The sequence below is a fragment of the Epinephelus lanceolatus genome, chromosome 24 (assembly GCF_041903045.1).
Source record: "Epinephelus lanceolatus isolate andai-2023 chromosome 24, ASM4190304v1, whole genome shotgun sequence".
NCBI lineage: Eukaryota > Metazoa > Chordata > Actinopteri > Perciformes > Serranidae > Epinephelus > Epinephelus lanceolatus.
In genome coordinates, this window is record NC_135757.1 from 3173070 (window position 1) to 3234017 (window position 60948).

A 60948-nucleotide genomic window follows, 5' to 3' on the forward strand; every position below is an offset into this window, starting at 1 on the left:
ATTAATTACATTTTTTGAAACATACATTTTTTTATCTTATTTTTACATTTTTATATACATACATTTTTTTTTTATCATTTATAAATTTATTTTTATTTTATTTCAAAATTTTTGCTTACATATATGTTTCATAAATAATTTATTAATTTATTTTATTTTTATATACATTTATTTATTTATGTATTAATTCATGAATTTAATTTTTTGAAACATATTTTTTTTATCTTTTTACATTTTTATATACATACATTTTTTATCATTATTTTTATTTTATTTCTTAATTTTTGCTTATATATTTTTTTTTTATAAATTATTTATTAATTATTTTATTTTATTTTTATACACATTTATTTATTTATGTATTAATTAATTAATTAATTTAATTTTTAATTTTTTTAAACGTTTAGCTTTTTACATTTTTATATACATACATAAACTTATAAATTTATTTTTATACACATTTATTTATTTAATCTTTAGTTTTTTAAACATATTTTTTATCTTATTTTTACATTTTTATACACATACATTTTTTAACATTTATAAATTTATTTTTATTTTATTTTTAAATGTTTGTTTACATATATTTTTTTTATAAATTATTTATTAATTATTTTATTTTTATACACATTTTTAAAAAAAAATTTAAAATTCTTTTTTATTTATTTTCTTTCTTCTCTATTAGATTTCCATTGACTGGCCTGGCTCTCTCTGTCTGTTCGTGGGTTGACAGGTGGGTGGGGTTGTCTTTTTGTCCTTACTGGTGTTTGTTTATTAATACTCGGCACATCTTTATTCAATCACCGATAAAAATACCTTGTTTTAAAGCACCTCCTGACCAGCACAAAACATTTTTGGTAGCGACACATAAACGTTAACATGGCTGCGTTTCAATTGCAGTGAAAGTAGGAATACTGAACATAAAACCAGGGCTCCCAGGTCCCACAAATTTTCATTTCAAAACTTTTCCATAACTTTTTAAGGTCTCATAATATATTTCTGTCTTGCCCGTCATTTTTCAGATGAAAGTAGAGGGGAAAAAATGATCAAACGTCCATGATGGTAAAGCAAACATCCAACACTGACACATATTAGAACTACGTCATGTCAACAGCTACAGAAAATAAATTTGTAGTTATGTTACATTATGTGGACGGTTATCCACGGAGGATTTTCCATGACTTTTCTAAAGGAGAAGAAGCCTGTTGTCCAGTTGGGCATACCGATGGTTTTAAATGCAAACAGGCTGTAGCATCACAGCCTCCTCTTCATCAGGGTGGAGGTCATAAAAGCATACTTCCCATTGAGTGTGAGGCCTGTGTTTTAAACCATCAATAAACTAAATAAAAGTTTTATTTTTCCTGTCCTTGCTGTAGTCTGGATTCTTTTCTTCTGCAGAATAATAAAGATGAACTTACCAGCAGCTGCTCCCGTGTCTCCCCGTCTCTTTGAGCCTGCTGACGGTCGTCAACATGCAGCTGGCGGCAGGTGGAAACTGGACATGACAGAGGTGAGGGAGGGCAGGTTGTCACGGCCCGGAGAGCCCGACGACGAGCGACGCCACAAAGAGACAGAGTGATGGAAAGAGACACAGAGAGGAGAGCGGAGGGGAGGAGGGGGGAGCTCGTCAATTATTCACCACGCTGCGCTGTGGTTGTGGGAGGGGGTTATGAGGGGAGCTTTAAGAGATTGACGCTGAACTGGGCCACGGAGCGGAGCATTAGGAGGTCTGGGCAGATTTGATTGATCGAGGGCGGAGGGTGTTAATCTGCACCTTTATTTAGATTTACATATTTCTAACTGAGAGTCAATAAGTGGTTTGTTTTTAGAGTGTTGTGTTGGTTTGATCTGGACGAGAGAGGTGATAATGTTGGAATAAGAGCTACATATCAACAGCTAAAGACAGAAATATGAATGTATCACAAATATAAATAAGAGAGGAAGATTAATTACGACCAAATGATCCACCTGACTTAAAAAAGAAAAAGTTTGTGCCTCCTTTCCTCTGCAGGAAAACCTTTAAATCAAAATGTGAGTCAGTAAAACGTGTTAGTCCTCCACACTGACAGATATCCAAAGCGAGCTGCAGCCCAGATGCAACATTATTTATTGTCATCTGTAGGATGAAGCAGGGATGTATTGGATAGATGATGATGATGAGCGGACCTGTTGGTCACAGAAGGAAAGATTATACTAATGCCGTCCAAATCCCCGGCCCAGATAAAGCACTCTGCAGCCACCTCCATTAACCGAGGAATCAGAGTTCGTACCGCAGCTCTTTAACCCAAATTCTTTATTTAGCCTTCAGCTGAGTCACTTTTCACCCCGAAACACTGGGAATGTCTTCAAGATATTAGATGGTCAAGATAAACAGTGGAATTACAACACCTGAATCCGTCATGTGATGCCGCTAGGCCCAAAAAGACTTTTCCCCATAGACTTACAAATGGGAAAGAGACATCTGAAACTTAGTGGACACAGCCCCCGAGAAATGACTCATTTCAAGATCGCCATGTGATCCATGTGCAAGACTAAATCCGTGAATCCCCATTCAGACCAATAAACTGGCAGAACTTTCAGGTGCTGAAAGTCCGATTCAATAACGGAGAATCCAACAGAGAAAGTTGTCCAGCATTGGCAACAACTGCCGACACTGTGAAGCAACACAAAACAGGAAGACGGACTTATCAAAAAGAGAGTCTAAAAAACTGACAATCAACGAAACAAAACTCGTGTCAGATCAGTGAACATGTCTCAGAGATGGAGCTAGAGCCTCGAATTACAGTTGGTGTTCCTCAAAGTCAAGAAAGGATCCTTGAGTGGCTGAATTTCAAGGAGGCTATGTCATCAAATCCCACCAAGGGACTGTTCCAATGTCAAGGATCCTTCAACTTCTTTTGAAGACGGAGTCCTTCTTTCAGAGAATTCTTTAAGGATGCATCAGCCGGCATGAGGAACCAACAATTCTTTGCGCACAATTTGCTGTGGGCTTCTTCACTGATGCTCACCTATAGGCACTCGTGAGCTTGTTTCGATGTGTGTTTACAGAATGCTGGGAGGGAGTCTTGCCTTGCCTCTGTAGGACTCGGAAGGACCCGTCCTACCAAGGAAGCATCCTAGACCAGTTGTGACCCTCACCTTGCTCCCTGCCGCTACAGAGCACCTTGCTGGGAGGAGAGCGGGCAGTAGCTCTGCAGACGAACCCCCAGTCAGCGGCCGCAGCAACCTAAATCCAGCCAGTGCAAGCCCCAGCTCAGAGGGACCGGACAGCCCTGACTCCCCGTCAGATTGTAAACTTTCTGTTGCTGCCCTTACACAGTATAGCTGCTGCTAGCCACCTGCCTGCTGTGACACCTGGCACAGGGGGTTAGCGCTGGCCAAACTTGAGCTGCTACAGCTGCTGTTTGTACGTCCGTTTCTCAGTTGCTGCCAAATTGTTCCCTAATTGTCTTAAAAGGCTGAGATCACTTGACCAATGTGTTGGCAGGAGTTAAGAAGAGGTCGGTGTTAGGGGGCAGGTACATTGTCACCATGTTTCTTTTCCTAACCATAACCTACGTATCTTTACTTTCCTAACCCTAAACTACGTAACTTTATTTTCTTAAACCTAACCTACTTACCTTTATTTTCCTAACCCTTACCTACGTAACTTTATTTTCCTAAACCTAACCTATGTATCTTTACTTTCCTAACCTACACATCTTTACTTTCCTAACCCTAACCTACGTAACTTTATTTTCCTAACCCTTACCTACGTAACTTTATTTTCCTAAACCTAACCTACCTATCTTTACTTTACTTTACTAACCTACACATCTTTACTTTCCTAACCCTAACCTACGTAACTTTATTTTCCTAACCCTAACCTACGTACCTTTATTTTCCTAACCCTTACCTATGTAACTTTATTTTCCTAAACCTAACCTACCTATCTTTACTTTACTAACCTACGTATCTTTACTTTCCTAAACTACACATCTTTACTTTCCTAACCCTAACCTACGTAACTTTATTTTCCTAAACCTAACCTACACATCTTTACATTCCTAACCTGCGTATCTTTACTTTCCTAACCCCTAACCTACGCATCTTTACTTGCCTACACCTAACCGACGAATCTTTACTTGCCTACATCTAACCTACACATCTTTACTTGCCTACACCTAACCGACATATTTTTACTTTCCTAACCTGCGTATCTTTACTTTCCTAACCCCTAACCTACGCATCTTTACTTGCCAACACCTAACCGACGAATCTTTACTTGCCTACATCTAACCTACGCATCTTTACTTGCCTACACCTAACCGACATATTTTTACTTTCCTAACCTGCGTATCTTTACTTTCCTAACCCTAACCTACGTATCTTTACTTTCCTGACCCTATTACCTAACCTACGTATCTTTACTTGCCTAAACCTAACTTATGTAAATTTATGTTAAGTATTCAAGTGTATATCATCTGTGGGGTGCTAATTTGTAGGATATTTAACAAACTGCTGTATGAGGATTGGTTGAATTCTGAGTGCCAAATTCAAGTACTTGACGCACCGAAAGCACCTTGTCCGAACCCTCAAAACCAGTGAAAGTAGCTATTATAGTTGTGGCAATAGAGGACGTTGTAGTAATGTTAGTGGTTGCATCATCAGTACCAGCAGTTGTACGCAGGAGCAGTAGATGTAAGTGATAGTATTAATAGTAGAGGTCAGTACAGGACACAAAAAACAAAGAGCATATATCGTGTTTTGTTTGCAGATGCACCTCTCAGAGGACTCTTCTTCTTCCTCTGTGTCTCTTCAGCTCTTATTTCACTGCTGCTGCTCAGCTCCTCTGTTTACTGGAAATTACAAGACATTTCAGTGCAGTGAATGATTGTTAGTGATAATCATGATGTACATTTTGTACATGTGTGGTCAGTTGTGTGAGTTTGTGGAGACAGTGTTGGTGCAGACTCTTCAGACAGTGATGAGTGACGGTACAGTACAGCGGTGTTTCCTCTCACAGATATTGGGTGTCTGCAGGGATCCAGTGTCAGCGCAGCCTTTGACTCGACCTGGATAACTGTGCAGCAGCTGGAAACGACTTCAGTTACCTTCCTACTGTACACTTAACTTGATTACTGCAGACGCTCCTGCCGTCAGCACTACCTTGTTTTCTCTGTGACAACCACCGACAGATGATCCCGAATACGTAAGAATTGACAGTTTACTGCAGTAACTTTCTCTAAAGAAAATAAATACAAATACAGATTATGACAGATAAGAATTACCACTTTAATTTAGATATATTCATTCATATATTACGAAAACACAGCTTCCTCTACTGCTACTACTGCTGCTGTTGTTGACACCACAACTACTTTTGCTAGTACCTCTACTACTTCCTCTCCTGCTACCATCTGTACTTCTACCTTTACTCCTTAAACTAATTATTCTAGTACAACTACAGTACTACTACTACTCTTCCATGTCAAGTGGGACCCTTTACTGGTATTACAACTGCTACAACTGCTTCTAGTGCCTGCGCTGCTACTACCTTCAATACTATGACTCCCTCTGCTACTCCTACCGGTAGTACAACCGCTATCAGTACTTCTGCTACTGCTTCTGTTAATGCCACAAGTACTATTAATACCACTACTTCCTCTCCTGCTACCATCTGTACTTCTTCTATCTCTACTTCCTCTGTTATTAATATCTCTAGTACAACTAAAGTACTGTACAACCACTGCACTGTATAATACCTCTGTTCTCCTGCCACAACTATTTCTACCGAGCAGTTCAGTTCAGTTTGGTACGCTTTATTTCATTTTCCACAGTGAAAAGTTGTGGATGGTACCAACAGAAGCATTCCTTAGCGTCCCCATGTTTGGTCCCCCCTCTGTCGGGGTACCTAGCACACAGATCTGGTACTAAAAGGTGGAGCTGTGAACACTGCAGTCAGATTTGGTCAATTTAGAGTTATCAATTAACCTAGTCCCCAATCTGCATGTCTTTGGACTGTGGGAGGAAGCCGGAGTGCCTGAAGAGAACCCACGCTGACACGGGGAGAACATGCAAACTCCGTACAGAAGGGCTCCCACACCCGGGATCGAACCGGCAACCCTCAGACCACCGTGCCGCCTATGTACTTATTATTTAACTTAAAATAAGAGCATATGACTCTATCCTAATTCATCTAATTTTATGCACAATATAATTGTCTGCCCTTTTAGTCAACTTATTACTACAACAAAAAAATCCCACTTAACACTACTAAAAAGGTTTTCCTCTGGCACCTAGAAGAAATACGCAATTTGCCAAAGCCAACCTTAGCTAACGTTAATACACCTGCTATAATGGCACTGTTGCCTCCAGCTCCATCTCCGTCGTTAGCAACACCAGCAGCCTCGGCCCATCGACCAACGCCGCGGCCAAACAGGTTGGTTATTTTGGAGCACTTTGCTGCCTCTTCTTGTAAAGATTTAAGTTTTTTAATTTGAGTTTTTTCCACACCACTTTTTTTTTCCCGGCTTTATCCATGTTTTATGTCAAACTAACCTGGTCCGCCACGAGTAATGACTGATGACTGCGGCTGAGCCAATCAGATTTCAAGAAAAACGAGAGCCTCTTTCGTATTGGAGGAGGCCGCTCTTATCTTCTCCTTCAAGCATCAAAACACAAAACTGACACCTACGTCCAAATCTTTTTTCTGTGGCTTCGCTCCACACTGTCTGAAGGGTGACTGCTGGTTCCAAAGGTACCATACCGGAAGAGTTTGGTGGAAACGGGGCTTAAGGTTACAACCTGTGCTGGTGGTACTGCAACTTCTACTCCTGGTAGTACTCTCCTACATTAACTAGTAACTCCACTGCTATTACAACTACTACCACTGCTTCTTTTGGCTGTACTGGTACTACTGTCAATACTAGTACTCCCCTGATACCCTGATACTACTTCTACTACGGCTACTGTCAATTCCATATACCTTCAGCTGGCGTTTTTGGGATATCTGTTTGTGAATGTAGACACTGTATATATGTGGACAGAGTGTACAGATATACTGTGTCAGCGGCTGCAGACTATCAGAGAGCAGCAGGATTACAGTGAGACATTGAGGCACATGAAACGAAGACGCTAATCGTTAATCCCTGTGAACGACAGGGATTACCTCCGTGTTCTGCTGCTGGAACATTAAAGTACCACTCTGTCTTCATCTTTCTCACTTTCACTGCTCGTCTTATCAGTTCTGTCTTTGTTGTTCACTATATGTGGTGCCTTTACACTGTTTGAATTTAAAATATTTACGTATTGCAAAATTCAAAACAAGGCTTCAACTGATCTTTATGGATTATTTCCATAACTATTGAATAATTGTTCTTTCAATAAAATGCAAACACATACTTTCAGCTTTAATCCATACATCATATTTTCATCTGTTAAACCTTATCTGTATTCAGGGTTACCACACCTTCTTACACATAAAATTCAAGGACCTTTCAGGGAATTTCCAGCCCCAATTCCCGTGAATTCAAGGGTCAAACATGGCATCACTGATAGTGTTTATAATGGGAACTCTCAGGCTTTACAGATGCTCACACACAACAATTAAAAAGAGACAGAGGCTTGTGTGTGAACACTTCTCGTCAGATAATTATATTTTTGAGCAAAATATAAAAATTCAAGCACTTTTAATGACCCATGTCTAGCTATATCTATTTTCAAAAACTTCCAAGGTCTTGATTTATTCTCTCAAAGGATTTAAAGGACTTGTAGAAACCCTGAGATTTTTTTACTTCTGATCGATCCAGTCTCCTGTTCAATCAAAGATCAATACATGCCACATTAATCTCACCTGTGAGCGAGCTGTCAGCAGGTGAGGCTGCTGTGATGTCACCAGTCTGACCAGTGTGCAGTACTCAGGAGCATCCAGCAGAGGGCGAAACAGGCCCGTCTGACACATCAAGAGGCTCTTATGTGATCTCCCTCAGCAGCAGCAGGAGGAGGAGGAGGTGTGAGGAGTCACAACAACAGCAGAGAAGTGACAGAAATAAAGGAGTAACAACATCATTGATAAAAGAGAAATTAATAGTTAATTTAACTCTAATTATTTTAGAAATTCTACTTAATAATGTTTACTTATTAGTAATGTTTTAATTTATGGTATTTTAACAGTTTATTGTTGCACACATGATAACATTTCATAAACTGTCTTAAGTGTTGTTAATGGTTAGTAATTGATCTGTAAACCATTTATTAAAATTATCTGGGTGGCCTTTATAAAGTTGCAATGTTCACAGATGCACTGCACAATATTTAACACCATTTAACAAGGTATTATAATCATCAGCTTTGTAAGAGCCATCCAAATAAAGTTAAACTATCATTAACCGTGAACAAATACTTAAAATAATGCAAAAAAAAAAAAAAAAGTTCTGCTAATAAAGTTAGCATGTTGTATTTGTTTGGAAAACATGTTCAGTATAAGACAGTTCTTTTGTTGGTGAATCTTCTGTAATAATATTTTAAGGAGCAGATGTTTACCTTAAGCTAGCTCGGGCCATGTTAAAGTTAACAATATTTTAAGGAGCAGATGTTTACCTTAAGCTAGCTCGGGCCATGTTAAAGTTAACAATATTTTAAGGAGCAGATGTTTACCTTAAGCTAGCTCTGGCCATGTTAAAGTTAACAATATTTTAAGAAGCAGATGTTTACCTTAAGCTAGCTCGGGCCATGTTAAAGTTAACAATATTTTAAGGAGCAGATGTTTACCTTAAGCTAGCTCGGGCCATGTTAAAGTTAACAATATTTTAAGAAGCAGATGTTTACCTTAAGCTAGCTCGGGCCATGTTAAAATTAACAATATTTTAACAGAGATGTTTACCTTAAGCTAACTTGGGCCATGTTAAAGTTAACAATATTTTAAGGAGCAGATGTTTACCTTAAGCTAGCTCGGGCCATGTTAAAGTTAACAATATTTTAAGAAGCAGATGTTTACCTTAAGCTAGCTCGGGCCATGTTAAAGTTAACAATATTTTAAGGAGCAGATGTTTACCTTAAGCTAGCTCGGGCCATGTTAAAGTTAACAATATTTTAAGGAGCAGATGTTTACCTTAAGCTAGCTCGGGCCATGTTAAAGTTAACAATATTTTAAGGAGCAGATGTTTACCTTAAGCTAGCTCGGGCCATGTTAAAGTTAACAATATTTTAAGGAGCAGATGTTTACCTTAAGCAAGCTCGGGCCATGTTAAAGTTAACAATATTTTAAGGAGCAGATGTTTACCTTAAGCTAGCTCGGGCCATGTTAAAGTTAACAATATTTTAAGGAGCAGATGTTTACCTTAAGCTAGCTCGGGTCATGTTAAAGTTAACAATATTTTAAGGAGAAGATGGTTACCTTAAGCTAGCTCGGGCCATGTTAAAGTTAACAATATTTTAAGAAGCAGATGTTTATCTTAAGCTAGCTCGGGCCATGTTAAAGCCAACAATATTTTAAGGAGCAGATGTTTACCTTAAGCTAGCTCGGGTCATGTTAAAGTTAACAATATTTTAAGGAGCAGATGTTTACCTTAAGCTAGCTCGGGCCATGTTAAAGCCAACAATATTTTAAGGAGCAGATGTTTACCTTAAGCTAGCTCGGGCCATGTTAAAGCCAACAATATTTTAAGGAGCAGATGTTTACCTTAAGCTAGCTCGGGCCATGTTAAAGTAACAATATTTTAAGGAGCAGATGTTTACCTTAAGCTAGCTCGGGCCATATTAAAGTTAACAATATTTTAAGGAGCAGATGTTTACCTTAAGCTAGCTCGGGTCATGTTAAAGTTAACAATATTTTAACGGAGCGGATGTTTACCTTAAGCTAGCTCGGGCCATGTTAAAGCCAACAATATTTTAAGGAGCAGATGTTTACCTTAAGCTAGCTCGGGCCATGTTAAAGTCAACAATATTTTAAGGAGCAGATGTTTACCTTAAGCTAGCTCAGGCCATGTTAAAGTTAACAATATTCTAATGGAGCAAGACAAGCTAATTGCTAGCGTGCTCAGTTGAAAAGAACTGTTACCATTGGAAATCACCAGTTTCGGTTCAACGTTGCAAGTTGTACCCATAATTCACGCAAGGTATTATGGGGGCTAGGAATAAGGGGCTTTTTATGAATTGCTTTCGGAAATTTCAAATGGAGATTGATCTTGAATCTAGCCCAGCCCTGATGAACGTAGAGCCAAACCAAGTGACGCTCTGGCGTTGGTTGCAGTGTCCCAGAACGTCAACAGGACACCTAGCTAACTATGTGGATGTGAAAGTCCGCTGTCAAAGCGGCGATATGTGACGACTTGGGATCAGAACATGTTGGAAGTATCTGGCAGGTAGCAACAACATTAAGATCACAGTGAGGGCTGACTGTAAAATAAATAAACTCTGGATACTCTGACATTGTTACAACGTGCTGACAGGCCCCGCCTTCCAGCCGTCAATCACTGCGCTCTCTGTTACTCACACCTCTGACCAATACAGTAAATTCAAACGTATTTCCAAACCCACGTTTGACAGAATGAGGGTCGACATGAAGCTGCTTCACAGTGAACGCTCAACCTGTAGGTGTGTGTGTGAGACGGGTGGAGGTGTTAATGAATGCGACAGCGCGGCGGCTCGTTCGCGCCCCGTCTCAGATCCAACATGGCAGCTCGGAGTCTGCGACAGGAAGAGCCCCGGAGAGGTCGCAGAGGTCAGAACAACAAGGAGCGGGTCGGCTCAAACAGATTGTCCATGCCGCCGTCGATCACAGACTCCTCGCAGAGTGTGAACCAATTCCTTTAAATAATCATCATCACTGCTGTCATCATCATCATCATCGTCACTGTGAGTGTCAGCGCTGTCATCCCGAGCGTCTTCATCTCCATCATCACTGTTAACATCGTTTCATTTTTAATTAACGTTGAGCTCAACACGTACGACTACGTCCACTACTACTACTACTGCTCCTACAGCGCAACTGTCCTGTGACCTTTCACACTCCCATGTACATGAAACCCGCCATCTGTGCGAGGAAACCACTTCCTGTTTGACCTCTGACCTTTGTGGAAGCGAGTGCGAGTGTGGGTGTGTTTCCAGACAGAGCCGCAGTCGATAAAGAAAACACCTCCAGGGAAACTGGGAAAAGTGTGTGTGTGTGTTCGGGTGAGATTGAGCTTGAACACACACACACACACGCACACCCAGAGTCCCCAGTGGTCTCTGGTTGTCAGTGTGGATCCATCAGACCAACAGGAGGGAGGCCCTGACCTCCAAACCAACACTACTCATCTCTTCTTCCTCCATCGTCCTTTCCCTCCTGTCTCGTCCTCCTCTTCGTCTCCTTGAACCTTGTTGCTTCAGTATCTAGGTCGAGGTTCTGCTCTCTAGTGTGGACGACTGGCGACTACATACACACACACACGCAGAGTATTTTTGGCAGCTCAGTGTGTGATCGCCCCTTGAGATGTCAGAGCTTTTAGGTCAGACCGATCTATGAGCTTCAGCAGCTTCCTGGAAAAACTGAAAAACCGGCAGCAGGACGCCGAAAATGCTCTGAATTATTCAGCATCATCCTATCAGAGTCGACACAACAAACATGAGAGCCTCGAAAAAATTCTGTCCGATGAACACAAGGTGCTGTAAAGGAACATGTTTCGTCTGTCACCTGTTGGAGGGTTTAAACAAACACAACCTGACAAATTTCCACCTCAAAACTCCGAGATTACTTTTTTAAAGACGAATAATTTCAGCTGTGTTTCCTGTTGGCTTACAGACAACAGCAGCCATCTTTTGTAACAAAACAAACTGAAAGCAGAAGTTTCCTGTTCCCTCAGAGGGGAGCAGTTGTGTGTTTCTGCCCCCAGCATCAATATTTGACGACCTCTCCGCCCGCCTCATCTGCTGGGGTCGACAAAACAAGCGCTCTGATCCAACCTGTTTTGGCACATTGACATGGAGGACGAGGCAACGGCAGCCGTGTCGCCAGCCACACACAAACCGCTGGGTGGTGTGTGTGTGTGTGTTTGAAGGCCGGGGGTTGAAGGTCAAACCATGCGGGTGAAGGTGCTCAGTGAAGCGTCACAAGGACAGAAAACAGAAACGTCTTCCTGTCAAACAAAATCATGACAGAGAGTAAACAGTCTCTTCAGTCTGCAGCTGTTCACAGGCACACATGTTTACATCTCCATGTCTTTGGTAACACTTCATCATGACAAGAGGAGGTAACAGAAAATTAGCAGATTAAAATGGAGGTGATTAAAACACATGTAACTTACATTCATCATTCACAGCCCTAATTTTTTTTTATTGATCAGTTAAGGAGAGCGCCATCAAGGGCGGAAGCAACAAAAACGCATCGAAAAATAAACTGTATGGAGAGAAATGCGAGCAAATGTGATGAGATGGTTGTGAATTTAATTACAGTGCAGTAAAAATGGATGTGAAATTTAAAACTGAACCATCCACTACTGCCGCCTCCCTCCAAAGTCCCATCCCCCTCCTCCATTATGTCGTCATTACGTCTGTGATAGACGTAGGCGTTGGCATGGTAACGTTAGATACACGGAAGAGGAGAGCGAGTGTAACGTTACAACCAAGGCTGTCAAATGCAACCCCGGAGTCAGTGATGACTGATGAGTTTTAGAATAAGGTTACAGTGCTAACGTTAGATAGCAGCGTTAAGGAAGATAACACTAATGTTTCAGAGGCTACGCTACAGTAGGCTAACGTTAGATAGCAGCATTAAGGAAGATAACGCTAATGTTTCAGAGGCTGGGCTACAGTAGGCTAACGTTAGATAGTAGCGTTAAGGAAGATAACGCTAATGTTTCAGAGGCTACGCTACAGTAGGCTAACGTTAGATAGCAGCGTTAAGGAAGATAACGCTAATGTTTCAGAGGCTACGCTACAGTAGGCTAACGTTAGATAGTAGCGTTAACGTTACTAGTAAGTGGAAATGCACAAGTAAGATAACGTTAATGTTTCAGAGGCTACGCTACAGTAGGCTAACGATAGATAGTAGCGTTAACGTTACTAGTAAGTGGAATCGCACAAGGTAGATAATGTTAATGTTTCAGAGGCTACGCTACAGTAGGCTAACGATAGATAGTAGCGTTAACGCCACTAGTAAGTGGAAACTTACAAGGAAGATAACGTTAATGTTTCAGAGGCTACACTACAGTAGGCTAACGGTAGATAGTAGCGTTAACGTTTCTAGTGAGTGGAAACGCACAAGAAAGATAACGTTAATGTTTCAGAGGCTACATTACAGTAGGCTAACATTAGATAGTAGCGTTAACGTTACTAGTAAGTGGAAATGCACAAGTAAGATAACATTAATGTTTCAGAGGCTACGCTACAGTAGGCTAACGTTAGATAGTAGCGTTAACGTTACTAGTAGGTGGAAACTACAAGGAAGATAACGTTAATGTTTCAGAGGCTACACTACAGTAGGCTAACGTTAGATAGTAGCGTTAACGTTTCTAGTAAGTGGAAACGCACAAGGAAGATAACGTTAATGTTTCAGAGGCTACGCTACAGTAGGCTAACGTTAGATAGTAGAGTTAACGTTACTAGTAAGTGGAATCGCACAAGGTAGATAATGTTAATGTTTCAGAGGCTATGCTACAGTAGGCTAACGTTAGATAGTAGCATTAACGTTTGCTAGTAAGTGGAAACGCACAAAGAAGATAACGTTAATGTTTCAGAGGCTACGCTACAGTAGGCTAACATTAGCCATTAGCAACTGGATGCTGTGTTGTCATATATAACGTTACAGCCTATGTTACGTTAAAAATGTTATGTTACGTTTGTTAAAAATACCTTTCCAGTAGAAACTCTGTGACCATCTCAGATGTTACGCAAACGGTTACATCAGTCGGAGGCCTCCACCTGGGGAAGACAGCTATCGGTCCGAACGCAATGACTGGTTGGAGTTTTCTTAGAACCATATGAGAATGGTATAATTATGAGTTTTTATCTCTGGTGGAATTCACGTACATTATAGTGTGCCATCAGCTTATTAATAGCATTTTAACCTTAACAAAGAAAAGCGTAACATTTCCAGAAAGGAAATTCATCATTCAAAACACCGTACTGACATTATTTTCTAAAGCAAACAATTTTTGTTACTTCGGCCTAAATGTCGATCAGAAAACCATTAATTTTTGTTATTTCCATACCTCCTATTTTATATTAACCTCTTTGTAAAAAGTGTTCGTTAATAGGTAGTAAGGCTCTTCTAAGACGCTTAATAACACCATTCTTTTGACCACTTTCCCCGCCACTAACGAGATTTTCCGTCCATACATGTTTTCACTGTTAGAAGACAGGGGGCGGTGCCTGAACCGATACCTCAACATATGAGTTTTTTATGGAGGTTGAAAAGTGGCACAAATGGGTCACCTTTCGAGCTAGCTCTGTTGTGTTTGATAACATTGTTGAACGTAAACAGAAGTGACGCCCAACGGTGCTTAGCGTGCCTTTAAACAATAATATACACTCAACAAATGAACTAACAAATGAATGAATGATTCTGTTACGTGTAACGTCCAATAGAGGGAGACACAGCATTAAAAAAAAGCACCGAAAGGAGGCACTGTAATGTGCGTTTTGTTTCAGTCCGGGAGGTATCAGTTGTATAGGTACTAGTTCCATATAAGCACTGACTTTCGGTACCCAACCCTAGTTGAGGGTGAACTTGTTTTTGTGGAACATTTACACGTGGGGAGGCGGGCACTATCGTTAAACGAAAACACCACACAAAACCATACCAGTCATATGTCGTGTCACGTAAAGCTCCACCGTTAGCGAATGTTTTCCATTCCAGTTGCATCAAGTGGCCAAAACTTAACATTTAGAGTGTTTAGAGTTGTTAAACGACTTTTAATTACGTGTGATATTTGTGTTTAGGTTTGTCAGCGTCAGAGCGGAGAGCTGTCAGTCAAAGCTCTGATCCACACCGACACTCTGTGGTGGTCTGACCCGAGCGCCGCGCTGAGGTCGAAGCCTGCGGGCTGAACACCGACACTCAGTAAAGGTCGGGACGCACACACACACATACACACACATCCTCTGGAGGGTTTGTGACCTTTTAGCTCGCTTCACGTCGACTTCGACCACCTGCAATTGCTGAACAAGGTTTTCAGGAACCTGAATATTTGGGGCACAGTTTCTCAGTCTGATCTGATGGATCTGATTGATCAGTCATCTTTTACAACATGTCTGTATGACGTGTCCTTTAGACCTCATTATATATGAAGTCTTAATTAAATTTAATGAGTTTAAACAGCCAATAAACTCCATCAACCTCTTTACTGCCCCGCTGTGTGGACCTGCTGAGAAACGCCCTTTACTTCATCAACACAATGAGTCTCCTCACAGTGACCTGCAGCCAGTCATCAACTCAAACCTTCCGACTTTAAAGGTTTAATGTTTGCTCCTAATATAACATTCATTTCTCTGATATCTGTGATCCTTGAACTCTTCTGCAGAGTGGAGATAACTCTGGTTCAGGCAGCACCTGCTGAGTCCTCATCATCCATTAATAGCGACTCACATCAAGCAGAAAATCTTTTCTACAACCAAATATAAATTTACACTGAGATCAGGTTCATTCATCTGAAGCTTTCTGACTGCAGCATTTAAAATGTTTATAACAAACTCAGCATGTGCATTTAACAACTACACTTTTCCTTCTGAATAAAGCATGCCGTTGTTTTTAACTCTCCTATCCTAAATTAGATTTTTAATTTGTTTTATATTTATTCATTTTTTGTATTATTTTTTTGTTTTTGTATCACGATCACTATTTCTCTACTTGTATGAATTTTTATCACACTGTTAAGTTCGTTTTTGTCTTAATTCATTTTATTTTTGTTTTTATTCATGTTTTATTATATTGTTTCATTTTGTCTTTATACATTTATTTTACTTTAACTTTTTATTCATTTTTTATTATATTATTTATTTCATTTTGTCTTTATTCATTCATTTATTTCTATTGTTATTAATGTTTTATTATATTATTTATAACATTTTTGTCTTAATTATTTTTATTTGTATTCTTATTTATTCATTCACTTTTATTGTATCATTTATTTCATTTTTATCTTTATTTACTTCATCTATATTTTCATTCATGTTTCATTATTATTTATTTTATTCTTATCTTTATTTTTTTGTTTGTTGTTATTTCTATTTCTATTTTTATTCATTTGTTATTATATAAATTCATTTTATCTTTATTTATTTTATTTCTATTTTTCAGTTATTTTCATAATTATTTATTTCATTTTTATCTTTACCCATTTGTTTTTATTTTTTTTTATTATTATTTATTTCATTTTGTCTTTATTCATTCATTTCAATTTTTATTAATGTTTTATTATATCATTTATTACATTTTTGTCTTAATTATTTTTATTTCTATTTTTATTTATTTATTTTATCTATATTTTTATTCACTTTCATTATATTATTTATTTCATTTTCATCTTTATTTACTTTATATTTTCATTCATGTTTCATTATATTATTTATTTTATTCTTATTTTATTTGTTTGTTGTTATTTCTTTTTTATTCATTTGTTATTATAATTAAATTTTATCTTAATTTATTTTATTTATATTTTTCAGTTATTTTAAAAATTATTTATTTAATTTTTATCTTTACGTATTTGTTTTTAAGTTTTTTTATTCATTTTATGCTATTATTTATTGCATTTTATCTTTATACTTTTATTTCTATTTTTATAAATATTTATTTTTATTTGTATGTTTTAATATTATTGAAGATGTATTTATTAATTATTTTATTTCTTATTTGTATTCATTTTAATTATATCATTTATTTTATTTCCATCTTAATGAATTCATTTTATTTTTATCTTTATGTATTTGTTTTTATTCATTTTTATTATATTATTTATTGCATTTTATCTTTATACATTTATTTTATTTCTATTTTTACATATATTATTATTTGTATATGTTTTAATACTATTACTCATAATTAATTAATGTATTTATTTTAATTATATCTTTTTTGCTTAGTTTTCATTTTAACTATTATTAGAGGTATTTAGCTGTTTATAAAAACTGATGAATCCTGTACATTATTAATCCATTTGTTGAATTTACAAACTGCCTTTAATATTTAACATATGTATGTGTGTGTGTGTGTGTGTGTGTGTGTGTGTGTGTGTGAGCTGCAGGGAGTCAGAGCTCAGATCTGGGTTACAGTGATGGGAGCTGGAGGTGGAGGTGGAGGTTGTTGAGGAGGTGCTTCCTCCCTAAAAGCCTCCCTGCCTGTTAACACCGCCCATCAGCTCTCTGTTTAAACCTTTATGACAGCTACACGGCGTTCTGCTCGGCCGTCTGGACCTTTCTGTGTCAGTCACTGCAGATAAATGAATTAAATCAGGTAATTTTCACTTTCATTCAGTTTTATTCTTGATCTCAAACCTGTGTCTTGTTTTCACGTTATTTATTCATGTTTTATTGTCTGTGAAACGTTATTGTGCCACAAATAAAGTCCATGTTCATTATTTATCGTTGGCTTTTCTTCCTGGGAAGGAGAGTGTTTTACCTTTATACCAGGAAGTGCAGGAGTATCTGTGTGTTGGGCCGGAGCTAATGCACATTGACAGCCCGGCGGGTGGAGACAGGGTGTGTGCAGGCGGAGGGAGGGATCGGTGTTTCCTGCTGCAGCTCTGCATGTGGACGAAGAAGAGGAATAAAAAATAGAAACAGATCTGGACAGGAGGTCAATCTGGAAGCCGCAGAGGTTCAAAGATTGAGGCGGTAGTTAATGTGATTTAAATATGGTGATGTGGAAGGCATTGTGGGAGATGTAGGAAGACACGACGAGGTGGGTTTATCAGGCTACGTCTGAGTCGATCGAATGCATTACAAAGAACTGGAGCTGTTGAACACGTGAGAGAAAAGCAGGTCAGGAGCTCTGCACCCCCTCACATGTTTTCCTTCAGAGAGGAGGCATGAGTGGTTATAGATGGTCAGTAAATATTTCATATCGTGTCCACGCAGCAGGAGCGACACAGCCTCCTGATGGAGGTGTTAAATATTGGACACCTCCAGTAACTCTGTCAATACCCGTCTGAACTGGATACACACACATGCAGATGTGACCTCCACACTGAAAGATTCGGGAAGGAAAAGGAATAAACAGCATTAAATGACCTGTGTTTACCTGACAGGTGACGTCTTGTGGTCAGGAGCAAAGCAGGAAGTAGTTTGACATCGTCGAGTCCATGCTCCGTCCTCTCCCTGGTCCTCTGTATCTTTTGTTCTTGCAGCCTGCTGGAGGAAAGCTCATCTGGTCCAATAACAACTTACCCTGCCCACTACGCGGCCACTTAGAAATCCCAGATGCAACCTGCCTCCACGCCCTTCAAGGTTGACACAGAGAAGGTGCAAGAGTAGCGCCCAGTGCTCAAACTCAGTGGGTAGCGACACAACTCCACTTAAAGGGAAATTTCGGTTTATTTCAACCTGTCTCCTATCGTCCTAAATTTGTTTCAAGTGACTAGTGACATAAAAATAATAGTTAGCATGTTAGCCGTTAGCCTAGATACAGCCGGGGCGCATAGTAGCGTCAGACCTGTTAAAACGTAAGTGAACGGGCAACCTTCAAGTGCAAAGTTAGTCCACTAAACAAGCTTTTTTTCCACAAAGACCGCCTCATATCGTTAGGATAAATGTCAGAGAACATATAGAAAACGACATGTAAACGTGTTGTCTTACCTTACCAGTGTGCTGCCATGTTTGTTTACCATCTAGCTCTGCTTTCCAAAGCGCGGCCGAAATATCGCGAGAACAAGCAGCAACAGCTGGAAGGCAGAACCAGACAGTAGCCTGAAAAGTTCATTCATTTTTTTTATGAAAGATTTATAGAATAATGGCTGACTTTTTGCCAGACTTCGACTTTGTGGAGGAGGAATTTGATTTTGCAGAGTTTGATGGCCGCCCTTATTTATTTGAGCCAGAATACACTGACGAAGAGCTTCGTGAAATTGAAGAACGGAGGAGGAGAGAGAGAGAGGCGCAACAGGTAGAGGACGAGAGAGGAGGAATGGCTGCTGCAAGGCTGCGTAGCTCTGGAGATTGGTGGTGTACCTGTGAATGCTGTGCCCCAGTGCCCACAGAAGAGGGATGCCTCTGTTGCAAGGAATGGGACCGGTTGCAGCCTTATTTTCAAGGTCTGGATGTGACCGAGGACGAGACACCTCCACCTGGAGTAGTATCCAGCTGGGCTTTATCTAGAGCTCGCCAGATATATTTCGGCTGTGCTTTGGAAAGCAGAGCTAGATGGTAAACAAACATGGCAGCACACCGGTAAGGTAAGACAACACGTTTACATGTCGTTTTCTATATGTTCTCTGACATTTATCCTAACGATATGAGGCGGAGTTTGTGGAAAAAAAGCTTGTTTAGTGGACTAACTTTGCACTTGAAGGTTGCCCGTTCACTTTCGTTTTAACAGGTCTGACGCTACTATGCGCCCCGGCTGTATCCAGGCTAACGGCTAACATGCTAACTATTATTTTTATGTCACTAGTCACTTGAAACAAATTTAGAACGATAGGAGACAGGTTGAAATAAACCGAAATTTCCCTTTAATGGAGGCTGACGGTGCCCCAGATTAAGGGAGCGATCACACCGAGATGAAACGCTAGAAATGCGGCGCCAGTAAAACCATTGTTTTCCTATGATACGGCGCATCTGACCGCCATTCAAGCGTCTTTTTAGACGGCCGTTTTTCTGGCGTCTTTTTAGATGTGCGTTTTAGACGCGCGTAGATGCTGAAAAGTTAAAATATTTTCAACTTTTTGAGTGTCAGACGCCAGTAGCTAGCGCGCATTGAATAAGTGCTTCCAGCGTTTCAAGTGTCTTTGAAGTGTCCGGGTCTCATTTCTGTGTGATCACCCCCTAAAATGTTCAAGAACACACAACTGAAACCACAAAATATCTCCATACTGCTCGTCCGTAGTGATCCAAGTGTCCTGAAGCCCCGACATAAAAAGTTGTTTGGAAAAACGTCATTTGAACTCTGTTGTTAGCCTCACTGTAGCCTGTAGCTCTGACTGCCTCTCTGGGCACCGCGCAGGACACTGTGTTCTTGGACGTCTGAATCTGGGGCGCCGTCAGCCTCCATTAGGTGTGCAGTTGTGCTGCTAGCCACTTCTCCCTCGGATCTCCGCAAGTGATGTGAGGACTCTAAAACTTCACCTGAGCCTCCCTCGGCATATGGGTGAGTAGATAATGGCTGAATTTTCATTTTTGGGTGCACTATCCCTTCTCCAACCAAGCAGCGCTCCAACATCGATCCAAATTAGTCTGCACTGAGTTTGAAAGAGAGACTGAATAAGAAAGACATATATACAAGAAGTCAGCACATTTTCACCGTTTACTAACCTGTTTCTAAGCCGTGTACGCAGCTTTTTTAGTGGGTTTACCTGTGTTTAATTTTGGTGGAAAAGGGGAATAAATGCTCCTTTAAAAACACTTCACACTGCAAACAGAACAGGAAGTGATGCCTTTAGCTCATAATCTACTTTGCTGGACCTGTCTTGGCGTCCGTGGCGTTGAGCACAGTTTGGCTGCAGCACCGTCATCAATACAAAGGAAACTCGTCCTCCTTGTGGTTTTCCTCGGAGCGGCTGGAATGAATTATCTCAATGACCGACACAACAACAACATCTTTGCTCTCGGCTGCTGCCTCGTCGGCCTCCGTTAGGTCTGAGCTCTCCCAGCGGGCCTCGCCGGCGGCGGCGGGCTGTGTGGCGCAGCGGCCCCGAGGAAGCTAAAGTGGGACACACAACATCTTGCTTGGATGATTGATCACGTCACAAGCGGGCAAAGTTAACTGGCTGAAGACTGCGGGAGAAGAAAAACTCTCATAAATGATTCGGGGCGAGTCATTAAAGATGTAAAGTCAGCAAGCAGACAGCGTTCAGCACTCGGGAGAGGAAGCCTCCGTGTGCGTGTAGCTCTCTGGCTGCTGAGATGTGTCGTTTAAACACCTCCGCCATCAGGCTTTTATCTTTAAAGTCATTTTCTGAATGGATTCTGATCCGCAGGTAGATCTGAGCCTCAGCTGGTTCAGTGCACAAAGAAAACAAAATGGATCCACTTTGACCTCCTGTTCTCGCAGCCTACAAGGAAGCGGAGGTTTGATTTTTAACACAGTGACAGCTGTTTGTGGTGCTTTGTGACACTTGAGCATCAAATGAGCTTTTACGTGAAGATACTTCCTGCTCTGGCCGAGTGTTTTATCTCTATAGTCGCTTCAGTCTGCGTCGGATCACCTCTGGTATCAGTGTGTGTTTGTTTGCTTTTGGCCGGGCGCGACTTCACACATCTGCTGGTGCAAAAAGCATAAGAATGGAGGGGTGGGAATGGACAATACTGGTGTGTGTGTGTGTGTGTGTGTGTTGTCGGTTTGGTGACAGCAGCTAAAAGCTTCCTAAGGTTACTGGTGGCGTGCGTCACTTCACTTTTTGAAATCTCTGAGGTCCTGTGAGGCAGCTCAGGGTGGATTTTACCGTACTGGTTATTCTTCTGGACACACAATAAATACTCCTTTCATGTGTTTTTAAATACTTTCATTATTGTTGCTGTAATTATATTATTTAAGGCATTTAATTTGACTCTGTTTCTTTAAGTCATTGCTGTAATATTTACCTTTAAGGAGATTTTCAACCAGCTCTGTGTCGTGCTGTAACGATACAGAGCTGGTTGAAAATCATGCGTCAGGAATGTAAATTTAATGTGTTTTCAGACATTTTAAAGATAGTTAAGGCTGATTTTACGTTCTGTGTTCAGGACATGTATGTGCGTGAACCCCCAGAGCGCTCAGGTGAGGTCGAGGCGATATAAAAAGGTCGAGAGCAGGTGCCAGACTGTAAGCAACAGGCATCTAAGAGAGAAATATAGCAAGGTGAAACGCCAAACGAGAGTGAATCTGAGAATTTCACTTTATTTTTAAATATTTGTAAGATCAAAAATCTTGACTTTCACGCAGAACAGCTCGACCCATTCTGACAGAAATATGATAAAATGTTTGCACCAATTAAGACCTCACAAATTCCAATTTAAGACTACTTAGTAGCCCCTTTTACACTGCCAGATTTTCTGCGAATGTTGGGCCGTTTTGCCGGCAAGCTGCGAGCGTTTAGACACACAGACCTGGATTGGCGAGTTGATCCGAGGTGCCCAATTTTCCGCCTCGTAGGGTAGACATATTGGTGGAACCCTTTTGGTTTAAACAGACCGAGGCGGCCTTCCGCAACGGGAGGGGCTGATGATGACTTGTGGGAGGAGCTGTTGATGACGCCACACATGCGAGCCACTGGCGGTGGATTAACAGGAAACAGCTGATAGCAGGAATTAGCAGCTAGTAGCAAGAGGGAAACACAAACCTGACAGACACTGTAAAGATGAGCAACTGGGGAGACAAGGAATTGCGCGCCCTCCTTGTCCTCGCAAACAAAGAGGCCATTAACCGTCAGATGACGGGGACGGTGAAGAACGGGCCGACTTATGAGAGAATCGCCGAAGGACTGACCAGCCGCGGCTTCCCTCCCACGTCACTGTTTACGTCACACGCTGAGCTACACGTTTTGTTACTTGCTCACGCCCCCCATTGCCCCGAAAAAGGGACATTCTGTATAAACAAAAGTAGGTAGGCGGCATTTTGCTGCACTCCCCGATTTTGTTTTTATACTGCCAATGCTGAAAAAAGACTGATTGGCAGTGGCGTGCACAGACTTTTTGAAGGGCAGGGGCGAAAAGAAAAAAAAAAGGGCACTTGGCGTGCATTTTTGCTCCCAGGAGGCCACTTTAACACTTGTTTCGGCTCTCCGCAAAGTGCAAGAGTGCACAGTTTGGCTGTAATGTGAGAATATCTGTACAGGAAGTGGGCGCCATGTTGTTAAATCTGAGTGAGTTTCTTACCTAACCTTCCTGTCATGACTGTCAGAGGCTGGCTACTCTGCACTCTGCCTGAAGGGCTGACTGGGGAACAGGTGAGCAGCTCAGGTGAGGGAACTACAGGCAGAGGACACAGGAGATGTTAGCACAGTCAGACAGACGGAGGAGATGATCCAGTGTGATTGCACAAAATCCTTTATTTTCAGGATCCAAGAGCACATTTTCAACACACGGCTCAAAGACAGACTGCATTTTTAAAAAGACAGCTACGACCTTCAGTGATAAAAGTAGCAAAATAAAGTCTGTGTACTTTAAAAAACAGAACAAGAAAAAAAGAACCACGAGAAAACAGCGTACAGAGAGTTTGGTTCCAGAGTTCGACTGATGAACACAATGAAAATATAAAACACTGGTGGACAAAGTGGATTAAAAAAAGACGTTCATGTAAAATGTAGCTCAAGTGTTCGGACGATGGACATCTTACCGTTATGGCACCGTTTTTGTTTTGAGCTCAAGTGATGAACATGACACAAAGATAAAACACACGACTCTTGGGAACAATATTCACACAACATGGAGTCATAAAATGCTTTTCTTCTACAAGACTACTTTCAGTGCTGGAGAAAGAGTTTGTAAGAGCAGTGATTGTAAAGTAGTGCTTGCAACAACGCCATAAAAAACACAGTTATATACACACAACCTTTTTTTTTAATGTTTTTAAAGCGCCTTGGAATATGGTTGCCATTTTATAATCTTTCATACAGCATTTGATCTCACAACTGGTTTAAATATTCTGTTTTATACCAAAAGTCAGTTTACAAAAACAAAAAGAGGCAAAAATCTGTAAATGCATTTTGTCGTTGTGACGTTCGTCATCAGCTAACACTACTGAAATCCACAGAGCACTTTGAAGCACCTTTTTTGTAGTGAAATAAAAGCTTCATGTTTTTCCGTTACGGTTTACACAAGACATTCAACGATGGAGCGACTGCAGACACGTGTGTTCACGTGTTTCTCATTGGTTTTGGAGGCGGTGCTAAATGCTAAATGCTGTCCAGCCTGTCGTTTTTACGCCTTTAAGAAGTGAGTGATGCTGCGTTCACGTCACGTCAGACCTGATTATTTTGATTTTACACTAAATTAAAAAGTCCTTAGAAATCACAGCTCTTGATATTCAGACATTAAATCATTTTCTTCAACATAATCTCCAGTAAAGAAGCTGCTTGTTATTCACAGCTTATCTGACGTGACGTGAACGCAGCACGAGCTTTCGCGTCCAGGTGACGACTCAAGAGGGAATCCAGTTTTGTTTTACTGTTTAGAGGAAGTCTGGTGACGAGTTTGACTGTGTGACATTCAAACAAAAACAAAGACAACAAAGACACTAAACTGTCCTCAGGACAGCTGAATAAAGTCTCAGCGTGTGCAGTGGTGTTTGTTACAGTGTCTGGTTTGATGCTACGACTGAAGTAGGACACTTTCAGACCCTACATGTTGCGGGTTAAAGGGTAAGTTCGGGATTTTTCAACCTGCTCCCTGTTGTCCCATGAGTAATAATAGAGACAAAACAGGCTGCAATATAACCACTCCGAACATGTTCGCACCGTCAATTTACGTCCACTGAAAGTTTGTTTTTGTCACTGACAGGCTCAGACTGTTATTCTAAGTCTCTGACAACATTATGAAATGACGAACTACGTAGATGGCTAACAAGAATAACTACGATGGATTTGAGTTTGAATAAAGTGTGTTTTACGATAAGCTAACAGAAAATTGAGCTAACTTCAGTCTTAGTTTGGTGAAAGAGAGAAACTCATATTAGGAAGGTGTACGTTTGTGTTTCTGTGTTCGATAAAGAAAACAGGTTTAAATATTTAACCTTTTTTGACACTTATTTGACTGAAAAAGGTAAGAGAGGTTGCGAAACGTAGCAAAGTCTGTCAAGGGGTAGGGGCTAGTACTATTAGAATTATTAGCGTTGACGTCATCGACTACATAAATACTTCGACATGAATTATTAGCGTCGACGTCATCGACTACATAAATACGTTGATGCGAATTATTAGCGTCGACGACACCGACTACATAAATACTTTGACGTGAATTATTAGCGTCGACGTGATCGACTACGTAAATACTTTGACGTGAATTATTAGCGTCGATGTCATCGACTACATAAGTACGTCGACGTGAATTATTAGCATTGATGTCATTGACTATGTAAATACGTCGACACAAATTATTAGCGTCGACGTCATCGATTCTGTAAATACGTCGACGTGAATTATTAGCGTTGACGTTATTGACTACGTAAATACGTCGACGCGAATTATTAGCATCAACATCATCAACTACGTAAACACGTCGACGTGAATTATTAGCGTTGACGTCATCGACCACGTAAATACGTCGACGTGAATTATTAGTGTCGACGTCATCGACTACGTAAGTACATCGACGTGAATTATTAGCGTTGACGTCATCGACTATGTAAATATGTCGACACAAATTATTAGCGTCGACGTCATCGACTCTGTAAATACGTCGACGTGAATTATTAGCGTTGACGTTATCGACTACGTAAATACGTCGACGCGAATTATTAGCATCGACATCATCAACTACGTAAACATGTCGACGTGAATTATTAGCGTTGACGTCATCGACCACGTAAATACGTCGACGTGAATTATTAGCGCCAACATCATCGACTACGTAAATACGTTGACGCGAATTACTAAAGTCAACGTATTTACATAGAATATAAAATTAAATAAAATTAACTTGACCTTCAAGGGGGGGCGGGCTAATGTAATGGTAGGGGAAACACTGATGTTTCAATAAATGTTAATGTTAATAAGAAATGTTTTGGAATTAATATTGTTTAAATTGCCTCATTAATCAAATAATGGAAAAATAATCAATAATTGGAAAAAAAAATCGTTAAACTAATTGAAAAATGAATTGTTAGATTAGTCGATTAATCGAAAAAATAATCGCTAGATTAATCGTTAGAAAAATAATTGTTTGGGACAGCTCTAGATGTCAGACACTTAGAATAACAAGTGTGTGTAGTGGACGTACATTGACGGTGCAAACATGCTCAGAGTGGTTATATTGCAGCCTGTAATGGACCAATTTCAAAAACTGCTGTTCCCATTCGTCACATTGGAAAATAGAGGTAGAAAAATACCAAACTTACCCTTTAACAGAAGTTGAAACACATCATCTCTGTATGTGAGCATTTCCCAGTCCTGTAGGGAAAGTCTACACTGCAAAGGAAGGACACAACTCTCTGTCTGAGCTTGTGTCCGTCTGTTAGCTCTGTTTAGCCTGGCCTGGCTAGCATGGTTTGGTTTGAGTCTCCAGCTGACGCTACAGATCAGGGAGCACTTCCACTTTGCCTCTGATCTTCACTTTAAAATGGTTTCCACACATGAACATAATCACCAGAGATGAAAGTTAAAAAAAGAAGAGACTGTTTCCTACATTTTAGTAAGTGCATATATTCTCTCAATCATTTGTGACCACAGGAAAACAAAAACTCCAGAAATACGTCCATGCACTTCCTCTTCGGCCTTCAGTTGTAATCTATTATTTACAATTAGGTCCTTAATGGATTACTGTGTGCATGTGAGTGCACTCAGCGTTTCCCACGCGACACGACTGCTGGAGAAAGTAAGCGGGAGTCTGACTGGCCCGAGGCCGCCGAGACAAGGCATTAATGGGAGATTTTCACACTGTCTCCGGTCAGGAAACAAAAATGCTTTTTTTTAGGTTTGAGTTCAGTGCCACTGACGGAAAAATCAGATCCTCTGATTCTGCCGCTAATATACATGTAAGTGCACAACATCATTGTAAACCTCAAATAGGCTAGAATGCAGCATTAGGATAAACGCGGTGACGCCGCAGCCACGGACGCAACATGGTTTCTCTACGGCAATAAATAAAAACTTTCTGATTTCAACCCTTCGCCACCTGTTTGAATCTCATCTCAACTATATAAGAATGAAATGCTGTTTTGTCGACATTTAAAGCACCAGGACGAACGACATCTACGAACCCTACAGGTCGGCTACAACTACAAACACTGACGTCTAAATAATCTGTTGGTGTGTTCGGTCCGAATCTCGTGGCTGTTTGTCTGAATGTCTTTAACATTCCCTCTCCACATGATTAACATTCCTGTATGAGGAAACACAAGCAGGTTACCAGCAGACATGTTGAATGGTGCGCGCACACACCAGTGAAAGCAGCTTGTTATTGTACAAAGTTTGTGACTGTTATTTCATCACACACGAATGTTCTCAATCTAAACACTGCAGAGACGTTATAAAATCTCCACTGGAGGCTTCATTGCAGCCCGTTAGCTGCAAATCAAGTCTTTACATATCACTGCAGACCATTTTATAAAAGCATACCATCGTTTTTTTAACGGACAACTGTGTAAGATTTAGACGGATTTATAGATTGCGAGCAGCTAAAACCTTATTGACATTGCGTACAAACAAACGAGGCCTGAAAGAGGCGTACGTCACTTCCCAAGCAAAAGTTGTGATCTATAAAAACAGACTTGACCCACGTTTACAAACATTCTGGAGACAAGACATTGGCGACACAGATGGAAGCTTGATTGTAGGAATTGTTGAATATTTTTTTGGCGCACAATATTTTTGGCTTTTGTCCGTACGTACATTTTTAGTGTGGATCCTACGAAATATGAAATCTTTCCCTAGGAATTGGGACACCACTCACTACGTCACCGCGTCGGTTACGTTCACGCATACGTAACTTTTCTAAACAGGAAGCCGCGAGCCATCTACATTTCCAACCGGCATCTACAACGTAAAAGTAATGTTAGCTACTATTATGCTCGCTACTAACATACCATTAGAGTAATAAGATATGTACGACAGGGGACTTCTGCTAGCTAGCTCGCTAGCTAACCAGCTAACATTACGAGGCAGCATAGTTATACTAGCTGGTGTGTTATCGTAATGTGAAAAATCCAACAATTTTGCAGAACAGGACAGATGACAAATGCCAGATAGTGCTAGCTAGCTAACAAGCAACCTGACGATGGTAACGTTAGCCATGTATGAACTTTTTTCTCCGTCTCTTGCTCGGTGGTAGCCATGGCAACGTCTACCCCTTGCTGGCAAGTCAGCATCTCTCGCTCCAAAGGGCTAGTTTCATACCCACTACCCCTCGTTATGCCCCCTACACGCAAAAAGGAATTGGGACACCCCTAACCCTCGTGGGAACGCGCAAATCTAGGGGTCGGGGCCCTACACAAAAACGTGAGTGGCCTTATCTGGAGCCAGTGTTTGGTTTGTCCGTTCTGGGCTACTGTAGAAAGAAACATGGCAATCCACATAAGCAAAGACCTGCTTCCTATGTAGATATAAACAGCTCATTTCAAGCTAACGAATACACAACAATTCTTATTTTCAGGTGATTATACACTAAAGAAAACATACTTATTATATTATATTCAGTTTCTGCAGATATAGCCCCCTTAATCTTACCCACTGGAGCTTTAAGGTGGAATATTCCTTAGTTTGCAGGCAGTCGTTGGTTTAGCAATTACAATCTAACTTTTTAGATGCTGGAGCTTGTCAATCTTATGCAGCTTTATTTACTTGCTTAGTAGGAATCTTAAAACGCACAGTACGCTTTAGGAAATGGTCAGCAGTGATGTGAAGGACGCACATTACGAAGGCGAGACAATTAAGGCCCTGTCTACATGGATACAGATATTTTTTAAACTGATTTTTTCGCCTTTTGTCCACACAACTTTTGATGTACAAAACATAGCCGTACACACGAGAATGCAAAAATGACTCCCACATTCTCCCCTCGTCGCAAAGGTAGTGAAGTGTAGAAGCTAAAAACTTCAACTGTACATTTCATGACGGTTTATTCCCCTTCGATGTGAGGACAAAGGAGCTCACTCAAAGCCAAAGCAAAGCCTTCATTGACAACAATCCCACTCTCGGTTTGAAGAAAGGTATCAGCACATCCACCTGTCTCAGACGCAGCTTCAGCTTCACAATTTACTAGTGACACCAATGTTTCGATCCTTCTGGACCTTCGTTGAGTGTTCAACCAACACAAGACAAGTGTGTTTGTGTGCGGACAAGAGCCCAAAACGTAGAAAAATATCTGTATATATGTAGACAGCACTTTAAATAACCCAGCTCCAACATTATATGGTGCTAAAACTGGGGCTGCACACGATACTGTTTTTATTATCGTCATTATAAGTGCGGTATTTCAATCTGGCATTTTTGGAGTCGGTTGAAAGAGAGTTTTAGAGCAGCAACTGCACTTTAAACTGTAACTATTATTCCTTTGTATTGGCAGAGTACACTTTAACATCTGTTTATTCATCACGAGTAATACTGTCATCGCAATATTTAACGTTAGCACAAATTGTCCTCTAATCGTGCATCCTTAGCTAACGTACTGATTGTCTGAGCTGAGTTTATCTCTGTTAAACAGTTTTAGTGATCCAGCGAAACAGGAACTCCTCGTTCTTTTTTAACTTATCTGAGCACCAGATAAAAAGAGCCTGGTTTAATGAAGTGAGCGGCCTCGCTGAGTGTTTCTCCGGTGTATATACAGGTCAGAGAGTGACGCTCCTGTCAGGCTCATGCTCCAGCAACCTGGAAACACCTGACTGGCAACAAAGAGCACAAATCTTATCCAAACATGAAAATGAAACGTTCAGTGAGCGCACAGCTAGCAACACTAAAATGCGTGACAGATATAAAACGTCTTTCCTGGTTGGTTCTCAGAGTAGCACGAGTGCAAAGTCCTTTCTGAGCCTCTTCTCTACCTTCTCTTCTCCTCTGACACTCTGCCGTCATCCTTTCAGAGGAAAAATCCAGATTTCTGGGGGTCCTGCAGGGCGGGGAGTCCATCGGGGATATCGCCTGTCGCCACTCCGTTTCCATTAGGCATCAGACACGTCCTGATGTACGCTGTGTTGGTGGCACTGAGGAGGCAGCCGTTCTCCAGCTGCAAAACAACAATGACATTTTAGCAGCCGCTTGTGAAAACAACACATTTATCTTTTTATTAATTTAAGTTGAATATATCACAAGACATCAGCTGTGTTTTCTGTGTACAGTAGTAATGGAGTCACGTTGACCTCGACCACAGAAGCAGGTCAGGCAGTTAGCACTGTTGAGCGGGCAGCCCTGGAGTCCTGAGAGACACCCTGACACAAGGAGGACGAGTGATGGAGGGAAGGACGGACGGACATTAGAGGAGGCATGAAGAGACAACACCCTGCAGTCTGTAGCTGCTGTGATGTATAAGTCACAGTGACTGTAATCCTTAACAGTTTAGTGAGCGCTGAAGGAGTTCAGGTGTCACAGCAACCCGAGTTTCTGCTTTCCTGCTGTTGTTTTAGCTGTTTTGCTCATGAAATTAATGATACTTGAACACATTCACACTACAGACAAGGTCATTTTTAAATATGTGGTTGGGAATTTTCCTTTGGAAGGTTAAAAAAGTCTTTAAAAAACCAACCAAAACAATGAAACCGATGCCAAAGTACCAAAAACTGCAGTTCCTCTAATGGCCACTAGAGGCTGGCTCCAAGAGTGAGTCAATCCCCATAGACCTTCATGTTAACATGTCCAACTTTACAGCTGCAATAAACATGTTTACAGTCTGGTACAAAAGCAGTTTTGGTCTCTAAAGCTAATTTAAACATTTATGACAACTGTACGGGGGCTGACTGTTTATATAACTCTCCCGTTTATATTTTACTAAGGCTCAAAGGTACGAATAATCAAGGGTGCGGCAGCTTTAAGTGACAGTCAGATGCACCGCTCGCTCCACCACAGTCCAATCTGTCGTTCAAATATGGTCGCCAAACATGGGGCTCAGGTCCACAAACCAGCGGGTAACGTTATTGTTTTTATGTTGACGATATTTTTATACAGTTTATGGTTGGGATGCTAATGTTTTGTTGTTGTTGTTAATATGCTATTTATAATTTTTGTGCCAGTGAAACAGAAATCTTCATTGTAAGACATTGAATGAGCATCAATTATTGTCATACACATCTGTGAAACAACCTTTAATAAAATACAACCTTTCACATGAAAAACACCTCTTTTTTGCTTCAGACGCCTTTTTATTACATACGATAAATCCCTCTCTAATATCTATTTCAATAATTTACCTACTCATTTTTACTGACAAGAGCTTGAATGCATCATAAGGCAACCTTCGTTAGCAGCTAACAACTAACGTTAGCTAGCTCACCTCCTGCTGATTTAAACACGGATTTGTTGTTCACAAAATAGCATCGTTAGGGAAACAACAGGGTGCGTCCAAACATGTTGATAGTGAGTTTACTGCGTCCTTTTATCCTGATGGTGTCGCGGGGAAGTTCCCTGTTCACCCCAAACAAGTCTGCTATTACCGTAGCTACGTCTATTATTTTATAGTCTATGGTAATGAGTAGGGCTGCACCACGATAGTCGACCAGTCAAAATAAATCCAAACCTATATGACTGGACCATGTGGGAGTTTCGGGCCCGTCCCAATACCCCCCCTTAGCCCTACCCTACCCCTAGATTTGCGTGTTCTCACGAGGGATGGGGTGTCCCAATTCCTTTTTGCATGTACGGGTACGGGGGCATAACGAGGGGTAGTGGGTATGAAACTAGCCCTTCGGAGCGAGGGATTTCAGATGCTGACTTGCCAGCGAGGGGTAAATGTCGCCATGGCTACCACCGAGCAAGAGACAGGGAAAAAAGTTCATACATGTACGTATAATTTCACAAATAAACATGGAACTTTTGTAAAAACGTTTTCGAATAACTGTGTATTTGTGTAGAGAACGGTATAACAATTTATTATTGCTATTCACAATGTCTATATTGGAGCTGACAGAAAGCTAGCCAGCTAGCTAACGTCACTGTCATCAGGTTGCTTGTTAGCTAGCTAGCTAGCTCACACTATCTGGTGTCTGTCATCTGTCCTGTTATGCAAAATTGTCGGATTTTTCAAATGACGATAACACGGCAGCTAGTATAACTATGCTGCCTCGTAATGTTAACTAGTTAGCAGCTAGCTAGCTAGCAGAAGTCCCCTGTCGTACATATAATTTCGTCGTCTGTCGTTCATCAAACGAAGCAGGATGACTTAGACTCCATTGTAGATGCCGGTTGGAAATGTAGATGGCTCGCACCTTCCTGTTTAAAACGGTTACGTATGCGTGAACGTAACCGATGTGGTGACGTAGTGAGTGGTGTCCCAATTCCTAGGGAAAGATTTCCACCCCTACCTCTCGTTGCTTCATTTCGAGGGCCAAGGGGGAGTGGGCAAGAGGGGGTATTGGGATTGGGCCTTAATTTGAAAGGATAGACACAGGAAGTGGCCGCGCGTCAGTTTTCATTGGTCGACTACAAACATGACGTATCATCTGAAACATGGAAGTAGCTACATGCCCATTAGCCCACAGCGTCATTAACAGGCAGCTCGCTCAGTGTGTGTCGTGCACTTGGAGATAAAATATAGTTAAATTTTTGGAGACATTTCCCTCCTGCTGTGCTGCACTTTTCTAGTCCCTTCGGTCTGTAAAATGAGAGTAAAGCAAATTCCAGTGGAGCCCTGCTCTCCTCTCTCTGAGCTGAGAATAGTCTGCGCACATCGGCTGCCTCCCCCTCCGCCCTGCGTTCACAGCATTAGATAATGATGACAGTCAAATTGTAGGTCAGCACTGCTCATGCTTGACTGGCCAGCCTGCCAGTATTTTTCTTTCAGCGACAGCCACTGACCCTGAAGAATAACAGTGGAGGCTGAATGGGGCGGGGATGAATGGATGCCTGCCGGGGTCAACCATCTCTGGGGCCGACCTTATTCTATTCATTATTGTACTCTCTTTTTCTCACTACTGCCTCTTTGCTCCTCGTTTCTTCTCCACGGCCCGCTCTCTCATGTTTCATTATACCTCCTTTGTTACCCCGCTGTGGAACAACCATCTGATCCTCGATAACCTTTCACACGTACACAACTCATTAAATATAGTGACGATGTGACGTAATGGACGAGGGGGTTCCTGCGTTCCTGACAAAGCCAAGGTGAGCTTCAAACTACAGCAGACCTTACACCACTTCAGCTTCATTATGCCAGGTTTTTATCTCGCTTGTTTAACCAGCAGGCTGACCGGCCTTTCTCCGAGCCCCAGCTGAGGTAACAATACACACTTGTTCTGCAGACGCAGAAAAATAAACCAGAGGTGCCATTTGTGCTGCGGAGACATTCCTGGTTTCAATCCTGCTTAAATTTGGCAGCACTGATTGGCGAGGTCCCATTACCTCGTTATGTTTTATGATGGGAATTTCTCCGGACCTCCAGCTACGCGCGTGTTTTCGGATGACATTGCCCAGCCCTCGCTGCTCTGTCATTACTGGGAAAAGTTTCTGTTGGACTTTTAAGACAAATTCCTGCTTCCCCTGAACATTATACAGTCTCATTAACTGACCCGAATAATGTTTTTGGGATCTGAGTTTATGTTGGCTGTGGTGAGTCTGACTGTGCTTCAAGATCCCTGCAATTAAATCTGAAACTACTTATACAGCACAGCTTATACAGTTCTTAAATGTTCTTTTTAATGTAGCTGACATTTTATTAAGACTCCAGCTACAATTATTATCTGTAGTTATTAATCTACAGATTATTTTATGGGAATGAGCATTTCATTGGGTCATGAAAAATCAAAAAGTGTTAAACCCATCACAAATTCCCAAAGTCAAGATGGTGTTTTCTACGTTCGGAGCTGGACTGTTCATCAGGAGCATTACTGAAATATCTATACCGTTTGGATGGAGCAGCAGAACATCGGGCGCACTAACTGTAGCCCCTTTTACACTGCCAGATTTTTGGCGAATGTTGGGCCGTTTTGCTGGCAAGTTGCGAGCGTTTAGACACACAGAGCCGGATTGGCGAGTTGATCCGAGGTGCCCAATTTTCCGCCTCGTAGGGTAGACATATTGGTGGAACCCTTTTAGTTTAAACAGACCGAGGCGGCCTTCCACAACAGGAGGGAGACTGGGGAGACAAAGAATTGCGCACCATCCTTGCCCTCGCAAACGAAGAGGCCATTAACCGCCAGATGACGGGGACGGTGAAGAACAGGCCGACTTATGAGAGAATCACCGAAGGACTGACCAGCCGCGGCTTCCCTCCCACGTCACTGTTTACGTCACATGCTGAGCTACACGTTTTGTTACTTGCTCACGCCCCCCATTGCCCCGAAAAAGGCACATTCTGTATAAACAAAAGTAGGTAGGCGGCATTTTGCTGCACTCCCCGATTTTGTTTTTATACTGCCAATGCTGAAAAAAGACTGATTGGGCTTTCCTGCAAATTTGCACACTTCCTATCTAAAAAGGGCTCATGAAACTTCACCATTTATTCTACTGGATCTAAAAGTTTGCTTTCACTCGCAGCAGCTGCTCCTCTCTGATCTGATCAGCTCTGAATGGATCAACACATCAATTATCCACCCTGTGAGTCAGAGAATTCAGAGAGAGCTCTGCCTGTGCTGCGTTCACAGACCTGCAAAATCCTCTGAATGTAGAGAGGAGACTCAGAATGATACGCAGGCATTTAAAAGCCACACCGAACGTACATGCATGGCCAGACCAGCTCACCACAACAACACACAGAGGAAACATGACTTCATTCTCTGCTCAGGACGCCATCACTTATCTTCACGCATTATCTTCTATTTGATGAGGTCTGCTCTATTCAAGTTTTGTCATATTACTTTATGAAAAATGACTCGAGCACTGGATGAATGTGGTTGAACAACTATCAAAATTCAACAAGGAAATTAAAGTATATCTTGTGTGTTTGATGCTGATACATTACAGCCTACATTACAAATACTAATTAACTGCAGAAACAGCCGAAATAAAACCTCCTGAACGACCCTTAACTCGCGCAGACTCTACTGCGACAGTCTATTCTCAGACTGTGCTGCTCTGACCCGTCTCCCCCTCGTCTTATTTACATGGCATGTCTGGTCGCATCATCACAGTTTACACTGAGCTCCATGCCAGCCCGAGGCCTCTGTGTGCTGACTCGGAAAAAAAATCCATTTTCATGACAGTGAAAGAGAACAGCGCAGGGGTTGAAGGCTCGTGGATTCTGCAGCCCTCGGTTTGTTGATGTTCTCTGATGTTTGAGGGCGACGCAGACTCGGGGCCTCGTCAGTGGGCCACGATCAAGAGTTTGGCTTGCAGAACAAACAGCGTTGAGGAGAGCTGGCAGCGGGAGTCGTTTTTAAGATGGTAAGAAGGAGAAGAGGAAGACAGAGCGGGCTTGACACAAGACAGAAGGTCTTAGTGGGAGTCGGGATGACGGCTGAAGGAAGGGAAAGCGTGACTCACCTTCTAATGGACGTGCTAGTATGATGCTGGGATGGCATATAAAAAGCAAATTACCCTCCAACTTCTGTGTTTAATGAGACTTACTGCAGGATAATAAAGGCTGTCCTGGGTTTAACTCCACGACGTCAACATTTAGAAATTCGCATATTGATTGACAGAAGGCCTGAGGCCCTGAAATTGTATTTCACTCAACAAGCTTCTTACTCTGATCCATATTTCTTGAATGAAAAGTGACCCTTCCTGGCGTCGTACCTTGCTGTGAGAGGGTTCCTGTGTGGTGGTGTTGAACATGCTGTAAGCCTCTAACGACGGCAGGCTGTGCTGTGGCTGCGACAGACCCAGTAACTGCTCCAACTCCAGTGCAGAGCTCTGGGGCAAACAGGATGGTGGCACCTGCTGCTGGTGTTTCTGGTGCAGCTGGTACGGCCGACTCTGGTAGTGACAGACGTCCGGTGTGGTCAAGCCGTTCAGTGCAGCAGCACCTGCGTGCGGTGCGTTGGAGAGGTTGTAGCCTGCGTGGCCGACCTCCACATTGGGTGGAAAGGCTGCGTGTCCATTTGGGATGTAAGATCCGTTAGTGGTAAGTCCGAGCTGACTCTGGAAGGCGGGCGGCGGAGCGCTCTGGCTGCTGAGCTGCTGATGGGACTGGAGATGGAGCGGGTGCTGGTCCTGCTGTAGCTGCCACTGCTGACTGGACTCCAGGAGCGCGTTAAGGTGTTTATGTTCACCGTTCAGCTGTGAGGCTTTGAGCACAGTATGTGGGTGATGGTGGGTGTGGTTGTTGGGGTGATGGTGGTTCCCTGTCGTCACCACCCAGTGACCGTTAGTTAAAACCTTGGTGTCCGCAGGTTGGGAGACAGACTGAATGACAGGCTGAGTTTTCGCCAGCTCGCCTGCACTGATGTGTTGCTGCATCTGTTGTGACAGCTGGGTGATGGGGAGAGGTGGAGGGACAGCGGGTGGGGGGCACGTCTGTGGCTGCTGGGAGACGCTTTGGGCAGAGTCTGTGTTCTGCGGTCCAAATCCACCTCTCTCCCCTCCTTCTGTCGCGCTCTCCAGCGAGTCGTGGATGTAAGAGAGGATTTCGTTATTGGTGAGAAGGTCGTTAAGCGTCGGGATGTGGTTGGGGCCCAGCTCCACCTGGATCATCCTCTCGTCCAGCAGCAGCAGCTCCAGGTCCTCGGCGTTCAAGCCGAGATTCTCCAGGGCGCTAAAGAGCTCGCTGTTGGAGCACGTCTCGTCTCCGTCCAGAGACAGGGAGTCCAAAGTGGCCAGCAGTGGGTCGTAACTTGATGCTTTGCTGTTGCATCTCTCTGTGTCCCCGTTAGACGGGATCTGCCAGCTGTCACCGCCTAACAAACCACCAAAACCGTCACCATCACCTTGCTGCTCGCTAAAAAGGCTGCTGTGGTACGACATCTTAGGCTCCGTGTCTGGCTGGCAGACGTACACGGACTCATCCTGGCTCATCAGCGCTCCCAGCAGCGACTTTGGGTCCAGGTCGTCTGAGGAGCTCTTGTCCAGTTTGCCTTTCTTGGACTTGCTGCCTTTGGACTTGCCCTGGAAGGAATCGGGGAAGCCGTGCAGCGGGTAACCGGTCTGGTAGAGCATCGCCTCTCCTGTGGCGAAGGTGAAGGGAAGGTGCATCGATCTCTTCCTCAGGTGCTCCCCTCCTTCCTCGTCCCTGTGAGGAAACATTTTACAGAGCAGAAATTAACAGATGAATCAGCTAAGACTCTAAAATCAAGCTGGAACGCTCGTGCGCTTACACCAAGGGCCTCTGGGTGGCGATGATGTAGTCCGGCTTGCCGTTCTTGTAGACGAGCCTGGCGTTGGCCTGGACCCACTTCCACCGGTTGTCCTTCGTGAGCAGCCTGAAGACGGTGAGGCCGCTCTCGCCCGTCTTTATCACTGGAATCACATCAGACGAGACATCAGAGGCTCCGTGTCACTGCTGTTTACGCTCTGTACACACCGCAGTGTGCACACACTCACACTGCATTTGCTCAGTCGGGCGTGCCGCTGCGATGGAGGCTACATGCTGATGTTCACTTTGGCTACATGCACATGTTACAAGTCTTGTTTGCACACACTTAAAAAGACCCACTCACACACACACATCCTTCTACCTGCGGTCCCTCATCTCCACTGCTCAGTCTTGTGTCTGTCGGTGTGTGTAATTGTGGTGCAAGTCATGTTTCTGTGCCGTCTCGTTTCTAAGCAAATGTATACAGAGGATCCTGAGTAAAATACAGGAACATCATGTTGTTTTTAGGATCTGCAGAGTTTCAGTCATCGCTGCATATTTTTAGCAGTAAAAGCCAGAAGCCGCTGACCTTTAGAGGGAACTGCAATATTCATGTCTGTGGACAAACTCTTGTCCTCGTCCTGACGGAGGAGAAACACTGTAGCTCTGTGACCTGAAATGATGCTTTATCAAACGGTCTCTCAGCAGAACCAAACCGATTACAGGAGGAAACGTCTCCAACTGGTCCAGCAGCGTCCTGGTTCTGCTGTGCTGTATGGAAACCTGCCCTCCCATCTGTGCGTGCATCAGAGCATGTATGTGTCTCTGTGCTGTATGTTTCCAAATGCATATGCATGTGTTTCCCTTTCCGTATGCATGACTACATGCATACAGTGTGTGTCTTTGTGAGCGAGCGTGTCTGGTAGCAGCGCGTCGAGGGCGCCATGGTTACGACTAACCGGGTCATCCGGTACACGAGGTAAGTAGGACACTTGACTCTCGCTTGGAGATTTCCCCCATCATCGGCAGACGCGCACAGAGCGTTTGTTTGTTTGTTTGTTGCATGTGTTATTAATGTAGTGTTGAGCCAAGCATGAGCCAGAGGTCAACGTACACAAGCTCTTGATCTCATTACATCACTCTTAACAGTCTAAACAGGTGCAAGTGTTTATAATAAAGCTGAATCTTTGCTGCCTTGCCCAACAGCACCTTCGCGGAGCTTGTTTTAGAGATCTGTGTGACCTTTTCACTTCCTCCACATTCTAACTCCAGTAGCTCTCCAGTCTCAGCCGTGCTTTGACGAACTGTGATATAAGTCGTACAGAAAGCAAACAGCTGTGACTTACTTCGGACATGATTCTCGGCGCAGTACAGCATGTCGGCAGCGTGGATGAACTGGTAACCCGAACCTCGAACTCTCAGCTCCGCCTCGGTGTAGCCCAGAACAATTTTACCCCTGAAAATCCAGGAAACGAGCACAGACACACTCAGTAACTGGAAACACTTTGAATTAAACACATAAGTGTTTGAGAGCATACTTTGCGTCGCAGGCCATGGGTGTGAAGTCCAGCTTGTGTTTGGTCCTGAAGATCATGTTCCTGGTCCTGATTTCCAAGATGGCCGGAGGCTGTAGGGGCGTGGCGATGGCGAACAGGGCGAGCTGAGGCGGGGTGCTCCCCTCGCTGTCGCACTGCTGCCGGCTCTGACCGTGGAGGAACTTGAGCCGCCCCTGGATGTTCAGCGCCTGAGATCACAAATAAGACGAACACAGAAAGCTGTGAGTCTATTTCCTGGTTCTTGATCTTTTCCCTCGGAGACGACGGCGTCAGGTCCCGCGGCAGAGGAGTGAGTGCTGTTTCCTTTTCTCCCTGTCGAGCAACATCAGTCTTATTTATCCTGCTGGGTAATGTGCGGAGCAGGACAACTTCAGTACACTGTAAACACACCGTGCCCACTGGTGTCTCTGGAAACCCTCCAGCTGCTCTCTGGTCACATGACTCACTGTACGCTGGTTAAGAACTATGTTTAAGTGACTGAGACTTCATGCATGACTGTTCTTCATCCAGCTCAGACTCACAGGACTCTTTCTAGACAAACCATAGGTCTCACTGCGAACAACACAGCTTAATGACGAGATGTTATACGCGAGAAAGTGTTTCTGCTCATCTAAATGTGTCTGATGGTGAAAGTATTCCTGAAAATACAACCTACACTAAGAAGGTTTCCTTACAGAGACCTCCAAGAAAAAAACCCTGCAAACACTTTCTCCTGTCTGCTGTCCTCTGCTCACCCTGTGGCGTCTCGTGTGAGGACCCCCACCTCCTCTGTTAGCTCTGGTTAATTGACCTTGGTGGGTTTAAGGGCCTGCAGCCGTGATGTCAGGAATCTAGCCCTGAATAGCAGGAGGGATTACAAAAAACAAAGCCATAGCGAGCAGCAGACAGAAGCAGAGACCTGGCTTAATGCTCACGCAAACACACTGGGAGGGAGGACGGAGAGAGACGTGGGTTCAAACCCGAGTTTCCTTGAGCAAGACGATGAAGCCTTGAGTTGAGCTTTCAGGCGACAAAGCTATACAGAAGTGAACCTAACCTCAGTGTTGTGCATTCATGTGTTTAGCGTTTTTATATTTTGCTTGATAAATGATTCATTTTCTGTCCATCACCTCATCGATTCAGCACTGAAAAGCTGCCGAAGTGCCTTGCTCATGGGAGCCCCTGCCCCTGTTTTCCCAGCAGCTTTAAGGGATTTTCGCTGCCACTGAGCTGCAGGGTGTTCTTCTCCATCTGCAGCTAATTGTCTTAAGTGGAAGTAGCAGTGGCTGGTCTGGAGCTACCAACCCTGACTAAGCAAGTCGCCCCTGTGCTCTCGTCTCCTGTGGGCGGTGGGAGGATTAAGGCCCTTTTCCCCACGACCCCGAGGCTCTCTTAAGGCGGATTACAGGAGTAAATGGTGGCTTCTGATCCCTGAGGGACTCTGAGGTGGCACGCCATACTGCCATCAGCACCGACGGGCCTGAAAACACCACAGGCCTCAAATATAGACTCATTATTATCACTTTATTGGCTGGGAAACAGCCTATCAGTAACTATATCTCTGAATCACTCAAACAGGTTCATCTAAGCCACTTTTAAGGACATATTTCAAAGCCTTTGTTTCTTCCTATCTAATGTGTGAGTATCTGTTGATCAGTCTTACCAGGAAGCCGGAGGAGTTATCCAACAAACAGCGGAAGCGGCAGACGAAGCCTCTCTCCAGGAAGGACGAGTTTTCAGGTGGGAGCTGGTCGGGGTTGTAGCTCACCAGGCAGGAAGAGGTTGACACCGACTCGCCATCTGAGGACAATAAATAACAACTATTAACGTTTATGCTTTTTATACTCGCCATGACACCTGTAACGCAGTACAGATACAAGGACCCTTGGGGACAGACAGTTACAGACAGTTTTGTGTTGCCAGTTGAGTCAATTTGCTGATGTCGGCCATGTTGTTTGATTTCTTCTTCTTTTGTTTTGCTACAAAATGGCAGCTAAGTGAGCCTGAGCCTGCATGAATGTACCAACTTCGGTGGTGTTGACAATGTGGTCAGTTCTTTTGTTTGACTACTACTTCCTTCTCACTCTTCTGCTCTAGTAGATAATGACAGAAAGACCCACCCTACGCTCCCTCTGATTGTCTAGTACTTGTTCCCTACGCTCCCTATGATTGTCTAGTACTTGTTCCCTACGCTCCCTCTGATTGTCTAGTACTTGTTCCCTACGCTCCCTATGATTGTCTAGTGCTTGTTCCCTACGCTCCCTCTGATTGTCTGGTACTTGTTCCCTACGCTCCCTCTGATTGTCTAGTGCTTGTTCCCTACACTTCCTATGATTGTCTAGTGCTTGTTCATTACGCTCCCTCTGATTGTCTGGTACTTGTTCCCTACGCTCCCTCTGATTGTCCACTACTTGTTCCCTACGCTCCCTCTGATTGTCTAGTACTTGTTTCCTACGCTCCCTATGATTGTCTAGTACTTGTTCCCTACGCTCCCTCTGATTGTCTAGTACTTGTTCCCTACGCTCCCTCTGATTGTCTAGTACTTGTTCCCTACACTCCCTCTGATTGTCTGGTACTTGTTCCCTACGCTCCCTATGATTGTCTAGTGCTTGTTCCCTACAATCCCTATGATTGTCTAGTGCTTGTTCATTACGCTCCCTCTGATTGTCTGGTACTTGTTCCCTACGCTCCCTCTGATTGTCTGGTACTTGTTCCCTACGCTCCCTATGATTGTCCAGTACTTGTTCCCTACGCTCCCAATGATTGTCTAGTACTTGTTCCCTGCGCTCTCTATGATTGTCTAGTACTTGTTCCCTACGCTCCCTATGATTGTCTAGTCCTTGTTCCCTACGCTCTCTATGATTGTCTAGTACTTGTTCCCTACGCTCCCTATGATTGTCTAGTCCTTGTTCCCTACGCTCTCTATGATTGTCTACTACTTGTTCCCTATGCTCCCTATGATTGTCTGGTACTTGTTCCCTACGCTCCCTCTGATTGTCTGGTACTTGTTCCCTACGCTCCCTCTGATTGTCCACTACTTGTTCCCTACGCTCCCAATGATTGTCTAGTACTTGTTCCCTACGCTCCCTATGATTGTCTAGTACTTGTTCCCTACACTCCCTATGATTGTCTAGTACTTGTTCTCTACGCTCCCTATGATTGTCTAGTACTTGTTCCCTACACTCCCTCTGATTGTCTAGTCCTTGTTCCCTACGCTCCCTATGATTGCCTAGTCCTTGTTCCCTACGCTCCCTCTGATTGCCTAGTCCTTGTTCCCTACGCTCCCTATGATTGTCTAGTCCTTGTTCCCTACGCTCCCTATGATTGTCTAGTCCTTGTTCCCTATGCTCTCTATGATTGTCTACTACTTGTTCCCTACGCTCTGTATGATTGTCTAGTCCTTGTTCCCTACGCTCCCTATGATTGTCTAGTACTTGTTCCCTACACTCCCTATGATTGTCTAGTCCTTGTTCCCTACGCTCCCTATGATTGCCTCGTCCTTGTTCCCTATGCTCTCTATGATTGTCTACTACTTGTTCCCTACGCTCCCTATGATTGTCTAGTCCTTGTTCCCTACGCTCCCTCTGATTGTCCACTACTTGTTCCCTACGCTCCCTCTGATTGTCTAGTACTTGTTCCCTACGCTCTGTATGATTGTCTAGTACTTGTTCCCTACGCTCCCTATGATTGTCTAGTACTTGTTCCCTACGCTCTGTATGATTGTCTAGTACTTGTTCCCTACACTCCCTATGATTGTCTAGTACTTGTTCCCTACGCTCCCTATGATTGTCTAGTACTTGTTCCCTACGCTCCCTATGATTGTCTAGTACTTGTTGCCTACGCTCCCTATGATTGTCTAATACTTGTTCCCTACGCTCTGTATGATTGTCTAGTACTTGTTCCCTACGCTCCCTATGATTGTCTAGTACTTGTTCCCTACGCTCTGTATGATTGTCTAGTACTTGTTCCCTACGCTCCCTATGATTGTCTAGTACTTGTTGCCTACGCTCCCTATGATTGTCTAGTACTTGTTCCCTACGCTCTGTATGATTGTCTAGTACTTGTTCCCTACGCTCCCTATGATTGTCTAGTACTTGTTCCCTACGCTCTGTATGATTGTCTAGTACTTGTTCCCTACGCTCCCTCTGATTGTCTAGTACTTGTTCCCTACGCTCCCTATAATTGTCTGGTACTTGTTCCCTACGCTCCCTATGATTGTCTAGTACTTGTTGCCTTCATTGGTTGGATTGGTTAGGTTAGGCAAGAGGAGTGAGATGGGTTAGGGTAAGACTGTCAAGTTCAGCCAATCAGAAGCAGAGTAAGGTGGGTCATTCCTTCGCTATCCTAAGATTCGCATTGTTGAGTACAGGCTAGCTAGCAAATCTAGCTAACCAGTTAGCATGGGGATGAAGTGTATATTAAAACAAAAAAATGTTAGTGCAGATGTAGCCTAAGTTTATTCAGCCATTCTAAGCACAGCAGTGAATTGAATTGTCTCCAGTTTACAGACCTGGTGAGGGATCTGTGGGGGGGCCGAGGCCTGCAGGGGGGTTGAGGGCCCAGTGCAGGTTGCTCCTGAACTCCTGCTGGTCTTCAGTGTGGATCAGCTCAAACACACTCTGGTGCATCACGTCAGTCTGATAGGGAAACACAATTCACAGTCTGATAAATTTAAATGAAAATGAGACGACACACAAGTTAGGGCAGATGTTTTGTTGAAGCCGTCACTGTCAGCAGGTCCCCCGAAGGGTTCACTTGATTCTGTTGGCCTTGAAGCGGAGCCAAAAGAAATCAAGTGTCGCTCAACACTTGATTTGAATAGTTGAAACAAAGCCAAAGACCTGCCGTGACCCCGATATCTGCCGTCCAGACCCAGCGTGACCTGGCTGACGACCAGAGTGGAACCACCCTCACAGAGTGGGAGGGGTCAAACACAGGTCACCAGAGAGGAATTCTGTCAGGCAGAAGTGTTGCGTGAAATACCTCTGAGCATAGGAATGAGAAGGGGAGTTAATATTCTCATTGTAGTTGGGGTTTATGCAGGCTGCCTGTTAAAACAAAGGTTGTGTTAAGCTAACAGTGGATAAGCTACAAAGCATCCCAGTAGGAGCAGCATCATCTGTGTCTTTCCTTTGTCTGGCTGTCCTTTCCCTTCCTCTTCCTCACCTGTGTCTTGTTCTATGGGTGTTACAACAGCCGCTGACACCCAGTGTGTTTTGTTTCCAAACACTCGACGTGAGCAGAGACAGCGGCTTCAACACAGATTTGGGTCTGTTCGGTAAATGCATGGTGACGCGCCTCAGGTGGACGGGGAAATGAGGGGTGAGAGGTGATGTTTACACCTGTGCGTGCGCTTGAAAGGGGGAAAGGTGTGCGTCTGTGCTCAGTGTGTCTGCGGTTAGATTGTGTGTGTGTGTAAGTGTGTGTCAGACAGACAGACAGACTTTGGGTAATTTGATAATCACATTCTACAAAATGAGATTAGAACGCAGGCAGCGGCGCTTCGTTGTGAAGCCAATTGGATTAAAGCTCTCGCTCCATATGTGCATTTGTTTCAATCCTCGGGGCACTCGGGGCGATGCGTTCACTTGCTGCTCTCAGGGTCGGCCTGTCATGAGCCTCATTGTCCTCTCAACAGTAAAAAGCCTCTACAGCCTAAAAAGGACCTGCCTATTTATTGTTAAGTGTTAAGGAAGTCTGTCAATTAGGGTCATTTCCTGTTTCCTCTCTTGGTCTCTGTGCTGTTTTCAGGGGATGTTATCGTTCCAACCTCGATGAAACAAGCTGAGCTAAAGGTGGACACACAGCGTGATCCAAAGAGCTGAGGAGAAGAAGATACCTGAAAATGAACAGGAGGGTTTTACCTGATGGAAGCCGAGGTAATCCTGGATGGTGTGAGAGCAGAAGAAGATGATTCCCTCAGCTGTCACCACCAGGACGAAGCCGTTCAGGGCCTGCGGAGAGAGAACAAATTGTTGAGGGGTTTGACCTGATGGTAACGTGATAGAAACAGTCTGGAGATCTTAAAATGTCATCCTCCGGTGAGCAGGAACATCCAGAGTAAATATGATTTAAATCTGAGCCGTAGTTGTTGAAACATTTGAGCGGAGAAGCTTTTTAGGACACCAGTCACTAATGATTAGGATATAAGATGCTAAAGTGTTAGCATGTTAGCAACTGAATTATATTCACTAAAGGGAGTTTCACCTGCTGAAAAACAAACATTAGCCAACAACGAAATATTAAACGAGACTTGTTCAAGAGAAATTAGCAGTGAGAAGAGACGAGACCGCAGAAAGAATAACAGACAACTAAAAAAAAAACAACAACAGGGATGAGACTTCTCCCTGGGGCAGAAAGAGAGGAAGACGAGGAGGAGAGGCTGGAGTCGAGAGGAAGAGGAGGGAGGAGAAGGAGGTCAGCGCTGGATGACTAACACCTCCATCATTGCTCCTCCTCGAGCCTTGGGGCTCGGTGAGGAGGTGATGACACTGCGTCCCGACACTGCAAAGAGTCACAGCGGCATCCTGCCAGCATCCGCCTACACCTCGCTGATGAGGATGATGATGACCTCCATCGGAATACGGCAGTGATCCGAACAGACACTAACATGCTCCTCGTTCTATTGTTGGGGTCAAAACTTTTCCTTTTGAAACCTCTTTCAAAGTCCATTACATGATGTCAAAAATTCATCAGCGTCAGGCTGGAAACAAGACGCTTCTCTTAGCTGCTGAATTATTGACATTAGGTCGGAGGGTTTCACTCCGCAGAGGCAACACATGACTACAAAGAGACAAAACTCTGATTTCTTTCAATAAAACCTTATATTATTTATCCCCTGGTGTGATATTAACGTTTATACCATCAGCCCAGACGGACGTACAATGTGTGCAGCCAACTGGGGGATTTAAAAAGTAGCTTGTAGCAGTTAGCAGCTAACTCTAAAGAAAGAAAGAAGAACAGCTGACGACACTCCCTCATTTTGACGCATCCTACAGTAAGCTGAGGTTTCTCCTGCTTGTTTGAGCCAGCAGATGATGGGACACTCTCCAGAGTGCGATTGATGTCGATGAGGAGTCGAAGGAAAACATTAGCACGTCCAGAGCATCACTGGTATGTTTGAGTGAGCTCCTTCATCCTTAAACTGAACAGGAATCAGAGGTGATGCGACCTCCAGTAGGTGTTTAGAGAAAGGTAATGTTAGCCTGCATGCTCTACTACCTTTTAGGTAGACTGCTGAACTGGCGGGCATTTGGAGTCCGACTGGCATTCTACCGTGGCCGCAAATATTTTGTAAAACAAAGGTTGTGTGTGCAAAATTATTTCTTAAAACTAACCATTTTTAAAAACATCTATTTAATGACTTTTAAGGCCTAATATTTATAAAATGAAATTGTGACATTTTAAGATTTTTTAAAGGACTTGCAAACACCTAAAACAATTCGTTTTTTTGTTAAAATGTATTTAAAACTTTGATAATTCATTTATCAAATTAGTTTCAGATTCTCTTTTGGAGTGTTGTACGGAAACGGAAGCGTATTGCATTCACTTGACAAATAAAAAAGCCCTATTTTTCTGAGTATTTTTTTCTGTTTTTCGTGGTAATTTTTTTCCTGAACAAGGAGACAAGATACTTCAAAATCTCGCGAGAAGCTCCCACCTGGCACCTGCAAGTGACCCCTGCATCCATGGTGACTCCTGCTCATGGATGTATTTTGCATTCGTGCTCCTGCTCCTAGACAATTTCAACTAGGGGATCAATAAGGGTAAGGCATGTAATTAGTTACACACAGGGTATGATAATCTAGCTATGTTTTCCACTGTGTCCTTCTAGTGTAGGCCTATCGCTCAGTGTAACAGGTTAGGTTAATAACAGGTTGTGACAACGTTAGCTGACAAATTTGTGATGAGTAACAATGTCCAGCATGATGGAAAAAAACTGTTAGCTTAACGTTAGCTGACAACTGAAATCATGCCCACACACGTTTGTCAGCCTAACCTGTTACACTGAGCGATAGGCCTACACCAGAAGGACACAGTGGAAAACATAGCTAGATTATCATACCCTGTGTGTAACTAATTACGTGCCTTACCCTTATTGATCCCGTAGTTGAAATTGTCTAGGAGCAGCAGGGCGGATGCAAAATACATCCATGAGCAGGAGTCACCATGGATGCAGGGGTCACTTGCAGGTGCCAGGTGGGAGCTTCTCGCGAGATTTTGAAGTATCTCGTCTCCTCGTTCAGGAAAAAAATTTCCACAAAAACAGAAAAAATTACCCCCCCAAAAAAACAAACAAACAAACAAACAAACAAAAAAAAACAGAAAAAAATTACCACAAAAAAAAATTACAGCAAAAAACAGAAAAAAATTACCCAAAAAAACAAACCAAAAAAAAAACAGAAAAAAATTACCACAAAAAAAAAATTACAGCAAAAAACAGAAAAATGAATTACCCTGAAAAACAGAAAAAAATGACCACAAAAAAAACAGAAAAAAATACCCTGAAAAACAGAAAAAAATTACCACAAAAACAAAAAACAGAAAAAATACCCTGAAAAAATGAAAAAAATTACCACAAAAACAAACATACAAACAAACAAACAAAAAACAGAAAAAAATACCAAAAAAAAAAAACAAACAGAAAAAATTACCACAAAAAAAAAAAACAGAAAAAAATTAATCAGAAAAACAGGGCTTTTTTTTTTATTTGTTAAGTGAATGCAATACGCTTCCATAGTGTTGGTCATTAAAAACAAGACATTTGAAGACGTCACTTTGGACTTATGAGGGACAGTTTTCACTATTTTCAGACATTTTTTAGACTAAAGAACAATTAAATTAACCAGACAGTTGTCGAGAGATTAATCAGTAAAGAAAATAAATATACAAAAAACTTTCTTTGCACTATCAGTCTTTGAAATGTGACCAAACACTCATGATTTTATGAATTAAAAACCTGAAAATGTTTCCAGAATTCATTATTTATCAACAATCAGATTTGTTTTTAATTGGACATTTAAAAAATGCAAAAAGCTGCGACCTGCAGTCCAGTATGTGACCACACCCAACATGCACACAGTACAGTACACACACATGAAGTCATATACAGTGTGCAGAGGGGAGTGGCACACAAACACTGTGTATAAATATTTACTGTAGATTCATCTGTTTGTCTCTGTCAGATGAGAGCAAACACAGGAACACTTGCTCTGTTCCTGTCTCGGTGTTTACCATCGAATACACCGTTCCAAACAACACATCTTGACCCAGTTCACACACGACTCTCTGGTCTATACGAGGACGATATGAAGGCATGAGGGGTGTGTTGAAGATTTGGTGATACACTGTTTAAGTCTACGAATACTTTAAATGCTTTCAGTTGATTTCCACCTCCAGCAACACACACATGCTTCATCCAAACCCCCTCGCTTCAATAATAGATGTGTTCACCGGCTCTGTATAATTCATGGGTCAGTGTCTGTAATGGAACAGAGCGGCTGAAGGCAGGAAGCTGCTGCTCCTTGATTCTTCACTGCTGCACTGACCCATTTACTCCTCTGGGATCAATACCTTCATCAATGCACTGATTGAGGGCAGAGAAACCAGCGCTTACTTAGTTTGTACTGCTTTAACTTCCCTTTAGTTTGTTTATGGCCGTTTCTGGACCATGCCATGAGACCTCAAAGATTTACATATCATCATTCTTTAGGTTTATATTTTGAACTTATCAGCAAATAGTTGCTAATTCCAACAGCCAGCAGTTTCAGAGCAACATTATCACTCATTCAGAGTCCGACATCCTCTCCATTTTGCTCTAGTTTGGTCTCCACCAGCTCCTGAGGGAAACATCTGTTCTGTTCCATTTTTCAAGGCTTAATTTTATCCTGTTATTATTGTTGCTAACACATTTAGTTACTAGAGGTGTCATCGCAGTTCATAACAACTGACCCTTTGCTATGTCCCGCCCCTCAAACACAGACGGCCCAATCATAGCACGTCATGTATTAATATCGGTGAAGATTCTCAGTCATCCAGGTCATGGTAATCGTAAGTGCTAAAAGCGTAGGCAACTGGACTTGCTTGCGATGAAAAATGTTTGTGCGATGAATTTATTTGCCTAGTAGCACGCGTGCGACAGACTGCTTGCGAGCCGCTTGTGTGTGTGGTCTGTTTTTTTCTCGTTTTTTTTTTTTCACTACACGACGCACATTCACTGCCGTGCATCGTCTGGCAGCCAGGTGAGTTGAGTCATTAGCGTAATGAACGGAGGGAAAGCTCTTGTCATCAAATGTCTTTGTCTCTGTGGGGGAGGCGGGGCTATGGGCTACACACACCTCTTCGTGAGGGGGAGACGAGGCGACAAGTTGAGCGTAACCTGAATAACAAACCGGAGCTAGCTGTGAGGCTAGTGGAGTGCTAGCCGCAGCATGACCGGAGGGAAGCACAGCCAGTTAGCTTCCGCTAGCTTCCCAACTAGCCCCGGCTCGCCGTTTGGATCCAACTGGAGGAGGAGGAAGGAGGAAACCCCTTGGCTGACAGGATGTACCACTCTCTCACTCCGCTACTTTGTTGATCTCATGCATTCCTCGGACTTCCGGTTTCCTTTTTGCGTTATTTCCTCTCACGCAGGCGCAGAACGTACGTGCTACTTGGCCGTCGGATGTAGTCTTTTCAGTGTGCTTTTCAGTTGGCTTTCGTCGCCGCTAGTTCTTTGATGTCGGTTTGGTGTGTCCACACCTTTAGACAAAGACAGGGAACTTGTTCCTAAACCAAACTCCACGGCCCCCGTGTGGGAGTGTTTTGGATTTAAACCAAATGACAGAGGGGAGCCCAGTAATTTCGACGAGCCGGTTTGCCGGGTTTGTTCGAAAACCATCTCAACAAAAAGAGCGAATACGACCAACTTAACTGCACACCTGAGAGTGAGAGACTGACAGTTGTATTTATAAGGTCTATTTATTTATTTTGGTATTTTTACGCGTTATTTCGGATATTTAAATTTTCTTTATTTGCATTCCTAAATATTCTTGTTAAATATCTTGTTTATTTCTCTTTAAAAGGGTGCACTTGCATCAATATGTCTTTATTATCATTATATAAGTTTAAAAAATGGTCTAAAAACAGCAAAATTACAACAATAATAAAAATGTTCTTAAAAGCACAATATTACGCAATATTATCGCTTATCGCAATAATTTCTGATGCCATTAATCGCCCAGCAAAATGTGTTATCGTGACATGTGGTACAAACTTTCTGGCCTGTGCTACAAATTATCACCCTCTACAGCACCAGTGCTGTGGGCTAAAAAAGTTAACATACAGCCCTGTATACGTTTCTTCCCTGTTCCGAAACCAAAATCAGACCCTGAAAAGTGTAGGGTTAGCTAGCTACTGAGGGTAGAGCCTACTAACGGTGAATGAAGACAGACCCTGCTGTACAGGAGCCAGTGAAGGGAAACTGGGTGGAGGAAGCTGCCAAGGAGCTGAAAATGTCTGGTTATCGCTGCTGTTGGCGACACTGTGTGTCTTATTCAGTAAATATCACAACATAAATGGGTGTTTTCTGTTTAAGAAGTACAAACGAAGGCAGACAGCAAGTCGTCGCCCGTCTTTTGTTTAGTTACCACGAACGCACAGCTGCTAAGTACATCGTTTGTTGATATGACGTAACAGATAAGTAACTTCAGCATTCAATTAGTGTTCATTTTTCTGCTATTTGATTTATATTCGACTCCCAAAATTCGTGGGCCGGACAGATAAACAACCCTGTCATTACTTTGACTTGTGAAAACAATACTAGTGTGAGATGAAAGTGAAAAACAACTGTGGTGAACTCAGACGCAACTCAGCCATTCCTGCTCTCGTCCATCTGAAGGTTCCTTCTGACCTAAAACAGCCAATTACTGTTAATGTTGTTGTTGTGTACGAACTCTCCGCATGATGCACGTGAAAAGAAGCCTCAGAGCCTCAGAGCCAGGGGGTCGTCAGCGGTTACATGATAGCTACTCGTCACATATGAATCCAGATACAAACATGTCAGAGACGCACTGAGGGATGGTGATGCGACCGCAGCTCAAACTGTATCCAGATGTTTACAGAGTGTAAATACATCTGTTTGGCTGAGCCGCACTCATTAACTCCACACCACATTAGCCGCAGCACCAGCCGTGATTAAAGACGCCACAGATCACATGACACATGACAGCGGCCTCACCGACCTGCAGCAGCAGCTCCCCCTCAGGTACGCGACCGCCGCTGTGATCGCTGCTCTTCTTCACGCCGTTGGACAGCTGGTTCTTCTTCAGCGCCACTGCAGAGAAAGAGACGCAGATGGAAGAAGTTAGTGACAGACTTTAATCCAACACAAATCAACTCTACAAAGGAATCTGTCGTCGTGTTGTGGAGCTGGACTGTTACATATTTATCACACGGAGGCTGGCTCTGTTTCACGAGTCTCAGCCATGATGGAAAAATATTTGCGTCCCTGTTGAGGACAGTTTAAATTTAGCACGTAGCAGAACACTGTGCTTCTCAAACTTCTCCTGTACAGTCAGGCAGACAGAACGTCCCACAGGGGGGGCTTCTCCGTGACCTCTGACCCCCGAGACAAAGACCCAGAGGCCGGCACGGTGCCTTTGACCCCGGGGATAAAATGTGTTTGAGTGGGCCAAGTCTGAAGGAAACAAAGAGCCTTTCTGAAGCAGCAGCCGAGACGTTAATGGAAGAGGAAGTCTCAGACAATGCAGAGGGCGAAGGTTCCCGCACTTAGACTGCTTCTCCTGACGGGGATCAATGAAGCCTCATCGAGTCGTACGTGAGATTCAAAGAGCCGAACCTTTAGTCTGTTGGTGACAGAGCTCAGTGTAGTGGAAGCTCGCAGGGCCAAGAGAGAGAGAGAAGGAGCAGGAAAAGCATGTCGGCTATCAATAATTAAGACCTGGTGGAGGTGGAGGGGGGTGTTCGGCGCCCTGACGTCATGAACGGGAGCCGGCGGCAAGAAAAACACCCCGAGGCGACCTGGAGGAGGAGGAGGAGGGGACCTCTGTTGGCACAACGGAGGGCAACCAGGACACCAACAGCCATTAAAAACATCACAACAGACGCTCTTCACCCCTCTGACTCACTGTGCCAGGGCACATAGGGAAACATAAAGGCAGCTCAAATCATCTTCCTCATCTTTTACCTCTGTTCTGAACTGTTGCCAAAATCTGAACTCCTCCTCATCCACTTGCAGCAGCCACACACACACACAGTCTGGACGGGCCGCCCGGTGGGACGGTGACACAAACAATGACCCGTCTAATCCAGCATCTCACGGCTGTGACCGAAATAAATTTTTCAAAGGTTCAAGCGAGTGCAGCGGCAGAGCTGACGGGAGGGGAGCGTCCCCCGAATGACAACAGCAACAACAGAGATGTGCAAACTACAGTGTGTTTGTGGGTGTTGGGCTTAAAGAGGTGCGTATGAAATATTCATGGAGACATGTTTTACTGTTTCAGTTATCGTCACACACAGTGTTGATCTATCTATCTGGGAATTTATTGTGACGAGGGCTGTCAAATTATTATTTTTTTGATCGCAATTAATCACATTTTTAATTGCAATCGGACATTTTATGAATATTTTTTCAGATATTTCATTCATATTTGTCAGACATTATTAAACATTTTTTCGGATATGTTTTTAATATTTAATCTGACATTTAATGAATATGTGTTGGACATTTTATTAATATTTTTTCTGATATTTCATTAATAGTTGTCTGACATTTTATTGATATATTTTTGTACATTTTATTAATATTTTTTCTGATATTTCATTAATATTTGTCAAACATTTTATTAATATATTTTTGGATATTTTATTAATATATTTTCTGTCATTTTATACATTTTTTTTTCTAACATTTTATTAGCATTTGTCAGACATTTAACAAACATATTTTCGGATATGTTTTAATATTTAACCTGACATTTAATGAATATTTGTTGGACATTTTATTAATACATCTTTGGGCATTTTATTAATATTTTTCTGTCATTTTATAAATGTTTTTTTCTAACATTTTATTAATATTTGTCAGACATTTAATAAACATATTTTCGGATATGCTTTTAATATTTAACCTGACATTTAATGTATATTTGTTGGACATTTTATTAACATATTTTTGGACATTTTATTAATATTTTTTTCTGATATTTTAGTAATAATTGTCAAACATTTTATTAATATATTTTTGGACATTTTATTAATATTTTTTTCTGTCATTTTATAAATGTTTTTTCTGATATTTTAGTAATATTTGTCAGACATTTAATAAACATAATTTCGGATATGTTTTTAATATTTAACCTGACATTGAATGAATATTTGTTGGACATTTTATTAATATATTTTCGGACATTTTATTGATAGTTTTTCTGATATTTTATTCATATTTGTCCAACATTTTATTATAATATTTTTGGACATTGTATTAATATATTTTCTGACATTTTATAAATATTTTTTCTGATATTTTAGTAATATTTGTCAAACATTTTATTAATATATTTTTGGACATTTTATTCATTTTTTCCCCGACATTTTATTAATATTTGTCAGACATTTAATAAACATATTTTTGCATATGTTTTCAATATTTAACCTGACATTTAATGAATATTTTCAGACATTTTATTGATAGTTTTTCTGATATTTTATTAATATTTGTAGGACATTTTATTATTATATTTGTTGGACATTTTATTAATACTTTTTCTGATATTTTATAAATATTTTTTCTGATATTTTAGTAATATTTGTCAGACATTTTAGTAATATATTTTCTGACATTTTATTAATATTTTTGCTGTCATTTTATAAATGTTTTTTCCGATAATTTATTAATATTTGTCTGACAATTTCTTAATATATTTTTGGACATTTTAGTCATATTTTTCTGTTGTTTAATTAATATTTGTTGGACTTTTTTTTTAAATAAATCTCGGACATTTTATTAGTATTTTTTCCAACATTTAATTAATATTTTTCTGACATTTTATTAATACATTTTCAGACAAATGCGCATTTCAAAACAGTTTTGAAGACCACATAAACAATATGAAGCAACTGTTATCAGAGCGTCTTCATTGAAAATCTAATGAATGCATTGAAATTTACTTCCTGATCTTGACTATTAGATTTATTTACTTCAATTCAGTGCTTTGCTGCTACAACAGTGAGGTGACTGGGAGGGCGATGCTGTGCCACAGTTCAGGGTCAGACACAGCAAAGGCTGGATCAACCCTGAACTTGAAGCTGGAGCGTGGGACAGTCAGGAGGCCCAGGTCAGCTGATCGGAGGGACTTCACAATCAGAGGAGGTCTCAACACTGACAGCGCTCACTGTCACAGATTTAGAGGTAGAGACATGCTGATGGTCTCCACGGATACAAGCAGCGAGGAAACAGCAGAGGCAGGAAATAATAGACAATGCTGCTGCATTAAGTAAGTAACCACTAATCTGCTCTGAGCACTTGGCAGATGGCCTCACATGGAAACAGATGTGGCCTAACACACACACACACACACACACACACACACACACACACACACACACACACACACACAGGCCTGGATGGATGATTTGCTTTATGAGTAAAGTTTAGATTTCAGAGTTTACGTGGTGCAGCAGAGGAGTAAATGTGATGACAGCTGAACCGTAGGGTTCATCAGTTTTCACCAGACGTCCTGAACGCAGCGTCGAGCCCTGACCTCAGCAGAAATACATTTGGCATTTTGTTCTCCTGCATTTGCTGCTACATGAGGCGGACAGACACAAACACAAGGGGGAAGCAGTTTTGGAGAGCTGAAAGTTGAGAGAAATTAAGACGGGGGCTTCTCTGAGGTTGCAGGAGTCAAAAGTTGAAAAGTGGGCACCTGTGCCTCCCCCGCTCCTTTCTTCAAAAGGTCTGTAAAGCGGCCGTGAGTGGATTATCCCGCCGTGTTTTTATTCTCCGAGGCTTTCATCTCCTCCTCCCGCCTCCTCTCCGCAGTCTCTTCAGACCTACATTACTGTGTGACTGAGACTTTGGGACAAGGGTCGACTCGTGGCCACGGGCGAGAGGAGCTGACCTACAATACGCTGAGGATGTATTAAGACGCGGCGATGAGGGGGGGGTCGTCCAGGGTTCACGCACTCAAACGGAGATGGGTCTGCTGACCTGGTTCTGCAGGGGCAGCGTGGAACGGGGGCGGCTAATGTGTTTTTCAGCAGAGAGACGCAGGTTAAAGATATCTTTATACGGTTTACACACACATTCGATCTGCTCACGTTTCTCACACACACACACACACACACACACACACACACACACACACACACACCCCTACATCCCCAAAATCCATCTGCTATGCCTATAATCCTGCTTACTCCTCGACAAAGCCACTTCACCGCTTCTTAGACGGGAGTCTGAAGCCCAGACGCAAAGGTCACGACCTCTAAATCTTTATGAAAACATATATTCAGAAACAGAGACTTTTGGCGTCACTGTGTGAACTCAGACTCTCCCTCACCTTCCGTCTTTTAACGTGAAACCTTCCACTGTCTGTTCCTGCGTGTTTTTGTGCCTCTGTGTCCGCGGGTCCTGTGCGAGGTGTGAAAAGCCAGTGTTCCAGTCGGCGGCGGCGAGGAAGACGACACACTGACATTTACCAGCTTCACTTTCCTTCTGTCTGTGCTAATTTCACGAGTCGTCATCGTCACCACTTTTAAACCAAAAAAAAAAAATTCCCGACATTATATTAATATTTGTCTGACATTTTATTGATATATTTTTGGACATTTATTTTTAATTTTTTTTATTGTTTGTCATTTTATTAATATTTGCCGGACATTTTCTTAATTTATCTCGGACATTTTATTAGTATTTTTTCCAACATTTTATTAATATTTTTTTTCTGATATTTTATTTATATTTGTCGGACATTTTATTAATATACTTTCAGACATTTTATTAATTGTTTTTCCCGACATTATATTAATATTTGTCAGACATTTTATTGATATATTTTTGGACATTTAATTAATGTTTTTTTTTCTGATATTTTCTTAACATTTGTCAGACATTTTATTAATATATTTTCTGATATCATAATAATATTTATCGGACATTTTATTAATATACTTTCAGACATTTTATTGATATATTTTTGGACATTTAATTAATGTTTTTTTCCGGCATTTTGTTAACATTTATCTTACATTATATTAATATTTTTTTCTGATATTATAATAATATTTGTTGGACATTTTATTAACATATTTGTCAGACATTTTATTAATATATTTCTGGATATTTTAGTCATATTTTTATGTCTTTTTATTTTCTATTGTTTTCTATTGTTATTGTTTTTTTTCTATTTATTTTCTTCAATATATCTTGGACATTTTATTAGTATTTTTTCCAACATTTAATTAATATTTTTCTGACATTTTATTAATACATTTTCAGACAAATGCGCATTTCAAAACAGTTTTGAAGTCCACATAAACAATATGAAGCAACTGTTACCAGAGCATCTTCATTGAAAATCAAATGAATGCATTGAAATTTACTTTATTTACTTCAATCCAGTCGATGGAGAGGGCAGATCTGATTGGGAGGACGATGCTGTGCACTTTTAAACCACGTCACATGCTGCTTCCTCGTGTGTTTCATTGTGATGTCGTGCTCTTACCGGAGAAGAAGCTCTTGGTGCGGAGGAAGCTGACGCTCAGCCTCAGGATGGACAGCTTGTCCAGGCTGGAGATGACGTCTTCGGGGAAGGGCAGCAGGCTGGCGAGCCGGTCCAGCTCCGAGTTCAAGCGGTCACGGTGGCGTTTGGACGGGTTGGACTTGGTGCCTTCGGCTGGGGTCGGTTTGACTCTGGACATGAAGGGAGGACGCCTATATTTAACGCTTACAAGGTCACAAGTGTGTGTTGGTGGTGGATTAAGGATGGCACGTACAAATGAAACTTTCTGTGGCATACTAGACTGTGTGGTCATCTTTATTCCTGATGTTCTGCTGAGCTGCTTGAAGACAAGTCAGTAAATAAACTTGGAATAAAAAGGTAATAAATTTGAGATATATAATGTGACAATATGCAGCTTCAAAACATTTAATATGCGATTATATTCCTCTAAATCAGTCAAATTATTTACCAGGGGGGCGCTATAGCAACCGATTGAAATGTCAAACTTTGAATGGGCATATCTCATGCCCCGTATTTGGTAGAGACATGAAACTTTGCACAGAGATGCCTCTCCTCATGAGGAACACATTTGCCTCAAGAACCCATAACTTCCGCTTATATAGATTTTCCGCCATTTTGAATGTTTTGAAAAACACTTCAAATGGATCTCTTCCTAGGAAGTTTGAGCGATCTGCATGAAACTGGGTGAACATAATCTAGGGTCCAATATCTAAAGTTCCCTCTTGGCAAAAGTTGGAAAACTTACTAAAACTGAGCTTCTATAAGGCAATGAATATTGCGGAGGGCGTGGCTCATCACATAAAGGTGTATAACATCTCAAGGGTTTCACCCATCACCACGCAACTTTGTAGGTATATGACCACACATAATCTGAGGGGACCCCTCCATTATTGACCCCATCAAACAAAATGGGGGCGCTAGAGAGCTCATTTCTTATCTAGGCCTAACCGCCATATGGATTTTTACTAAACTTGGTAGATATGTAGAACAGGACGCCTCAAGGTGACTGGAGAAATTTAACTCTAATTGGCAACTGGGTGGCGCTATAACAACAGAAAAATGCTTCAAAATGGCTAAAATGCGACCGATCGCTGTGGCTCCCCCTGTGGACCAATGTTGGTGTAAACACTTTAACTATCTGCCTTTCAACGTGCTGCCTCAACTACTAATGTACAGTTTTAGCCCACTAACTATCCCACTATTGGCAATGGTACTACTGTACTTTCAATAAAGCCATCGTACTATCAGATTCACAAACACTCTGTCTGAATACATTGGTTCATATTTAATCAAACAAACTGTGCGTGGGCAACTGTGCACTCAGTGGGTATGGACGAGTATATACTATTTAGCGCTGCAACTAACGATTATTTTCATTGTCGACTAATCTGTCAATTATTTCCTCAATTAGTCAACTCATCATTTTAAAGAAAAATGTGTTAAAATGTTGAAAAATGTCGGTCTGTCTCTCCCAAACCCCAAAATAATGTCATCTAATGTCTTGTTTCGTACTCACGCCAAAGGGTTTTAGTTCACCGTCACGGGAGAGTGTGTAAAGCTGCCAATATTTGAACGTAAGAAGCTGCAATAAGAGTATTTTGGGGTATTTTTATAGTATTTTTCGATGAAAATTACATTAGATACTGATGAGTCGACTACTAAAATAGTCACCGATTATTTTAATAGTCGATTAGTCATCGATTAGTCGACTAATGGTTGCAGCCCTAATACTATTATTAACTTAATTCATTATTCTTGGTGCTATCAGCCACAGAATCAATATTAATATTGACAAATAAAGACCCTCCATATGAATGTTGCTCAATGGACTATCTTTAATAACTGTTATAATTATTTTAACAGAATAAAACAGGTGTCATTAGTGAATGAGAACAACTTAATGGCTCCTTGAATAACGACACTCACCCTTTCTGAGCCGGTTTTCTTCTCTTCCGTCCTGCATACATGTTTGTTGTTGTTGTTGTTGTTGTTTACTCACAGTGACGCTGGAGGAAATCCATAAACTCTTGTTTTACAGTAAACAAGCCGCACACAGTGGAAACCAGTAGAAACCAGTAGCCCTCCCAGTGAGCAGAGGCATCTGACAGCGCTTTAAGCTAGCTTCAGTTTGACCTGTCTGTGTGTGGCCGTTAGCTGACGTCCGGTTTAAACTTCATTTATGATAAAGTAGATAAAAAAAGACGCCATTTTGAAAGGTAATTAATGTCACCGTGTGAACTCCGCACTGTAGCTCCGTGTCGGACCGTCACAGGGGAGCTGCCGCTCCGGCTGTCCCGTCCATGGCGCTCCGCCGGTGGGTTAAATCCTGCGGACGTTCCGCGATAAAAGTTCCGTTTAAACTTCACATCGTGAGGACGAGTTCAGCCCGACATGTGGAGTTAACCCGCTGTGAAGTTAAACGCTGTTCCTCCTCCTCCTCCTCCTCTTCTCCGTCCTCTCCTTCTCCTCCCGAGTCCCGGCCGCTCTCCTCTCCTCCTCTCCTCTCCTCTCCTCCTCTCTGCTGCTGCCGCCTCCTCTCACAGGACTGGACCAGCGCGTGCTTCCCGGGCACTGATTTAACGTCGGGAGCGCGCGGCGGGTCAAAGGTCATGTCAGGGGAAAATTAATTTAAAGCTTAAAAAGTATTTTAATAAAACATTAAAACAGTTTAAAAGTAGCATGAAATGTTTTTTTATATATCACTATTGCTGTTTTAATATTTTAATAAATGTCGCGAGGCTTGCCAGCACGTTACCCGTTTTTAAACCGTCGCTTACAACCGAATTTTTATGTTGTTTTTTAAAATATATTTTTAATGTTTCTTTTAACCCTTTGAAACCCGAGCAGTGACTTAACAATAAAAAACCAAAACAAAAAATATACTAACAAAATTAGCAGGAAATAAATACAAGGAGGAAAATAAAAACAAGAAAATTTATATTTAAAAAAACAAGAAAATGACCTAATAATTCTGCAACGTAATTTTAAAAATGTAATTATAATAATATAAATATAGGTTTTCTCTAACTTTTTCCCCTACTTTTGAAAAAAAAAAACCTATTATATATATTATTATATATTATATTTTTTAATTCAAAGCAAAAAATATGCTAACAAAAAATTTGCAAGAAATTGATAAAAAAAAAGAGAGAAAAATAAAAACAAGAAAATTGGTAAACAATTTAAAAACAAAAATAAACAAACAAGAAAATGACCTGGAAAGAGTACTTAAAAATCATAATAATTTTGTCACATAATTTTAAAATGTAATTATAATATTTATAAAGTTTTTCTCTAGCTTTTTTCTTTTTTTCTCTACTTTTGAAAAAATATATATATATATATTTTTAATTTGAAGCAAAACAAAAAATAAACTAACAAAAACAAATGACAATAAATTAGGAAAATAAAAACAAGAAAATGTATATACAAAAAAATAAACAAGGAAATGACCTGGAAAGAGTACTTAAAAATCCTAATAATTCTGTAAAATAATTTGAAAACGTAATTATAATAATATTTATAAATAAAGTTTTTGTCTAGCTTTTTTTCACTACTTTTGAAAAAAAAAATTTTTTAATTCAAAGCAAAACAAAAAATATGCTTATAAAGTTAAAATAATTCTGTAACATAATTTTAAAATGTAATGATAATATTTATGAATTTTTTTTCTCTAGCTTTTTTCTTTTTTCACTACTTTTGAAAAGAAAAATATATTTTTTAATTTAAAGCACAAATAAAAATATGCTCATAAAAAATTATCAAGGAATTAGTAAAAAGAGAAAAATAAAGACAAGAACATCTATATTAAAAAAAACGTAAAAAATAAACAAACAAGAAAATTACCTGAAGAGTACTTAAAAATCATAAAAATTCTGTCACATAATTTTAACATGTAATTATAATATTTATGAATAAAGTTTTTCTCTAGCTTTTTTACGACTTTTGAAAAAATAATGAAAGAAAAATAAAAACAAGAAAATTTATATTTTGTTATATATTGTTTCTACCGTTTTTTTCCCCCGTTAAAGGTTTTTTTGGGGGAGTTTTTCCTTATCCGCTGGGAAAAAATTCTGTCACATAATTTTAAAACGTAATTATAATAATAATTATAAATATAGTTTTTCTCTAGCTTTTTTTTTTTCTTTTTTCCCTACCTTTGAAAAAAATAAATAAAGTTTTTTAAAAAATTAAAATTGTGGGACATTTCTAACCAAGTTGCTCGTTGCCTTTTTCCCCATGTTTGTGAAAGAAACTTGCTCAGGGTTCAAAGGTTAAAACACTTGCGAAAAGCAGCACAAGAAAAGTGATGACGGTCCAGGTTTCGAAGGGTTAATGCCCGATTTGTACATTTTGTGTTTATTTCCTTTCGTCCTGTTCTTGCCTCTGTACACACTATTTTTCTTTGCTCTTAAGAAGTACGTTAACTCAAGTATCGGCTGTGAATGCTTAATATCATATGAATCATAGGATGTGTTGTTGCTTTGAGTCAATAAATCTGAAAATGTTAAAGGTCACACCCACTTAAACATTTTCTTTATCATGACATGCTCTTGTTT

General features: G+C 41.6%; 2 protein-coding genes across 2 annotated transcripts in view; both read right to left on the bottom strand.

The window, feature by feature from the left end:
• The window catches only part of LOC117250145 (uncharacterized), a 5582-nt gene extending 3075 nt beyond the window's left edge, over positions 1–2507 (bottom strand). Inside the window, exon 1 of the mRNA XM_033616178.2 lies at positions 1419–2507. Coding sequence (XP_033472069.2) covers positions 1419–1474 — 56 coding nt within the window. The 5' untranslated portion in view covers positions 1475–2507. The remainder of the gene's footprint in view (positions 1–1418) is intronic.
• A 27164-nt stretch (positions 2508–29671) lies between these two features.
• Positions 29672–58911, bottom strand: LOC117250146 (aryl hydrocarbon receptor). Its single transcript, XM_033616180.2, has 11 exons — positions 58316–58911; positions 56372–56559; positions 50867–50958; positions 44510–44599; positions 43156–43282; positions 40309–40445; positions 38649–38854; positions 38457–38566; positions 37133–37274; positions 35616–37047; positions 29672–29964 (listed from the first exon to the last, which is right to left on the bottom strand). The coding sequence occupies exons 1-11, from the start codon at positions 58354–58356 to the stop codon at positions 29818–29820; spliced, it is 2712 nt and encodes a 903-aa protein (XP_033472071.1). The 5' UTR covers positions 58357–58911; the 3' UTR covers positions 29672–29817.
• Positions 58912–60948: the final 2037 nt, after the last annotated feature.

What these genes read in the sequence shown, in the direction of transcription:
- LOC117250146 (XM_033616180.2), bottom strand. Translation starts at nt 58,356, where the DNA reads ATGTATGCAGGACGGAAGAGAAGAAAACCGGCTCAGAAAGG. An exon ending in CACCAAGAGCTTCTTCTCCG is followed by an intron (nt 50,959 to 56,371) that starts GTAAGAGCACGA and finishes CTTTCTCTGCAG; the next exon opens with TGGCGCTGAAGAAGAACCAG. An exon ending in AGGGGGAGCTGCTGCTGCAG is followed by an intron (nt 44,600 to 50,866) that starts GTCGGTGAGGCC and finishes CTCTCTCCGCAG; the next exon opens with GCCCTGAACGGCTTCGTCCT.